We start from the raw sequence: 72,089 nt of genomic DNA, 5'->3' as shown, positions 1-72,089 counted from the left end.
TTCAATGACCAAGACTCTGAGGGGATCATGCAGCCCCACAATGATGCACTGGTAATATTAGTACTCATAAATAAATCTCGAGTTAAACGTGTGTTAATTGATTCAGGTAGCTCGGCCAACATCATCAGATCGAGGGTCGTGGAACAACACGGCCTACAGAATCAGATAGTGCCTGCGATCCGAGTCCTAAACGGGTTTAACATGGCACGTGAGACCACTAAAGGGGAGATACGTTACCGGTAAACATCGCTGGGACCGTTCAGGAAACAAAGTTCTATGTGATCGAGGGGAACATGAGGTATAATGCTCTATTCGGAAGACCATGGATTCACAACATGAGGGCAGTACCCTCAACTTTGCACCAGGTGTTGAAGTTATTGACGCTGGAAGGAATAAAAATAATTTACGGGGAACAACCGGCCGCCAAAGAGATGTTCTTAGTCAACGAGGTGGTCCCGATATCAACAATTTTGGTACCTAAGGAGCTGGGTCCGGTCACCAAGGGAGAAACCAAATAGCAACTACTGACACCGGTTTCGTCCCAATCGGAGAAGCAGGAGATGGGTAAGGACGACGACTACGGGGTTCCCATGTATTTCGTAGCTCCCGATGACTCCGACGGTACCAAATCGACGGTCGAGGAACTGGAGCAAGTCATACCGATCGAACACTTACCCGATCGAAAGATATACCTGGGCACGGGGTTGAATCCCGAGCTCAGGAAAAAACTCATTCAATTTCTTATAGCTAACGAAGATTGTTTTTCTTGGTCCCACCTTGATATGACATGGATCCCACTGGAAATAACCACTCACAGGCTAAGCTTGGACCCGAAGTTCCACCCGGTCAAGCAGAAGAGGAGACCCCAGTCCGAAGTCAAACATGCTTTCATCAAGGACGAGATATCTAAACTCCTTAAAATAGGGTCCATCCGAGAGGTAAAATATACGGACTGGTTAGCAAACGTAGTAGTAGTCCCAAAAAAGGGGAATAAATTAAGAATGTGTGTAGATTATAAGGATTTGAATAAAGTGTCCTTGTTATACCATGTGCGTCCCAATGTGACGTATAATAAATATGAGACTTGATAATGATGATTTAAATGATTTAAAGTCATAATATGACTATATATGATGTTTGGATAGAAAATATAAAGTTTGGAAAAATCGGATTTAAGTTGCGGAAAAACCGACTAAGGATCTGCCTTGTAATAGAGCTTTTTGAGAAATATATTTTGTATACTATATGGAGTCTTTTGGGGACATATTATATACCAAATTGAAGGGATTGGAATTTAGTTTCCAACGCTCTTAACCATTCGTTCATACGACATTCGGATAAAAAGATATAAGCGTGGAAAGATGGGCCAATGCTAGGGTGCCAAGCTAGCACCTCTTTGACTTTTCCAGAGTTGATATATATAGGTCTTAGGCCGTCTTTATCTTTATTTTTCCATAGAACACGAACTGATAACATCCATAAACATATCCATAAGCTCTCTTCTAGGGTTTCAAAGAAGATTAACATCCCGGGTACGAAATCAAGAAGTGATAACATTAAAACGATCTCTACGACGTAAGTATCTCTATATCGTCTCTCGTTATCTTTGTAGTTTGAGTTTTGGAAGGTACAACATAGTTAATAAAACATTTACTTTCTTTATTTAAGCTTTAAATATCATTTAAGGTTGATAAATTTATTTTCTAATAGTTAGAACTCACGGGACGTTGATTGGAAGCCGTGAGTTCGATTTATTTTACTTTTAGTGGATTGTTTTGTAGTACACTCATGTTGGCCTATAGTGCTGCTAATTTATGGAGTTTGGAAGGATAAAAGTGTGTGAAGAAACGTCACATGTGGTAGGGTAGTAGGTTGGTCGCTCGTCGTTGCAATTTCAGGCTAATTGATAACTTGTTAATTGGGTGTGTTATGGTATATTTGGGTTTTTTTTGTATTGAAGGTCCTGAATTGTAGTTGGGTTGTTTTTGAGTTGCTGACTGTATTATGTTTGTATCTCACCTATAGTAGGCTTGAGGGATCAGTAAAATTAGGGGAAATGTTGCCCGTTTTATTTTAGAACCGAGTTATTGTTTGAGATACGTGATATACTAGCGCCATCTAAGTTGTACATGTATTTCTTTGTTATAGGGTTGGCGCGCTAGTTGTCATAAGCTTGTTGTTGAGTTGCATTGACGACTTGGGGTATGTTAAGGCTATCCCTTCTTCCCTCTTGGCATGATCCATATGATACAACAAAACGATCAAGCACACAACTTTTATTAGTGATTCTATTCTTAGAAGTACTAGAGTTGCCTATGTTCTGGATTCCCCATATGTCCTACTATCATATTGTCTGTTCATGGGTCTCATGACATTCCGAGAGATCTTATTGACTTACTTCATTAGGCATTGCATCAATTTATATATGTATATTGACCCATGACCAGATGGCGTTATATATGCATATACTATATGTATATGGGGTATGGGGAAAGGTTATGGCGTTATATATGCACCACCACCTGATCAGGTAGTATACATTTATGAATTCGCCCACAGAGGCTGAGATGATATGATGGGATGCCCTCAGAGGCTTGATGATGTTATGTACGCATATACCTATGCATGAGATGACATTTATACGCATATGCATGACATTATAAATGTTTCAGAATTCACAGAGCTATTCAGACTTACAGGTTGAGTCCTTTACTCCATGTTTCTTTCATGTCTTTAATATACTAATGTTTATGCCTTACATACTCGGTACATTATTCGTATTGACGCCTCTTATTGCCTAGGGGCCTACGTTACATACCCGTAGGTGCAGGTAGACAGGCTGGTGGTCCCCCATCTTATGATCCTTGCTCATCGAGAGTTGGTGTGCTCCATTTGATCCGGAGCTGCTATTGAGTTTTGGTACAATACTTTTGTATACATATGGGTATGACGAAGCCCAGTCCCATCCTTTATACAGTTTACACTCTGTTAGAAGTCTGTAGACAGTCATGTATAGTTGGATAGTATGTGGCCTTGTCATTTCTCCATACCGTATATATATATATATATATATATATATTCCCACGTATGTTGTTCATATGAATCAGTAGTTTATTTTCAGACGTTATGCATGACCTACAGTTATTTCATATTTATATCTTAGACGTATGCTTAGGGGTGTTCAACAGGTAGAACTCGGGCACTCGTCACGGCCCATCGGTTTGGGTCGTGATAGTCCTAAGGACTCTTTCCCTTTGCCTAACATTGATCGCATGATCGATGCGACGACCGACTACGAGATCCTCGGTTTTCCCGACGCTTATTCCGGGTACAATAAAATTTGGATGGATCCGGGTGATCAGGAAAAAACTTCCTTCATCACCAAGTATGACACCTACTGCTATAATGTGATGCCGTTCGGACTAAAAAATATCGGCGCCACTTACCATTGCCTAGTAAATCGGATGTTCGAAGAGAAAATTGGAAAATCAATGGAGGTTTACATTGACGATATGTTGGTTAAGTCCCTGCGAGCAGAGGACCATTTGAAACATTTGCAGGAAACCTTCAGCATATTAAAGAAATACAATATGAAGGTGAACCCGGAGAAATGTGCATTTGGAGTCGAGTCCGGTAAATTCCTTGGATTCATGGTATCCAAATGGGGGATCGAGATCAACCTCGATAAGATCAAGGCCATCGAAGATATCACTGATGTGGACAACGTGAAGGTTATACAAAGGTTAACGGGATGCAGAGCCTCCTTGGGACGATTTATCTCGAGGTTGTCCGATAAGAGCCACCGTTTCTTCTCGCTGTTGAAGAAAAAGAATAACTCCTCATGGACCCTGGAGTGCCAATGGGCCTTGGAGGAGCTCAAGCAATATCTATCAAGCCCACCAGTACTTCACATGTCGATGACAGATGAACAAGTATACCTATACTTGGTAGTATCAGAGATAGCGGTAAGTGGAGTCCTGGTCCGGAAAGAGAAATGTACACAATTTCTAATTTACTATGTTAGCAGGAATCTCGGCGAGACCGAAACTAGGTACCCTCACCTAGAAATATTGGCGCTCGCTTTACTAAATGCCTCTAGGAAGCTAAAATCGTCTTCCAATGTCACCTCATATATGTCGTAACCACTTACCCATTGAGGAATGTAATGGATAAACCCGAGCTCTCGGGACGGTTGGCCAAATGGGCCGTAGAGATCAGTGGGTACGATATCGAATATCAGCCTCGGACGGCCATTAAGTCTCAACTTTTGGCACACTTTGCGGCCAACTTTATACCGGCCCTAATACCCGAGGTCGAAAGAGAGTTGTTGTTGAACTCGGTGACCTCTTCGGGAATCTGGACCCTCTTTACGGACGGCACCTCGAATGCAAAGGGGTCCGGACTTGGAATTGTATTGAAACTGCCCGCAGGTAATATAGTTAGACAATCTATCAGGACTGTAAAATTAACTAATAATGAAGCCGAGTATGATGCCATGATTTTAGGTCTCGAACTGGCAAAAAGTTTGGGGGTAGAGGTGGTCGAAGCTAAGTGCGATTCCCTCATTGTAGTGAACCAAGTTAATGGTACCTGCAAAGTTAGAGAGGAACGAATGCAAAGGTACCTGGATAAACTGCAGGTAACGTTACAATGGTTGAAAGAATGGAATCTATAACACGTGCCCCGGGATCAAAACAGCGAGGTTGATGCCTTGCTAACTTAGGGTCGTCTATCGATGACGACGAGTTTAACTCGGGAACGGTCGTGCAACTCATGAGATCAGTAGTGGAAGAAGGTCATGCCGAGATAAACTCAATGTGCTTGACTTGGGACTGGAGAAACAAATATATAGAATATTTGAATACTGGAAAACTGCCTTCGGACTCAAAGGAATCTAGGACTCAACGTACGAAGGCAACCCGGTTCATCATGTCCAAAGATGGTACCTTATTCCGGATAATGTTCGATGGCCCCCTCACAATATGTCTAGGACTCGGAGACACCGACTATGTTCTGAGGGAAATCCATGAAGGCACTTTCGAAAATCATTCTGGCGCCGAATCATTAGTTCAGAAAATAATTAGAGCCGACTACTATTGGATCGACATGGAAAACGACGCGAAGGAGTTCGTACGAAAATGCAACATGTGTCAGAGGCATTCTCTAATGATTCATTAGCCCGGGGAGCTACTACATTCGGTCTTGTCCCCATAGCTGTTCATGAAATAGGGAATGGACATTGTCGGCCCCCTTCCATGGGCACCCGGTAAGGCTCAATTTATATTATTTATGACTGAATATTTTTCTAAATGGGTGGAAGCCCAAGCATTTGAGAAAGTCGGGGAGAAAGAAGTCATTGATTTCATCTGGACCACATAATATGTCGGTTTGGAATGGCGGTCGAGATCGTGTGTGACAATGGGAAGCAGTTCGTCGACAACAAATTAAGCAAGTTTCTCGAGGATCATAAGATCAAAAAATTCTTGTTGACACCGTATCACCCTAGTGGTAACGGGCAAGCGGAGTCCACGAACAAAATCATACTCCAAAACCTCTTAAAGAGATTGACCTACGCCAAAGGAAAATGAAAAGAAATCTTGCTCGAAGTCCTATGGGCTTACCGTACGACCTCGAAGTCCAGTACCGGGGGCTACCCCATTCTCGTTGGTTTATGGCTCTGAAGCTCTAATACAGGTCGAAGTCGGGGAGCCGAGTGTTAGGTTACGATATGCAACTGAAGAATTAAAAATAATAAGACCATGAATACGAGCCTGAAACTGTTAGATGAAAGGCGCGGAGCTGCCCTTGTCCGGATGACAACCCAAAAATAATGGATCGAGATGTATTACAATCGAAGAGCCAACCTTCGACACTTTAATGTAGGGGACTTAGTGTTGAGGAAGGTCACATTAAACACCCGGAACCTGAACGAAGGAAAGCTGGGATCGAACTGGGAAGATCCGTATCAAATTATCGAGATCACCGGGAAAGGGTCGTACAAGCTTAGAGCAATGAACGGTGAGCGACTACCGAACAACTGGAACATAACTCACTTGAAACGATATTACTTCTAAGGTTCGATAGTGTTTACTTCTTTTATTTATTTACGTTTTTGACTAACACCTGCAGGTAACCGTCAAAGAATGATAAAATTTTTAGGTCTGAAAGCACGCGTTGCACTCTTTTTCCCTTGAACTGGTTTTGTCCCAAATGGGTTTTCCAGCAAGGTTTCTAACGAGGCAACAGTGGATCGTACGAACTTAGAATCGAAGATCAGTTGTCAACAGTATCTAAAGCTTCTCTACGATCGACCTTCGACACTGGAGGGGCATCACCCTTGGAAAATGATTTTGGCAAGGAAAGAAACTTTGTGCTCGAATAGTCTAGGCTCGATCGATAGGATTTACTGTAAGGGCCAAACTATAGAATGAACAGTGCCCGCATAGACCACCCGAGCCTGGACACAAAGCTTGAACACCATATGTGTAACTTTGTATATTACGCACAAAATTAAAAGAAAGTTTCTACCTTGCGGATAAATATTTTGCCCCTTGAAATTTTTTCTTTCTTACATTTGATCCCCCGAAGACAGAGAACCCAAGGGCCACTTCACTCTAGGAATTCCGCCCAAGGTAGGTTCGGACATCCCGAGATAATAAAGTCCGGGGCACAAAGCTTATTTGGTAGTGCCAGAACTTTAAAGGCTACGACCACCCTTATTCGGGAACGATTATCTCGGTTAAGCCCGGATGACTCGGGGTAACAAGCCCACTGGGCAACACCCAAATTAGAAAGGTTACAGCCGTAGCAAAACGGCTCAGAGACGTCCGAGACCCGTAACAAAAAATAAGGCCTTCAAAATTTCTAAACCGATTCAAAAGACTACCCTAGGTAAATTATAATCTAAAACGTTCTAAGTATTTTGTGGAAAGTTTTCGGTCATACCGAGCCCCCACGAATCTTAAACAAAATAATATCTAAAGAAAGGCATGTTAGAACCTTCGGGCAAGACCTAAATATCACATGCTAAGGCATTTCAATATCTTGCAATCATAAAGAACAAAGCGAAAGGAAATAAGCTTAAAAATTGTCGAAGGTTAAAAAAGAGCCTTATATATATATATATATATATATATATATATATATATATATATATATATATATATGAAAAGATCTTTACAAAGGCCAAACGGCCTTGACCAAAAAGTACAAAGTACAAGAATACAAAAACAAAGGAAACTATATACAAGGCACTTAAACGGCCTGGTCTCCACTGGAGCCCGCCTCGTCACCGACACCATCAAATTCTTCTCTGCCCCCAGATTCGTACGAACTTTTGGAGTCTTCTTCGTCCTTAGGATAACTAGTTTCTTGGCTTGTGCTTTGAACCCCTTATAACTTTCGACCTCGTCCGATAAATCAAAACCCCGAGCATGAATTTCTTCGAGAGACTGCCACTTCACATATTCGATGATATCTTTCAGCCGGTCCTGGGCTGCCTCGGCATCGGCCTTATACTGGGCCACCATCTTGTCGGCATTAGCTTTGGTCACTTCAACCACCGACTTGGTCGCTTTAAGCTCCTTGGCAAGAGTCTCTCGATCGAAAACGACCGAGCTTAGCTGAGACTAAAGCTCCTCGACTTTTTGGGATCGAGTCTCAGCCTTCTCCTTCGCCGCCCAAAGCTGGGCCTCTGCCGAGACCAACTGCACCCGGGCAGTCTCTTTTTTCGAGGCCAGGCAATCCATCTAGACTCTCCACTCTTCGGCCTCGACCTTGACTGTATCCATCTCGGCTCGGAGTTGGTCGATCCTATCAATATTCTGCTGGACCTACGGGTTCCGACCATTAGTCACCGTGTCTAGCTCATCGTCACTAACTTCAAAGATTTTTACCTGTTCAACCAGGTCGGCGTGTTCTTTCCTTTCCACTTCCAATTCAGCTCGAAGGCTCTTATCCTCTCCTTCACGCTGCTTGCTGAGAAGTTTGTAGGTGTCTCTTTTCTCAGTAAGCCCTCTGACTTCGGCTTCGAGCTGGTTCAACTCATCCCGATACCGGAGGAAAGTTTCATGGTAAAGCACCGAGACCTACAAATACGAAGAAGAATATTAAGATTATCAATGAATTAGTTCAAGTATAAGAGGAAGAATTGAAATCATTGAGAGTTGTCTAAAGTTACCCGGTTCAGCGCCTATTGTGCTTCGTTGAATAGGTAGGGTGCGTCTACCTCGTTCATTTTGGCTTGGTCTTCCTCGGTCACTAGTCACCGAAGGTAACTGGCCACCCCTACGGGGGCGGAAAGAACCCGGGCATTCTCCGGAATGGAGATGATGATGGATCGCTTACGGTCAGGATCCACGCTTAGGGCAGGGAACCGGTTGATCAGTTTTGGGCTTGAGGTAGGCCCACTTGCTCCTGAAGACGGACTCTTCTTCGGTACCTCTAAGTCACCCAATCCGGTGACGTCCTCCATGGCAGTGGAATCCACGCCATAAAAAAAGCCGCGGAAAGGGTCGTCCTCCCCATGGGCCCCTCGTTGGGAGTTCTTTTACTGTTTGGGCCTCGTTATATATAGATTCAATAAACGAGGGTGACTCGGTAATGTCTATCACACCGAGTGCCTCCTTCGGGGGCACTGCCCACATCCCGGGAAGCCTCAACCCCGACCTCCTCATCGATCTCTTTAGCTTGAGGTAAATCGGCCTTGCAGTTCTTTGGTTCTAAGGCCCCCTGCCCTTCAAATGCGATGGCACGCAGGCCACCAGAACAATGGGTTCTTCTTCCTCTTCGGATTTGTCTCTCAGCCGATAGAGCGAATCCGAAAATGGTTCCTGGGCACTGGTGCTTTCTTTTTTACTTGCGCACCAGCCTTCTTCTTGTTTTCTTTTTCTCCAAGCTCGGGGAACTCAGAGTCCTTTTTCTTTTCTTATCTTCGGCATGTCTCGGAGCATGGGACTCGGTAGGTAAGTCCTCGCCACCGGTTAGAGGCCTCAGTTCGACGCCTTAGATAAGTTTGCAAAAAGAAGTAAAGGGAGTAAAGGCTTAATATTAAAAGAGAAATCCTAATACTACCTACTCGGGAAAGAAGTCTCACCATGGGAACGAGCCTCCCAACGTCCCTTCGAGAGCTTGCGCCATGAGTGCTCAGAATATGGAATCTGTGATACGATACCCTCGACCCACTCCTTGAGTCGAGGGACATCGTTCTGGACCCGAAAAATGACTGTACCACCATAAAACATCGGTAAGAAAAAGAGAAATAAGTGTAAATCGACATTGGAAAGTAAGTCATACTTACGTGAGGTATTCCACTTCTCGGGGAATGGCCTGCACTCGGCTGGGATTAAGTCTGAAGTCCTTACTCGGACAAAACGACCTTTCCAGCCCCGATCCCGGTCCTCATCAATGTGTGAGAACGGGGCTTTACTGGCCCGACACACAAGCTTTATCAGTCCCCCCGGAAGATTCGTGGACTGTATAAGCGAAGAAGATGGTCGATGGTGAACGAGCACCCATCGACTTTGTTCACGAAGAACCGGAGGAGGATCACGATCCTCCAGAGTAAAGGATGAATCTAACCAAGGCATACCTCGTACCTCTTACAAAAATCTATGATGACTGGGTCCAATGTAAAGGGATAAGTGTAAACACTTAAGTATCCCTCAACATGGGTGGTAATGGCTTCATCGGGGTCGGGGATCACTACGTCCTTATCGGCCCAGTTGCAGTCTTTCTGGACCGTAGAAAGGACTTCTTCAGTGATTGAGTAGATGTATCTCAAGACCTCCTCATGCCGGCCTTGTACGGAGGGAGGTTTTTCAACCTTGAAATCGACGTTGACCGAGCATCCCCCGTGGATGGACATTTTCAAATGAGGTTCAGGTACTGGTTCCTCGACGGCAACGCGCTAAACAGTCTCTTCGGCCTCACTAGCCGACCGCGAAGTAGAAGAAGTTTCTTTCTGGGGAACGGTTTTTGAAGTCTTTGCCATTTCTTTAAATAATAGAGGAAAATCTGAGAAAGGTGGAGAAAGAAAGGAAGTTGAAAGATTGGACATGATGGCTTAAGATGAAGACGGGTATAAATTCTTGCGAAAGATCTCGAAAAATCGGAGTAAAAATGCTAGAAAGTATTGAAATCTTAAAGGTACGATGGTAGAAGGTTTAGATGTAAAGTTAAAATGAACAAAGAAGGGGGTATTTATAGTATTTCAGTGACGTTTCGCATCTAGGGACGACCGACCGGTGGTTGACATGCATTTAATGCCATTAAGACTTGACTGTCGAGACGTTTCAGTTGTTTTGTCGTTTCCGTCACGGTGCATCGAAGCAAGAATCAGAAACTCGTGTCGTTTCTCATCGTTTACTCTCCGAAAAATGAGGGGACTATCTGTATACGGGTGAAACCGAGCTCATGATACATCCTAGCCTCCGACAAGATAGGCCAAGCTCGAGACATGGCAATAAGGGACCGAAATTGAGCCAAAGTCCCACCGGACTAGAACCCGGGGGCATGACGTCTGCCTTCGAGAATATCGAGGCCATGATCCCGGAATCGGTCCTAGCCTCGAGCGACTTCGAAGAACAATGTCAGACAATCCAGCATAACCAACAGAAGGCCGAAATATCCGGGACCGACCGAATATTACGGCGGAATCTCGGCGCGTATCGATAAGGAGCCAACAATTAGTGAATCAGAAGATTTTTTACCTTTTATAGGGTTGTACCTAAAATCCCCTACTATATAAAGGAGGTCTAATAATTCATTTGGACACATGGTAACACGCACTGAAAAGCAATACATTATTATTTTCTTTGTCTTTAAGCTCTTGTTCTTCTGTTTATCGACACCGGGCGTGGTGAGCCCGGCTCGAGGGCAATTATTCCATCAAGGCTGAAATTATCCAACTCATGTAGTTTGAATTTATCTTATCTTTATTTACTCAATAACAACTTAATTTATCACTTTATGTTAAATTAATCCGCATATCTTTAAATTCATTTGCAAATCTAATTGTTATCCGAGTTTGAAGGTAAACCGATCTCCAAAGACCAAAGTGTCTCTTTCTTGGGTAAAATACAAATAATTTCCCTCATAGCCCTACAGGTGACAGAAAATAAAGCTGTGGGTTCCAAAAGAAGTACCAAGAAAGGAAAGTTAGTACTATCTATGGAGAAAACCTTCTTATCTTTCGCGTTTTACTCCAGTGGACAGATATGAAATTCATAATTTGAATTAACATTAACACCCCGAAATTTGCCCAAACCAAAATTTAATACAAAAGTCACAACAAAACAAGGACGAGTACGTCGTTTTGTCGGTGAAAACTGAAAACCTACAAAAGTAAAAACAAAAACAAAAACAAATTAGTAGGTCCGATGGAAACACGCATTTCGTCGCAATTGTGATTTGGTTGTGGATGAAATGCATGTAAAAAATGAGGGGGAAAAGTCGAAAGAGATTGGATCATTTAGTGTCACCAATTATAGTTTGACCTAGTTAAGAGTTTTTTTGAAAAAATAGCCTTAGATACCAGAATTTTAAATTTGAAGCACGCTTCTTCAAAATTCTAGCAGCAAACTTTAAAATACTAACACAAAGCTATTTTACCAACACTTTCTTTAACAATGCTAAAATATAAATTATACACAAATAGCCGGCGATATTTATTGTTCACTATACACACACAATACATAAATTATACATAATTATACACACACAATACATAAATTATACATATTTTATACCTCAATCGACTATTTTTAGTTTAAGTGGTTGGTGGGCTTCTATTTCATGGATATAGCCATAATAAATTTGGTCAATTTGGACTAACATTAGTAACCCGAATCGACACTTACTTGCATAATGCTACTACTAGATTTTTACTGGTGTTTCATCAATAATTCTTCACATCCTCTATTTATTATTTTAAAGATTATAAAATAGGTTTTAAATTGGATATGAAAATGTTGAATAACATGCTTAGTCAAAACCTATTAGTGCCATCCCTAATTGGATATACTTTTTACATTTCATAATATGTCGTTTTAATCTTCTGTTTTCTTGAAGGTACAAAGTAAATAAATCAAATATATTTCGAAAGGCATGTAAGTTGTACAACTACTCTCTAATGGTACATCGTGTAATGTGGATTGGACCTAGTCAACCATAGTTGCTGTGCCTTGATCTCGAAAGCCAAATTGACTTAAACCCCATTTGCAATTTGGTGAAGATCGAGGCTTCCTGTTCACACATGAGCCCGATTTGGATTCTTGTTCACGTCGGTCGATGATTTAATATGGAGTAGTTTGTTTCCTAGTTTATATAGCCTCTATTTTTAAAAGGTAAAATGAGATGATTATAATCTTCTATCTTTATAATAATACTTATGTCTCAATTTTAAATTCGATATATAATTTTATTGATTATGTATTCTTTTATTTAAGTTCAACTCATGTCATCATCATACTAATAAAATCCTTATAGTTTTGTACAATGTACACTGAAGGAGAGATTTCATATTTGAATCTTGAAAATGGAGAGCTTCCTCGCACCTCTCCATAGTGAATGACATGAATCGAATTAGTTAGGTAAGTGAACTTCGAATATTAGTTGTTTAAACACAAGAATAATAACCACTTAATATTCACTATTTAGTTTTAAATCATTACTATTTTTAAAAAGGGCAAATTGTTTTTTCCCACAACTTTTTATATGCTTAGGATTATGCCAAATATTTTTATTAATAAATTATTATTCCATCAATTTTATAATATTTAACGTGTAAGGTAGCGAAGGTAAAAATCTTTACCTACAAAAAATTAATTTTTTTTAAAAATTGAATAACGAAAAAAGTAAGACGATACATAAAAAGAATAGTCTTGTATTTCATACTTATCATTTTTTAGCATTCACGACTTTGCATGAACCTCTTTTTTAAAACGTTACTTAAATTGATGGGAAATAAAGTAGATTTAAGTAGGTGATTTAATTCAAAAAAAGTCATTTCAAAAGAATTGAGTGCTGCGCCAGCTGAGAGGCGAACTGTGTGTGTTTAAACTTTAAAGTGTAAAAGGATTCACGCGGATGAAGATGTGGATGTTGGTAAGCCACCCCCACTTTGCCAGCTGGCCTGTCGGAGTTTACAGGCAAACTTCCTCTCCCGCACGTGACTCACACCTCTCTTTCTCCCTTCAAATCACACTCTTTTTCTCACCCTTTTTCTTTATTCATCATATATTGTATGTATATTCCTTCATTTCCCGAAATTATGGAATTAAATTCCCAATTCCGTTGACTGTTGACTAAAACCAACTCTCTTGTGCCATTCAAAGCTTGTACTGTACGCTTTATTCCTTGTACCAAGAAAGCACAGTAGATCACAAGCTTAAGAAATCAGCGTAAAATAGTTACAATACTTTGAATAAAACGCCATCGCTTTCTTGGTGGATGCATCAATAACAATTAATAGACCCGAAATATAATCAAACACAATCCCCGCCTCTATCTCTCTTTCTTTCTCTTTCTCTCTCTAGAATTTGGTTTCGTCTTTGAGGTGTTACTTTCGGTTGAGACAAGAAGCTGAATCTTCAGGAGATGTAGGATTCAAATGCGATAATTGCCTCTTAGTGAAGTTAGCTTCAGATTCATTTTTCTAAGATCTACTCTGCTGGTAAACTCTCCGATCACGTTTTTTTTTAATTATTTGCCTATGTATTCATCAATTTGAGATTCGATAAGTATTATTTGCATGTGTATTTGTTAAATTCAGCTCGTTGATTGTTTCATCATTAGTAGTATCTTGATTTTGAGTTCTTATGAGGAGTTTTAAATTAAATTGTTACATTAATGCTAGTAGAAACTGTATTGATGCTGAATTTGACTGCACTCCAGTTCATGAAAAATGAATTGCGAATCAATCTATCAGTTGCTTCGTCAGTCAGAACCTAGAATATGCCAATTTAATCTGAATTAATTGTGTCACTTAGTGTAGTTACATGTGGTTTGGGTAGTACATTTCTTAGTTTTGATGAAATTGATTTGTCAGCCAAGTAGGGTTGGTTTGGGAAATAAACAGTAATGTGCGTAATTCTACTCATGAAAGCCTGTTCTATAGGCTTAATGCGTATAATGTTTTTCCCCCTTCATCTGAGCCGGTGTAAGACTATCTGACAAACGGCAAAACTTAGCATATTTTGAGAGTTATGCATTGTGCATTTCACTTTCAGCTTTGTGTACTGGAGGAGCAATCTGACGCAATCTCTTAGGATTAGAATTTGGTATTTCTTGTTTTTTTGTTGATCAATTCTCCAAAACACTGCTATTCACCACTTTAGATAGTTAACCACAATAATAATCTAAGTTAAATCCCAGATAGAGATACAACTTATCTTATGTGGAGTTCTAGTTCCAGTAGCAGCGAGACAAATAAAAAGCACTAGTATCTCTGTTCATTATTGTGGCTTGAGAAGACAAATTCTGGAAGCCAAAGGCTCAATCATGTTCACTCCTTTTCCGTTATGAGTCCTCTCAATACCTTTAAAGTAATCATTGACAGCCATCTCTTTTTAGAAGCATGTTCACTCTCATTCAAACAACTTATACTTCGCAGATTTTACGGCATCCAACTTGGTTGGAGGAGGAGAAGCTCTTTAATTATGACAGTGTCTTAAAACAAGTGCAAGATGTATAAGCTCTTTTATTGGGTAGCAGTGTCAGGGAGATGGTATTGCAATTAAACTATCTACTGACATGGGAGAGACACGAGATGAAGTTGGGCCTTCAGAGCAGAGATCCCCAGGGGCTGCATGGTGGCCTTCAGATTTCGTCGAAAAGTTTGGATCTGTTACCCTTGATAGTAAAGAAGAAAATTTGAGGAATAAGGAACCAAGTGAAAATGAAGTATACGATAGTCTTCCATGTCAGACTGCTTCACAGATTCTCTGGAAAACTGGAACACTGTCAGAACCAATTCCAAATGGTTTCTACTCTGTTGCTGCTGTGAGCTCCATAAGTTTTTCTTTTAGTTTCTATGCATCGTTGCATGTTATGGCTTTGATTTTCTTTGAATAAATATACTTTTTGTCCCTTAGAAGCTGAACTAATGATTATTGTTTGGTTAAGAGTAGCTTACATGCCTTGAAGAGAAGGTTGTACAGTTTGATTTTTCAGTTATGGAACGTGCATGTGAGGCCATAACGGGACCACTAAGATTGTTGTTGGTGATATTTAAGCGCTTTTAATCTTGTAGGAAATTGATCAAGACTAACTGCCAAGAACAATGAACTTTTTGAATGGACAATAAACTTAAAATTTTGGCTACTTGGAGAAAAAAAAACCGGTCTATCCCATCGAATCAAGTTGAAATTTTCGTGTTCTGATAAAATGATTTCCTCTTCCTTTCATGTTCAAATAGGTGAAATTCTCCTATCACTCTGTCATATTAAAGGCCAAAGAGAAAGGTCTATACTCTATAGTTCCCCTTCCGCTCTAGGATATGCTTTAGCCTTTCCATTCCTTTCAATCTACAAATCCTGTAGCATAGGGCGTAATGTTGCCATCAGTTTCTTTTGATCTAATTTGAAAACTTGGTATGTTTTGATCCAATGGTTATAATTTTTTGCCATATTCTCTTTCTTGCCTTTATGTTTTTATTCAGCATGCTTGTAGCTTGATTTCATTATATCTTTCGCTCTTCTTCCTTCCAGACAAATCATGTGGTATTGGATTGAAACGGGCTAGAGTAAAACACATTGAGCCAACATTCATTATGGTCATTGGTCGTCATTTATTTGAAAAAATGTCCGTTCCAAAATCGTGAGTGAGATTGTCATCTCATCTGGTTGTGCCTTATACGCATAATGTGATTGAGAATAGTTCATGGAATAGAAAAAGATTCAAAGAAGAAAATATTCTCATTGTTCACTAAGGCTAGTGCTTTTACTAGAAAATCTCTAGCCAACTTCTGTCACTGACAATTGTTAGCACTCTGGACATTGACATTTTTAAGGACCATAATTTGGTTTTGCTGTAAACTTCTGTGACTAACACATTTCTCAATTGCCAGCTGTTCAGAGGCCTTGAACTTAATTTCTTCTATTTGTTCTTTTCTGTATCTCCTGATGTGGGTGCTGTATGTATTTTGACTAGCACTTGCCTTGCTTCAATTTTATTTGAATGCCCTTTTCCTTATCTTTTTGGCTCAGGAGAAAAGGCTCAAAGAGCTTTTTGAAGATATTCCCACTTTTGATGAACTTCATTCGCTGGAGCTGGAGGGTTTAAGAGCAGATATTATACTCGTAGATACTGAGAAAGACAAGAAGCTTTCTATGTTAAAGCAACTGATTGTTGCACTGGTGAAAGGCTTAAGTTCAAATCCTGCAGCTATTATAAAAAAGATAGCTGGATTGGTGGGTTTTACCTTCTTTTTCTTCGCTGTGCCATAAAATGACTCTATCTTTTCCTTTCCTTTCTTTTCTGTTTGTTTCCATGTCAAGTTACTTGTTTTCTTTTATGGGGATGCTTCTTGATTGACAGTTCTGTGAATTTTTCTCTGGTTTTTGGGTTGCACAGAGATTATTAGAACATGTTCTGGTGATTGTTCTTTTGTGGATATACTTCTCATTTGGAGAAGAATATTTGGACTTGGCATGTTTTTATAAGAGAAGAGTTTAAATGTGCTGTTTACTGTTAAATGAATATATGGGCCATGGATTGCATTTTAGATTTTTGGTCATAGGAAAAGGATGAAGTATTAAGCATATTCCATGGACATTTTATCATTTTATCTGTTGTTTTTATGACTCTTTACATAGGTGTCTGATTTTTACAAACGACCAAACTCTGAACTAAGTCCTGCTAAAGCTGCTTCTGAGGAAAGCTCTCACATTTCCGACAACCGAGGCATCCAGATGTTGGGTCAAATAAAGCATGGCTCATGCCGTTCTCGAGCAATATTATTCAAAGTATTAGCGGATACTATAGGTCTTGAAAGTCGGCTTGTTGTGGTAAGTTTTGCTTCGATTGAAAGAATTCGTAGTTTCCTTGCTTTTGTAAATTCCATTTTTTAAACTCTGAACTAAGTACTGTAAAATGTCCGGCTACTAGTTTTTGTGAATTCTCGCTTTATTTTCTTTCTTTTACGTATTTTTATCTTATAATATTTTAATGTTTCTAAATTAGGGTTTGCCTACTGAAGGAGCTTCTGAGTGTGTAGACTCAGATAAACATATGTCTGTTATAGTTGTCCTAAATTCTGTGGAACTGCTTGTCAACCTTATGCGTTTTCCTGGTCAACTTATTCCTCGATCAACCAAGGCTATTTTCATGACCCACATATCTGCTGCTGGGGAGAGTGATTCTGCAGAAAATGATTCCTGTGATTCGCCATTGGAGCCTAACAGTCCTCTCTATGGGTTTTCAGAGAGAATTGATCCTGAGAGGTTAGGAGGATATGTTTCTCACCTTTTAATTAACAAAGTTTGAGTTTAATTGCTATAATCTTTTCATCCTGTTCTGTTGTGGATGAATCATTATTATCGTTGGGAAGTTCCTTTTTGCTGGTGAAAAGGCAGTTTCATTTCTTCTTCTTCCATAGTTCATTTTCCATTGATCTTTTGTTTCTACAGTTCTGAGAAAGATGACACCCTTCAATGCCAGAGGAGACTAGAAGCATCTTCAAATGCTGCAGGACCTTCATTGAGGAGTATGATGTTGCGGTCTAACACATCAATTGACAGAAAATTGAGGTATTATTTCACTCTGCTAAGAAATCATGTTTTTACAAAATAACATTGACATTTGATTGTATCTTCTTTACTCCTTATTTGTGTTCCATGGATCTTTTTTCAGTAAGGGTGTGTTCTGTGGATCTTATTTTCTTTGGATTTACTATTTCTGTGTATCAGTTTGTCACATAGCGAACCCAATATTGCTACTGCAGCTTGGAGAAGGAGCAGAAGGAAAGTTATTACTGAACAAAGGACTGCTAGTTCAAGGTGTACTTTTTTATGGCCACCACTTCTATTCAATTGATTTCCCCCCTTACATGTCCAGTGGAGCTCTTTGTCAGTTTTTCAATCTTGGATGCTATGATACCAGCAAAAACGCTCTGGATCGGCTCAGTTTGCTGATCTTTTACAATTAATTAATTGCCAAAGATTCGGAAAGAAATCACCTAGTGTTTTTGCCTCTGCTGGGATTTCAATCTGAGACCTCATGGTTCTCACTCCACTTGACCACTAGGCCATACCTTGGGTGCTAAAAATGACTGTTACCTATATTACATTTATTTATTTATCTACTTTTATTACTGGTGCATTTTGTGGTTAATTTGTAACACCAATTTGAATCAACTTATATTGAACTAGCATTAGTCTTAGAAGGCTTTACGGTTTCCTTCTTTTCTTTATTTTTCAACAGTCTTATAAACTATGAAAAAAATAAACCTGGCTTCTCACATGTACTTGTATACCATTCATTGTAAATAAAGAGTCCTAAATGTGTCGTTATATCTTGGAGAGCTTCTCGGTTTTTTCTTGTCAATCCGCATTAATTATAAGATACTTTTCTCACGCTAAAGAGATATAAATAGGTCTCAAACCATGTTATGGAATAATTGGAAAGGTTGCTAGGTTGTTATTCAACACGTGAAGTGGCTCTTTTTATCTCTGTTAACCTGAGCTACTCCATGCCTTGAAGTGTAATGGATGATTTCCTCTAATTTACGTTCTTCTCTCACTTCATATCGCCAGTCCTGAGCATCCTTCATTTCGAGCACGTGCACGGTCTATGCTTAGTGGTGATAACAAAACATTCAGAGATTATTCAGATGATGTTGCTACATTAAGGTATCTAATTCCACTCTTGCTTTCTGTTTCCTACGAGTTTATGGCAGAATATCTGTAGAACATTTACATGTATGAAGTACTCAAATTGTTCTTTTTGTTCCTGGCATTATTTGTGGTTCATCTCACATATTGTTCTCATTCATATTTAGGGGTTCCTTTGGTTCGTTGGCTTGAATTGTTGATCAAAGAGGTCAATGATGCTTAAATGAACTGCTGAATGCAATATCTTAACGCTAATTAGAGTGCGTTTAATGTAAACATAAGTGCACTACTTCAGCAGCCATCTCATACGAAAATTTTCTGTTGATAAATTTCCATTATGTTAATAGTAGCTAAAAATATGGATTTTAGGCTGTTTTATCAGTTGTCTAGGCTACTAAATTTTTATTGAAAGTGCTTAATAGCTGTTGAGATTGGTTTTAGCATAGCTGATAATTAGTACAGAGTACATATGTATTCTAATATGGGGTTTTGGTGTTTTGGTATTTGGTTCTGCTGCCCTTATAACTTTTATAAACGTATGGGAAACAATTTTGTCTATTTTTTCCTCTTATTTGATAGCTACTATTATTTATTCCTTAAATATTTGATACAGTAATGGTGTTTCTTAAAACTATAATTTGGTCAGTGTTTGATAATACTTTAATAAAGGCAGCACATTTCATTTTAGGAATCATAAAAGAGAATAAAAAACAGATCAAAATAATAAGTCTCCTTCACAGTGAAACAAATAGAAAGATCAAATATTCCAAATAATAAAAATATTACTAACTTGTATGAACTCTACAGATAATAATTATAGAGTGATAATGATTGATCTTGCAAATGATGAGAATGATTATATTACTCAAAAGTGCAACTGTGCAAATTATCCTACTTTTGAATTTCAAGCTTATAATTTTTCATTTTTCTTTTACAAAAAGAAGTGTGATTTAGACCAAGAATGAAGTCTATTGCCTCAAGTACTGTTTCAAGTGATTGATATAGCAGTATAATGATTTTAACATTATTTGATAGGAAATATATCATTTATTTTTCCAGTTTATCATTTAAATGAATTGCAGTCCATGTTGAACTTTTGGGATTTTTTTGAAAAAATCCTTTGGCAAATAAAACCTTAAGAGACGATTAAAATCTAGTTACAATTAAATTTTAAAATTGTAAAAATCACGGGGCATACTAAAATACTTTCTGGCTGCAAACTATCATTTTTAATTATATAGATTCCATATCAGTCTATCTATTATGTGGATTTTGTAGAAGTTAACTCAAGTAGGTCCAAGTAGTTAAGCTTACAGTCATAATTTATGCCAGTAGTGTCTTGCGTTGGGGAATCAAGAACTCTAAACATCTATATTTTGTGTTGTGTATAGCCTCCATTTTCCCTTCAAACCATCTGAGATTGTGTACTTCTCAAGCTGTCCAAAGGTGCAGGCAGGGATAGTATTCCATACAGCCTTGCGTCTCTTAGTGAATCTTTGACCTTGTCAGCGAGACATCTGTTTTTGGCATAATCCATTGTACTCCAAGAAGAGTAAAAAAACATAGACCAGATTTTCTAACTGAAGCTGCAGTGCAGTAATAGATGGTCTGGGGCTTCACTTGATTTGCCAACTGAAGCTGCAGCAATGCACATGCAGTCAAATTAATTTGAAATGATGAGTATAAACTGTAGTAGGTTTATCTGATTGTTAGGTAAGCAACTTTAATGACCTTCTGACTTACATTTCCTGACATCTCATATGAGATTGATGTGGGAGCTTGCATAAGCTTTGAGCGTAAGTAGTATTTTAGTGCATTGGATTAATAGTCAAAAGTGCAATGGCACTGTATAAACCCAGACAGCCAATAAATGTGTTTTTACCGAGTATGAGATTCATCCTCCACTAGTAATTGCTGTGATACATGGGAAATGGCCATCACAGAAGAGTAGTAATATAAAAAAAGTCCGAGACCCTTCATGAATTAGTTGCAGACAGAATGTGTTGGAAGGGAAGAATCATCTATTCTGGCAAATGGTACTTGTATTGAATCCGGTAATGAGGGAATATCTGTATACCCTATATGCTGCGAAAGTGGAAAATAATTAATTCCTTGGAAGTGTGCAGCTAAATCAAGCTGTTAAAATTCATCTTTGGCGAATAACTTGTGTTGTATGCTTATAACAATTTTCTATGCATATATCAGTTTAGTGGTGGGTTTGATATTAGTAGTGTCAGTGCATCGTGGTTGCATGACTCGTGGTTGCATGACAGCAGTTTTCTGGCTTGACTGATAAGGCATAGTAATTGAATTGAAGTGGCCATGAGTTTTCTTGGTAGAAGAATTTTGAGTACTGGGTGTTCCATACTCTGTCTTCTGCTCACCTCCTCTTTCTAGGGAGCATATCAGAGTAGACTTACAAAGTTATACTTTCTCCCTTTAAAATGGGATAATGATCTAAACTTTATCCATCTTTATAGCCTGTTTGGCCAAGCTTCTCCAAACCAAAAAGCACTTTTTCTTCTTCTTTTCAAAGTTGAATTGGCCAAGCTTTTAAAAGAAAGAAAAGTGCTTTTGATTAGAAGCAGAAAAAAGTAGCTTCTTCCCAAAGCACTTCTTTGAAAACTACACTTAGAAGCACTTTTTAACAGCTTGCCATATACTAATTGCTACTCAGAAGTGCTTTTCAAATTAATTAACCAAACACAATATGCTTTTCATCAAAAGTAGTTCTGAAAAAAATACTTTTGAGAAAAAGCAGTTCTCAAAATAAGCTGATTTTAGAAGCTTAGCCAAACAGGTTATTAGTCTATTTGACACAACCATTACCTTCTGATGTTTTATGGGATGGATAACTCAGAATTATAAATGTGAATCTGAGTTGAAATATTTTCATAACTCTCTTCTAATATATGCACTCACCAGATTTACCTGTTTATTAGTGAATCAATTTGTCTTTTTGAATATAAAACCTTCATCATCATCATAAAAGTTTGCTGAATCAACTGTTTCTATCCACAGGTCAACAGGTGCATCAACATCCGAACCACGTAGGTTACGAAGAAGAAGCATTAGTATTACTCCAGAAATTGGTGATGACATCGTAAGGTAGATAGTTTAATTAAAATGGTCATCATAAGTGTCTTTACTCTTAGTTCATAGGGACCATCTTTTTGGTAATAATTTGTACAAATATGAATCTATTTGATGCTAAATTGCATTATTATCTGCCTTTCCTGAAATATACTAAGAATGTGACGAAGAACCTAGTATTTTATGGTTGAAGAAAGAAAAATTTACTGCTTGGAACTTGTGAGTTGTGACTGGATGTAGATGCACTCCGTCACAATATGGATGCTGTCAGGAATATTGCTAAGAAGACTTAGCAACCATTTCCTATTTTACTTATCTCATTTTTGTGTCATAAACGAAACCAGGGCTGTTCGATCAATGAATGAAGCACTGAAGCAGAATCGTAGAGAACAAGGGGAAAATAGCTCGCTCCTTCATACTTCAAATGACAGAGGCGGGGCATTGGATCATCAAAAAAATGTATGCTATCTTTTGTCTCTGGTTTTAAGATCTCTAATAGTTTGATGTGTTTCACTCTGGAACCAGTTAGGTTTGTTACTGCTTCAGATCAGGGGCAGTTTTTGTTGTAGCATTTTTCCCTCTATTCCATGATTGGGCTTTTGTCTAGGAATCTTGCACGCTCTTTTATTTTTTGCCCGATAGAAGTTGCATATGAGCATCTTTTGGAGTAATATTTCCTCTTCGTAAATGGATGTTATAATCATAGGTTATTGTGAAAAATTTGGAGACTCTGATTATTAGAATATTCTGTCTTAACCCTAACTGAATGCCATGCAACTGTGGTTTGATGCATTGTCTCTTTTCGGTTTCATTATGTTGGCTTAAAGATCTGCAATTTTAGGTGTCTGATTTTCACCGTGATGACCATGAAATATTGGGTGCACAGTCTTCCTTATTTGCATTGTCAAGGGAGCACATGAACTCCCAGAAGGCAATATCGTTACCCTCGTCTCCCAATGAATTCAGAAGGCAGGCTCCAGAAAGAAGGGGGCATGTGAATGATGAAACGGTCTCAACCTGGAATAGGATTCTAGAATCACCAATGTTCCTGAATAAGCCTCTTCTACCTTTTGAAGAATGGAATATAGACTTCTCAGAGTTGACCGTTGGCACTCGTGTCGGGATTGGTGAGTTTATTTTAAATCTTTTTTCCAAGTAGTACTGTAGTAAATTATGCTTCATTGTTTTGTTTGCTAAATCATTTGGTTGCATTGTACCACTATGAGTCCACAATGATCTGTGTTGAGACTGCTCTCGTTGCTCCTTGTGCTAATGACTGCTAACCATTATACTATTTCTGATGGATCATGCTCTGTGAACTTTGATGTGTGAGAAGCGTTTGCTCATGTTCATGATAATTTGATCACTTTATGCTTTGAGTTTAGAAAACAGCTTGGGTTTGTCAATTTGCTGCATATGCACTGAAGAATTCAACACAGAGGGGAAATAGATAGCAAGGGCCAAGGTCCCTATGCCTGAGGATTCATGTGTTTGGATGAGAGAGAGAGGGATCTTACCACTTATCCATTCTATTTTTAACTGCTAGTATGGAAATAATATAATATTAATCTTCCAACATTTATAAAAATAAGAAGACGTGGTTTAGTGAACCTGATAAAAAAAAATCATTTTGCAGTATTGAGAATTATGGTCAAAATGACAGTTCTCAATCGTTTACTGTTTGATTTGATTGATTGAGATTCTCCAGTGGGGTTTTGTCTCTATTTGTTCTATAATTCTGATTTTCCTGCATATGGAAAGAGTTTGGTAGAACCTGAATATTCCCTTCCATTCTTTCTTCCCAAGATGCATTGTAAAATGAGAGAGAACATAAAACACAAGGAGGGAGATGCTTAGGGAACCTTTTTTTCAGTTGGTTCTGATGTATTTGACAACAGACCTGGAGCTTTATCTGTTGCTTATCTTGAGCGCCAATCTTACTTTTCTGACCATCAGAGCGCTTAGATTCTATGTATCTCAAAGGAAAGCTTTATTACTTTAACAAGGATTTGATCTTTCAAAGCAATGGCAGATTCAAGAACAACTAGACATTCTTTTTTGGGGTCAGGGATAGTGAGCTGTGAATAAAAAGCTATTTAACTTCAATACGGGTCATATATCAATATGGAATGCAGCAGATGACCAGGCTATTGGAACTTTCTGCTGTACCTTCTCCATAGAATGGATTTTTGAGACAAATGGAGGTGTTTATATACAATGCATTTCCACTGTGAGATTCCTTATAATTAATGGGTCTCTGCTCGAGTTTTTCGCAGCCTCAGTGAACCCACCTTTGCCAGTGCTCTTTCTGCTTGTCGTGGAAGCTCTTAACAAACTGTTTGAACAAGTCATTTATGAAAGAGAGATCAAACCTTTTGTTTGCAGACAATGCCTTCACTCTTTGTGAATATGAGACAAATACGATCATTGTTTAGAACTCTGGTGTAGTTAGTTATTGTCAGGGCTTTGCATCAACATAAGAAAGTTTGGATTAATACCAGTATAGGAAGTGAAAAACATCCAAGAAGAAGCCTCAGTAGGGAGGTGTATAAAGTGTTGATCTTCCTATCAGTGGTAAGGTCAAGGAGAGTGCACTTTTGTGCCTAGTTTTGCAACAATCTTAGCAGATCTTGGAAGGATGGAAGAGACAATATTTATCAAAGGATGGGAGAATCACTTAGATCAAGATATATCGCCCTTCAGCTTTTTGACATTTTTGTCCGTGTTCCTAATCCCATTAGTTATCGCAAAAAAGCTGGAAAAATTAGTGAGGGAATTCTATGACTGGTGAACGGTAATATCTCACTTTGTTGAGAGAAAATAACAGCTTCAGTAACGGCAGGGAGATCGGGTATTCGAAGATTTACTACATGTCATCAAGCTCTCCAAGGAAAGTTTTATGGAGATTCTTATGCATAGAGAATGCTTTGGTAGGAAAGATACAATGTAAAATAGGGATGTGGTCTATGAGGTCGCATCATCACATGTGATAAGTTTGTGGAAATGCAATATGAAGGAGAAGTAGAATTTTTCCAACTATTGGCTTTAGGGAACGGGAACATAATACGATTTTTGGCTTGATATATAGCGTGGTCAACCAAATTGAAAAGTGAATTCCTTTATCTATTCTCCATAAAAATTTAGCTAAATAAATGTTGAGGAAGTTGATAAATTATTTATGAATGATCTTCTAATTGTTTTCTGGTAATTTATATCACAATCACCTATTGGGGACGATTCAAGACTATCCTCTGAAAGAGTTGAAAACAAATATTTAGCGATAAATAATATATCTTTTTACTTGTCTTTGTGGTAGAGGAGGAAATTCCTTGCTCTATAGATAGATGGTTGGAATTTTTAGGAGGTCCAATGCATTTTTTTGGTTAAAGGTCTAATGCATACTTGATTAAACCACCTTTGTACAGTCAACAGCATTTTAGTGTACTACAAAAAGGTACATGATGTATAAGAAAAAAAATCAAAATGGAATGCACATCAGAGATAATGTCACACCAGGGAATGGTGTTACGCCTACACCAAATAGAGAGTGAATTGTCTTACAACATTAGAGCCGAAAAGATATATAAGATGCTGATACACATGGAAGCCAAACACGGGAAATGTAATAAAGTTAAGTACATTACCTACAAAAATTATTTAAAATGTATCTTCAAAGTAATCAATGACCAAATATATGCTTTCCTATGTTCTATTAATCTGCATTTTCTTCCACCAACTGCCATTTGTATTTGAGAGTTTGAGGTCTAAATGCTTTGGACATATTTGCAGGATTCTTTGGGGAAGTTTTTTGTGGTCTTTGGAATGGAACTGATGTTGCTATTAAAGTTTTCCTGGAGCAAGATCTTACAGCGGAAAACATGGAGGACTTCTGCAATGAGATCTCTATCCTTAGGTATTGTGTCTATCTAGGATTGGGCTCAACTTCTTTTGGCTTTGAGATGTTCTAACCTAAATTTTTCTTTCTTCTTGCTTTCCCAGCCGTCTTCGACATCCAAATGGTATTTCTCCTCTTTTCCTTTCAAGTGTTGGCGTTTCTTTCTGACTTGGCTTTAAAATATTGCTCCTTGTTTTGGACTATTGTACATCTAACTTCAGCCAATGGTTGCAGTTATATTGTTTCTTGGTGCATGCACAAAGCCTCCTCGTTTGTCCATGGTTACTGAATACATGGAGATGGGATCTCTATATCATTTGATCCATTTAAGTGGTCAAAAGAAGAGACTTAGCTGGCGGAGGAGACTCAAGATGCTTCGTGACATATGCAGGTTGGTTTGTTGATCATCTTTGGTGTTGCTTGATAACTTGGTGATCCTTAATGCTTTTCAATGACATTTTTTTTTGTTTGATTGGTGTTCTTCTGTGATATTTTCATATAATACTTCAATGATATGTGAAGGGTCTTAAATGTAACTTGAAAGAATTGATTGGCCTTTGATATATTTTCGGGAGGCATCCTTGATAAAACTGGTAAAATTGCGTGGGAAAGCATAGTTGAATTTTGCTTTGTCTTTGTTTATGCAATTCAATAATGTTTTGCTGATGAAGTTCCATGTTTTGTTGAGACGACTTATTTTTCTATTAATGCTGATTACACACCCTTTCCACATGTTAATTACAACCGTCTATTGCTTTGTTATTACATAATGCTTCAAAAGCTTCTAAGTAAAATACCTCAACTATGCTTCTACTTTTATATTTCTCAAGGACGGGATTTATGATTAGTTTCTTGGTTCTGTTGGCAACTAAGAGGGTTGATGTGCATACATCGGATGAAGATAGTCCATCGTGATCTAAAAAGTGCAAACTGCCTTGTGAACAAGCACTGGACTGTCAAAATATGTGATTTTGGGCTCTCGAGAATAATGACAGATGCACCTATGAGAGATTCTACATCAGCTGGCACTCCAGAATGGATGGCTCCAGAACTCATCCGTAACGAGTCTTATACAGAAAAATGTGACATTTTTAGCCTAGGCGTGATAATGTGGGAGCTTTGCACCCTAAAGAGACCATGGGAGGGTGTACCACCAGAGAGGGTATGCCAAATTTCACCTTGTTATTTGGTCATTGTTTGTTTGAATTTTTTTATGTCTTGGAAGTTAATATCTGTTATTTTCGCATGGCTACATCAAGTAATAGCAACTTCATTGTGCTAATTTTTAGGTAGTCTATGCTGTTGCTAATGAAGGATCAAGGCCAGAGATACCGGAAGGACCCCTGGGCCAACTAATTGCAGGTATTTATGGCGAAATGTATAATTAAATGCAGAGGCTCCATGTATTTCTTTGTTCTTGTATTCCTTTCTATAATGTTCTCCTATTTAGTTTTTTGACGTCCCTGACTCGTAGTTTTCCATTTCAGACTGTTGGGCAGAGCCTAACAAAAGACCAAGTTGTGAGGAAATTCTCACCCGACTGCGAGAGTGTGAGTATTCACTCTGCTAGTGCAAATCTGTTTTGTCTGTACAGAAACACATGGTAGAGGTGTTAACAATGTCCGGCTCAAATTGTAACTTCTGTGTGATTTTCCAGTTTAAGAAAAATATCGTGTTTATAGAAAATATAGTTGAGACGTTCAGCCTTTTTGCAAAATCAAAAGCAGAGTTCGTTTAACTGCTTCCACTCTCTACAAGCAAAACTTGGACCCATATCATCCTCTTCATCCCAATTTGCGTCGGAATGCATCAATAACCAATGCACAAACCTTAATGCATATAAAGAGATCTGAAAATTTACATACATATTCTGACAAAAGAAAACTATTGAAGCACTGGATATGGGAACATTATGTGCGCATTGTGTTCCTTGCATCAATCGGATATTGGGCGCCTGTTTAGGGCAGCTTCAAAGCGGCTCAAGGAGTCCGCTCTCATCTCTGTACTCATGTCATTCTCTGGTGCTGGATAGTAGTCCTCTCTCAGTTGTACATCTCTTATGTTTGGGATTCTAAGAAGGAACATCATGAAATGTTCATGCGCTGTTCCATGGATGAACAGTTTTCTGAGTGTGATGCATTCTTGTAGCAGCCCAGCTGCTGGTAGGGATAGACACCTTTGGTTAACGTCCCTATCTTGAGGTGGCCAGTAATCTAGTTCGGCAAGGCTCAAATTTCCAATCCCAAACAGATAAAACCTCTCCCACAAGCTCAAATCCATCTGCCCTGATGGCGCAGTGTGTGCATAACCTATGGTATCTCCACAATCCAAATGCATCTTGGAAAGCTTAGGATAGAGTAGTAGGGTGCTCAGTCCAAATGCCCGCTCCGAAGGTTTTGACCAAAGCCTGCAATCTCCTTCCACCCTAATCTTGATCTCCTCTAAGTTAGGACAGTCTTCAAGACCTGCAGTAGTTAAAGGAGTCAAAAGCTCACCAACACCAATCCAAAGAGAGAGGCATTGCAGCTGATCCCATGATCGTCCACTATATCCATTGCCACGGCCATTGACATCCTCATACAAACTATTAAGATCATAGGAGAACTTGCATCTTTTCTTCTGTCTAAACATGTAAGCATCTTCCTCGCATCCAAATGTGTCCCCGGAACAAGCAAAGTTGCTTGATGCCTCCCCTCCATCACTCCTGTTAAGATCAAACCCGTATCCATTACCATCAAGATTCTCAAATTCTTCAACGCTGTCCCACACACAGTCAATGTGAAGCTTTTGTATCCGTCCTTGTATCGGTTCCAATGCTTTCAATGAAGAAGAGGCTCCAAGATTCTTGCAGCAAGATATCTTGACATCAACCAAAGTTCTGCTAAGCAAAGAAGCTAGTGTCCTCATTCCCCTCATAGTAATCTTCTTACAACCTTGAATCTCAAACTTGGCTAACCTCGAACACCCTCTACCAATAGCTATCAAACCCATATCATTCAAGTCCCCCACATTACTTATCGACAGAGATTGAAGTCCTTGACAAAGAGCAACTCCATCCAACTTCGATTCAATTGGCACAGAAATACCGTGGAATTGCCCCAACTTCAACGATCTCAATTTGGGACATTTTCTATTCAAAATCTCCAAGGCAGGACCCGTGTCTCTAACATTATTACAAACATCTAAAACAAGCTCTTCAAGTAATGGAAGACCAGAAAATACCTCAATCAAAGTTCCAACACTAATCTTCGCATCCTCTTCGGTGAACCCCTCATCATTTGGATCACCCCTAGAGTTGGATAAAGCTGATGTGTCCGCCAAATGAAGCACTGATAATTTGGTACAGTTTGTAGCTATAGAAACCAAACCTTCATCACCAACAAAACCAATGTACCTAGGATCAAACATACAAGCAACCTTAAACTCTTTCAAATTAGGACAAGCTTGTGTAATTACCTTAATCTCATCAGACTTAAACCCTTCAGGAAAACTGGAATTCAAGAGATTAAAGCTAGTGAGATTAGAAGCAACCATAGGATGAGATTCAAGTGCTGTAGGAATATCATCCGTCCAGCAGTAAAAAGTCGACAAATCTAGAGATTTAAGCTGTGGGCAATTCTCAAATAGCATATTAAATTCATCACCAGTAGCTAGTTGGGGACGCTGGTGCCACCGCACAAGCTTGATTTCCTTTAGGTGGGGCCATAGAGGAGGCAAAAGCTGGAGGGTGAATGGGTGGCGCGTGTAGACAACGAGGGAAGTGACGGAAGGAAACGCGTGGCGGAGAAGGTGGGCGATGAGGGAAGGGTCAGCTTCTGCACCGGCGCCGTCGACCGAAGAGAGGAGTGGGTGACCCCAAGGAGAGATAAGGGAGAGGTCAAGGTGAGTTACGGATCTGAAGCAAGTGGGTAACATGAAGAGGTCACGGACGTTGCCACGGAGCGTGAGGGAGACGCGCGTGGAACGTTCGAAGACGAGGCATTTCCGGCAGACGAGGGCGGCGGAGTTGCGGCTGCGGACGTCGGAGATTGCGGCGATGATGTTAGAAAGGATCACATCAGGTAGGTCGTTAATAATGGTAGAACACGTAAGTTGTGTAGCTGTAGCCATTGAAATACTTCGATATGAGTACTGATTGGGGTTTTTCCAGTGGGAGAATTTCAACTTAAAACAGTCACCAAATATGATAAGCTGAGAAATTTTTGGGGTTTGGAAATTGGGTTTTAAGAAATGAGATGGGGAGGAGAGGTTGTCGACTTGTCGGATTATGATACAGGTAATCCCATATTTGGACAATTTGATAATTGGTACTAGTAGTATTTAATAATTTGTGTGATTATTTTGTAGTACACTAAAGTTTAGTATATATTTCTTTTGTTTTTTTGTTTCATAAGACGCCAATATGTACTATCTGAAGGATAAGAAAGATCCCTTTTACCTACTGTTTTTTGAGCTTTACGCAGACTTGACCAAGTTGTTACTAGAGCCAAGATAGTGTCAAGAAATTTAACAACAATCACGAGAATTTATTATAGTTGTATGATAAACTGAGATAAATGCATATAGTCATGGTTTAGTGATAAATTTATTCAAAAAATAATAATAATACTCCTATTAAGGGATCATTTGATATGATGTATTAGAGAAAATAATATATGTATTAGCTTTAGTTTTATTAATTTTTTAGTTATACATCTTATTCAGTATTATTTTTATACATAACAAATCATGACATTAACAACTGATTTTTAATACATGGATAAAGATAGAATTGTCCTTTCAAAACTTTTAATACATCAAATCAAACGATTTGATAAAAAATAATTCATCATAACTAATTTCAGCATTACTACTATATTATATTCAATACTATTCTTATACAACCCTCCGAATAACCCTAAATTCATACAAGACAAATGAACATTTACCTATATATGTCATACTCATTACGGGTGGAAAGAAATGGTGACCTCGTGTGGCCCCTGTTGTTTCTGGGTTTAATGCTCGCTTGCTAACAGTTCAATGTATCATAAAAAAAATTAAAAAAAACAAAAAAAAAACACCGCTAGTTCTTCTTCTTCCTTTTCCTTGCGTTGAAACAATATTAATCTTTAATAAAGGATAGTTCTGTACATGACATAAAGATAATAATTCTGGAATAGAATTTGTAATTGTATTATAGGTATTAGCTCATTTCGAGATAAATTCTATACTAAAATAATGAGATTAGCTATTTCATATAAAATATGGGATAACTAATTCTATGGAATATTTTATGTCATGATATATTTTTGTTTATCCTATCATTGTAACCAAACAACCCCTAATTTTATGGAATGTTACACTCAAACTCTGCACATAGTAAAGCAGCATTTGAACTTCTTCTTCTTCTTCTTATTATTATTATTATTATTATTATTTGCACAACTTCTTAACTTAATCATTGACCTATTGGGATATCAAAAGGATTAAACGGCCGAAAACTAATAAAGCATTATGAAGTGGAGCACGTTTTGTACGGGTAAAATCGAAGTTAAAGTTTTTCTCAGTTCCCCTATAAGGAAACAAGAGGGAAGCACGGTTCGACGCAACTACAAGTAAGGCCGAAGGACCCCTCGTATCGGACTCGGGAGGAGTGAACGATATATCTGGGATCGAGCACGACAAATTAGTGGATCTGAACCAAGTAAAGTTTCGAGACCACGGAAAAAGGGGGAACAGTTAGGCATGGCAAGTAGGGAACCGTAATATTCGCCCTCAACCGGATATCACGTCGTGAATCCCATCCGATATCAACTGCATATCGACATTTACCGGAAAAAGAAGATTTTTACCTTATTTAGACTTATATTAGGACTGAATTTTTTTTACTATATAAAGGAGAGAGTTTCTTTTATTTTAACACGTTGTTGACACGCAAATCAAAGCAATAAAAGTTTATTTTTATTTTCTAGCTATTATTAAAAGTGTTCTTCAGTTATTCTCTTCTTTAATCGCAACCGAGCTTATATCGAGAGTCCGGTCGAAGGCTGGATTTCAGTGTTCAACTTAAAATCAGGCTTGATCATCACACTACTATTGGTTTGATCATTCATTATTTATTTAATTTAATTACTTGATGTTTCTAAATCATTAGTATTGAATTAAATCACGTATCCTTTAAATCACGTATAAATTTAATTGTTACTCATTTTTAGGGTAAACAGTTTGGCGCCCACCGCGGGGCAAAAAATAATAGTGGTCATTTGGTACTAATCTCCATAACACACCGTGTTTTACGCTTATTCTTTGAAGTTTGGACTCCAGGTTAGCCTAAGGATGTCAAATTCTCAGTTTGCTCACTTGAACGTTGACGCTGAGTTAGGCCATCATGGTGAGAACAATAACGCGATGCCTAGCAATGATGTGTCCCCTGTTGATCCCAATGGTGTCCCATCCGCCGACCCGATCGATGCAAAATCATAGGTTGCCATCAACATCATTCTATCGACTGACCCCGAAAACAGCATTCGCGGGGGACCCCGACCAATGGCTAGAGAGGTGCCCGAAGGTGAAGGTGATAGGGTGAGCCTGAGGTTGATTTTCGAGATGTTGCAAGCTCAGCAAACGGCAATAACGCAGTTACAGAACAAGCGGTCCAGGGAAAATACTCGAAGGGATGAACAAGTTGCCATGGAATCGAGTGGATTCAGGCCCGGGAAAACTTCCAAGGTGATGAAGATGCTCGAAACGTTGACAAAACGGGTGGAGTCTGGCGAGAAAAAGGTGGAAACTTTTAACTCCAGAGTCGATCAGATCCCGGGAAAACCACCGATATTGAAGGGGTCGGACTCCAAAAAGTTAATTCATAAGACTTTCACCCCGATCGCTGCACCAAAGCTGATCCCGAAGAGGTTTTGAATGCCCGACATTCTCAAGTATAATGGGACCACAAATCCGAATGAGCATGTAACCTCCTATACATATGCAATCAAAGGGAATGACCTGGAAGACGACGAAATTGAGTCGGTGTTGCTGGAAAACTTTGGGGAAACCTTGTCTAAGGGAGCAATGATATGGTATCACAACTTGCCTCCAAATTTTATTAACTCGTTTGATATGCTTGCAGATGCTTTCATAAAGGCCCATGCCGGTGCCATCAAGCTCGAGACGAGGAAGTCAGACCTTTCAAGGTTAAGTAGATGGATAACAAGATGCTTAGGGAGTTTGTGTCAAGGTTCCAGATGGAACGGATATATCTGCCCCAGGTCGCGGATGATTGGGTCGTTCAGGAATTTACTCAAGGGCTCAATCCCCGAAGATCAGGGCCGAGGACGACCGACTCAGGTCCCCCTTCGGGGTCTATTTACCTCAACAGAACTGATGAAAGGTCCAAGAGAATCATCGATCAGGAGCTAAGGCCGGTCCGAGATCGATACTAGTCGTACGGTGCAGATCGGAGGGGAAACGGATCCGAGTGCCACCCGACAAGGAATGACAAGAGAAATGATCGAGGATCAAGAAGCCAGGTCCTGATGAGCAAGAGCGGGTTTGGCAAGTCGCTCGGGAGTAGAGAAGCACCGAGATTATCGAAGTATAATTTCAACGTAGATACTACAAGTATAATGTATGCCATAGGACGCATCAAAGAGACTAAGTGGTCAAGACCACTGCAGTCTGATCCCGCCCAGAGAGATCATAGCTTGATGTGCAAATACCATAGTGCTCACGGTCATATGATCAAAGATTGTCGACAACTAAGAGACGAAGTAGATCGATTGTTCAAAAATATGCACATTCGAGAGTTCCTAAGCGAGCGAGCCAAAAACACTTCAGAAACAGGGACGCCAACAAACAGGTCGAATAAGAGGAGCCCCAGCACGTTATCAACATGATCATTGGGGGAGTTGATGTCCCCCAAGGGCCAATGATAAAATGCACCAAAGTTTCTATCACGAGGGGAAAATGCACTCGGGATTACGTCCCGAAAGGAGCCATCTCATTCATCGACGAAGACACTGAGGGCATCGTCCATCCTCACAACGATGCACTGGTAATATATGTACTTATCAATAAATCTCGGGTTATATGTGTGTTTATTAATCCAGGTAGCTCGGCCAACATCATCCGATCGAGGGTCGTAGAACAACTGTGGTTACATGACCAAATTGTACCAGTGGTCCGGGTATTGAACGGATTCAACATGGCATACGAGACCACGAAGGGTGAGATAACGTTACCGGTAAACACTGTCTGAAGCACCCAAGAAACAAAGTTCTACGCGATCGAGGGGGATATGAGGTACAACGCCTTGTTTAGAAGGCCACGAGTTCACAACATGAAGTCGGTGCCTTCGACCTTACATCAGGCGCTGAAATTTCCAACTCCAGGAGGAGTCAAAATAGTCTACGGGGAACAGCCGACCGCAAAGGAAATATTCACTGTCGATGAAGTAATCCCGGTGCCCGCAGTTTCGACATCAAAAAATAGGGAACCGGCCAAAGAAAAAGAAACTAAATAGCAATCAATGATATCGGCCTCAACCAAGATGGAAAAACGGAAGGAGCACGAAGCAGACGATGAGGATGATTACGGCGTCCCAAGATCTTTTATAACTCCCGATGACACCAACACTACCAAATTGACAATCGAGGAGTTGGAGCAGGTTATATTGATCGAGCACCTAATGGATCGAAAGGTATACCTAGGCACGAGATTAACCCCCCAACTTAGGAAAAAACTTATTGATTTTCTTAAAGCAATTGCCGATTATTTTGCATGGTCCCAGCTAGACATGACAGGGATCTCATCGGAGGTAACAACTCACAAATTGAGCTTGGATCCAAAGTTTCATCCGATTAAGCAGAAGAGAAGGCCAAAGTCCGAGATCAAACACGCATTCATCAAGGACGAGGTATCTAAACTTCTGAAAATAGGTTCCATCCGGGAAGTCAAATACCCCGAACGGATAGCTAATGTAGTAGTCATACCTAAAAAAGGAAATAAACTTAGGATGTGTGTAGATTATAAGGATCTAAACAAGGTGTGTCCGAAGGACTCTTTCCCTTTTCCTTACATCGATCGAATGATCGATGTGACAGCCGGACACAAGATATTTCATTTTATCGACGCTTATTTCGGGTACAACCAAATTCGGATGGACCCGATGATCAAGAAAAATCTTCTTTCATAACCAAATTTGGCACTTACTGTTATAACGTAATGCCGTTCGGACTAAAGAACATCGGTACCACATACCAACGCCTAGTTAACCAGATGCTCAAAGAACAAATATGGAAATCAATGGAAGTTTATATTGATGATATGTTGGTTAATTCCCTATGAGCAGAGGGCCATTTGAAATATTTGCAGGAAACCTTCGACATATTGAGGAAGTACAACATGAAACTAAACCTCGAGACGTGTGCTTTCGGGGTTAGATCGGGCACGTTTCTCAAGTTCATGGTATCTAACTGGGGAATAGTGATCAACCCAGACAAAATAAAGGCCATAGAAGACATCACTGTAGTCGACAACATTAAGACAGTACAAAGACTGACCAGGCGGATAGCCGCATTTGGCCGGTTTATTTCGAGATCGTCAGATAAGAGCCATCGAGGTTTCTCACTATTGAAAAATAAGAACAACTTCTCTTGGCCCCCCGAAATGCAAACAAGCTTTAGAAGAACTTAAGCGATACTTATCGAGCCCTCCCTTGCTGCACATTCCAAAGGCGGTTGAACATCCATACCTCTACTTGGCGGTTTTTGAGGTGTCGATAAGTGGTGTCCTAGTTCAGGAAGAAGAAGGTACACAATTTTCTATTTATTATGTTAGTATATCCCTAGGTGATGCCGAAACAAGGCATCCGCACTTAGAAAAATTAGCGCTCGCCGTTTCTAGAAAATTAAAACCGTACTTTCAATGCCGCCCCATATATGTCGTGACCTCTTACCCACTGAGGAATATCATGCACAAGCCTGAGCTCTCGGGCCGGTTGGCCAAATGGGACGTAGAAATTAGCAGGTACGATATCAAATACAAACTACAGACCGGTATAAAATCTCAGATTTTAGCGGACTTCGTGGCTGACTTCACATCGGCCTTGGTACCCAAGGGCGAGAAGGAATTATTACTCACTTTGGATACTAGCTCAGGGATCTGGACCCTATTCACGGACGGTACCTCCAACGCGAAGGGGTCCGGGCTCGGTATCGTATTGAAGCCACCTACGGGCAACGTAATTAGGCAGTCCATTAGAACTGTAAAATTGACTAACAATGAAGCCAAGTATGAAACTATGATTGCAGGTCTAGAATTGGCTAAGAGCCTGGGGGCCGAAATGATCGAGGCCAAATGTGACTCCCTCTTTATCGTAAATCAAGTCAACGGGACGTTTGAAGTAAAAGAAGAACATATGCGGAAGTACTTGGATAAGTTGCAAGTGACCTTACACCAATTAAAGGAATGAACTCTACAAAATGTACCTCGAAATAAAAATAGCGAGGCCGATACATTGGCCAACTTGGGATCGTCTGTCGACTCCTATGAATTCGACTCCGGGACAGTGGTACAACTAATGAACTCGGTGGTAGAAGAAGGTCACGCCGAGGTAAACTCGACAAAATTAACTTGGGATTGGAGAAAAAAATACATAAGCTACCTGAAGACAGGAAAATTGCCATCGGATCCTAAGTAGTCGAGAGCCCTGCACACCAAAGATGCCATGTTCAGCTTGGTCAAGGGGAAATTGTTCAAAAGATCCTTTTTTGGCCCACTAGCTAGATACTTGGGTTCGGGGGAGACCGATTATGCCATGAGAGAGGTCCACGAGGGCACTTGTGGGAAACACTCGGGAGCAGAATCCCTGGTTCAAAAATTAATCAGAGCATGTTACTACTGGAACGAGATAGAGAAAGATGCGAAAGACTTCGTATGAAAATGCACTGAGTGTCAAAGACATGCCCTAATGATTTATCAACAAGGAGAGATGCTTCATCCGCTCCTATCGCCATTGCTATTTTATGAAATAGGGGATGGACATCGTCGGTGCCCTGCCATGGGCGCTCAGTAAAGCCCAATTCATACTACTTATGACCGATTATTTCTCCAAGTAGGTCGAAACTCAGGTGTTCGAGAAGGTTTTGGGAGAAAGAGGTCATCGACTTCATCTGGGATCATATTATATGTCGATTCGGGATACCAACCGAGATCGTTCGCGACAATGAAAAGCAGTTCATCGGCAGTAAGGTAAGTAAGTTTCTCGAAGACCACAAAATCAAAAAGATATTATCAACACCTTAACACCCTAGTGGGAACGGACAAGTGGAGTCAACGAACAAAACTATACTCTAAAACCTGAAAAAGAGACTAACCGATTTGAAGGGAAAATGGAAAGAAATCTTGCCAAAAATCCTGTGGGAATACCGAACGACTTCGAAGTCAAGAACCAGTGCGAAACCGTTCTCTCTAGTCAATGGTGCAAAAGCCTTAATCCTCGTCGATGTAGTTAAATCGAGCCTAAGGTTCCAATATGCTACTGAAGTATCAAACTGCGAGGCCATGACCACGAGTTTGGACTTGTTTGACGAAAAGTAGGAAGCCGCCCTAGTCCGTTTGGTTGCCCAATAGCAGCGAGTGGGGAGGTACTACAACCAAAGAGCTAACCTTCGACATTTCCAAGTCAGGGACTTGGTGTTAAGAAAAGTAACGCTACACACCAAGAACCCAAATGGCGTCAAAATTAGGCTCGAACTGGGAAGGACCATATAGAGTTACCGGAATAACCGGAAAAGGTTCGTATAAACTCGAGTGGGAAAATGGTGTACAACTACCGAACAAATGGAACATGGCACATTTAAAGCGGTATCACTTCTAAGGTACGAACACAATTCCCTTTTTTAAAATTTGATTATACTATGGACTAACTTATGCAGGTACTCGGCTAAGGGCAAATGTGGTAATTATGTTTGAAAGCACATGTTGTACTCTTTTTCTCTTGAATCGGTTTTTTCCGAAGTGGGTTTTACGACAAGTTTTTAAAGAGGCAACAATAAAATGTGCTACCTTAGTTTCAAAGGCCGGCCTAAAGCCGAAGTTGCTGATCAACCCTATTGGACCATCAATATTCGAGCCCTCACAAGTTCGGTCTCAAATACTAGGGGCCATTACCCCCTAAATTAGGATCCTTAGAAGGTGTTATTATTTAATATCAAAAGATAAGGCTCAATTTTTAGAATTCGTTGTAAGGGTCAAACAATAAAACGGTCAAATGAGTTGTACCCGTGTAGCTCATTTTTTCCAAGGCAGAAAGCTTATGCATCTTCGATTATGTACTATACATGCAAAGTAATGAAAGAAATTTGCCCTCTATATTTTATCACGTTGCATTTACATCGTCGATATATTCGAACGAATCCTAAGTCCTATAGCCTATGGGCCACCCCAACTCGGGGACTTTCGTCCGGTAACAAGATCGGACAGCCCGGGCTATCAAATCTCAAGGGCACCGAGCCTATTAGCATGGCCCAAACTTGAAAGGCTACGGCCAACTTAAAACGGCTCGGAGACGTCCAAGTCCGTACTCAGAAAGTAAGTCCCTTACACATAATTAAAACCTACTAAAAGGTTACCCTCGGTAAAACACTGTCGTGTACGACTAAAGTACTCAACTATCGTAAATGTCTTCATTTTTATCGAGATTTCTAAGCCTAAACAACTCACAGTTATTACCTAAATCAGGCCTTATTCGGGTTTCGGGGGAACGTGTATTCTAGATTAAGTCCAATTTTATGCTAAGGTATTAATGACGATCTTCAAATAAAAAGTTGCATATAGATACTCAAAAATAAAATACACAGTGTAGCCGAAGAATTTTTTTATATATTCCAAAAATATGTACAAAAACAAGAAAAAATGGTCTCAAAACAAACAAAAAAGAAATGTACAAAAGAAAGATAATGCATCTCCGTCTAATCTGCATCGGAGCCCGATTCAGCGCTGGAACCCTCGGGCTCATATAGCTCTTTTGTCTCGGCCTCGAGCCTCTTGGCCTCATCAATCTCGGCCGAAAAATCAAACTCGTGGGTGTGAATCTCCTCGAGGGTCTCCCTCCGGGATAGCCACTTTACGTACTCAGCCTTTATTATTAAGTGGACCTCGATTATTTCTACGTCAGTTTTATGTCGGGCCAGCATCTCCTCGACCTCGGAGGAATCGATCGAGGTTGCCTCTAACTTGGACTTCAGCGTAGTATATTCCCGGTCGAGGTCATCCCGTCCGAGATGGCTGAATCAGTTGATCCCGAAGCTCATTATTTAGCTGAGACTACTTGTCGACCTTATTCTTCGTCACCCGGAGATGGTCCTTGACTGATGCCAACTCATCTTTGGTAGCCTCCCTTTTCGAGTCCAGAAGGTCCATCCTGCTCCTCAACGTCTCGGTCAAAGTTTTGAGCTCGTTTATCTCCGCCCGGAGCTGGTCAATCAGGTTTATCTTCTCTTAGACCTGCGAAGTTGCGTCGTTAGTCACTACTCGAAACCTATCATTTTTAATATCAATAATCCTTACCTTCTCGACCAGTCCAGCATGCTCCCATTTCACGGACGAAGTTTCCCTTTGAGCTTTTTCCAGCTCAGCTCGAATAATAGGGAGATCCTTGAGGACCTCGTCTTTTTGCTCGCTGAGAACCCTGTACATGTCCTTCTGCCGGACTTGCTCCTTGAGCTCGAACTAGAGCTGGCTGACTTCCATCCAACACCGATGGAAGATTTCATGATGGAACACCAAAGCCTGAAAAACAAATCGATAAGATCATGAGGATACGCTAAAGTTAAATAAGCTGCGTGAAACTTACCCGGTTCAGTGCATGTTGTGCCTCGTTGAAGAGGCTCGGTGTGCTCACCTCATTCATCTTTGTCTGGTCCTCTTCGGTCACCAAGCAACGAGGATAGATGGCCACACCCACCGGTTCGGACATCACCCGAGTGTCCGTCGGGAGAGTAAACATGACCGTTCTTTTACAGTCGGGATCCACTCTCAAAGCAGGGACCTGCTTCACTAGCTCCGGACTCGAGCTTGGCTCGCATGCTCCGACAACACATCCCTTTTTAGGATCTCCTCTAACCAAAACTGAAGTAATCCTCCAACGCACCCATGTCCACACTATCAAAGAACAGGGTAAGGGCCTCGTTTGCAGCCGGTGATGTCTCATTTGGCTTATCCTTGACGGCGATTCTGTGATGTCAATGACACCAACACCTTCCCTCAGAACAGGGATAGCTTCTCGGGAGACTGTGGCCTCTGATTTTCTTTTTGGCTCCCGAGCGAAGCGGGGGTCGGCCTCTCGGTCACTTCCCCCGATTGCTGCCATCTCTTCTTCATCAATGGCCGGCCCATGGTCGACGAACTCTAGGTCTCATCTTCAGGGTAATCCCTGAATAGGTAGAGGGAGTCGGAGTCCAGTACCCTAGCCCTGGTACTTTTCTTATTGCTCTTTCATGCCCGAACTGCTACTCTCTTCTTCTTGGCTTTGGCTTCCACGGAGTCCGTAGACTTTATCATTCTTCTCTTTTCTCCTCTTTCTTCAAGACAACCTCGGGCTGTCCCAAAGCAGAGATTTATTGGCAGAGGACGAAGCTCGTCCTTATCCAATGCTGGAGCTCAGTGGTCTTGATCAAACCTATGAAAAGAATAGAGGGATTTAGAAAAAAATAGTTGAATATATACGTAAGTATAGTCGGGAAGAGAACTCGCCATGGGAACGGACCTCCCGCTTTCCCTTCGAAAGCTTACACCATTCGCGCTCAAACTACTACATCTCCATGCAGATCCCCTCAACCCACTCTTTGAAGCGGGGAACTACGTTGGGGACTCTGGAAACCGGTACACTATGGTAAAGCCAAGTAATGAAGAAGGAGAACAAAAACAATCCAAAATAAATTCTAAGTACTCAAAAAGAAGGACTTACGGGCTAGGTTCCACTTTTCAGGGAACCGTAGGAACTTGGAGGGAATGAGATCCTCAATTTTCACCCAATCTAATCTTCCTTTCCATCCTCAATCCCTGTCCTCGTCGATGCTCGAGAATATGGCTTTCCTCACCCGACGAACGAGCTTGATAATCCCCCTCGGAAGATCCGAGGACTGTAGATACGAAGCAGATAGTCGAGGGTAAACCGGGGTTTTTCGGTGTTATTGATGAAGTGGCGGAAGATGATCATGATCCTCCAAAAGGATGGATGTATCTGCCCTAGGCAAACCTCGATACCCCTCCACGTGTGTGGTTATGTCCTCATCAGGACCAGGGACAACTACTTCTTTTCCCTCCCATTTACAGTCCTCCCGAACCGTAAGGAGCGTGTCCTCGCTGATGGTGCCTCCATACCTCATCGACTCGATCCTATTGACTAGAGGCTTTCTCGATCTGGAAGTCATTTTCAATAGAGTAGCCTTCGGGAATAAAGTTCTTCAGGGGAGGTTCCGGGGAACTTCAGATACGGCCACCGCAGCATCTGTAACCGGGTTGGAAGTTGAAGGGACGGTCTGTTGAGACATAGATTGCGAGGTCTTCTGCATCGAATTCTGGGAAATATGAATATTTGAAGGCGATGATGAAGATTTGAAGAATGAAGATGAATGTTTGAAGGTCAAACGTGAAGGTTTGAAAATGGAGTGTGAAGATCTGAAAATGTAAAGATGAGTATATGAAGATATATATAACAATGTATGAAGATTTGAAAGGCTTACGAACAAGTGAAAAGTTTGGGGGTAAATTAAGGACTTCTGGAATCGTAAAGTAAAAAAGTAAAAAAAGCATCGAAGCTTTTATAGTGAAGGGATAATCAATGTGTGGCGTTTCGCATTCGAGGACGGTCAACCGGCTGTTGACACGTGTTCGAAGTCAGAACGACGCGACTGATGGGACATTTCGCTGACCCGTCAACTCGTTATAGCGTATAGAAGAAGGAACCAGGGTCAATTAATCGCTTCTCGTCGCTTCGATAAATATGTTCTCTGAAAAACGAGGGGACTATCTGTGTATGGGTAAAATCGGGGGCAACGTTTTTCCTAGTTCCTCGATAAGGAAACAAGAGGGAAGAACGGTTCGACACAACTACAAGCAAGGCCGAAGGACCTCTTGTATCAGAACCCGGGGGGAGTGAACGATGTATCTGGGATCGAACACGGCAAAATAGTGGACCCGGACCAAGTAAATTTTTGAGACCACGGGAAAAGGGGGAACAGTTAAGCATAACAAGTAAGGAGTCATAATATTCGCACTCAACCGGATATTACGACGTGAATCCCGTTCGATATCAGCTGCAGATTGGTATTTACCAAAAAAGAAGATTTTTACCTTATTTAGACTTGTATTAAGACTGAAATTCACCTACTATTCAAAGGGGAGAGTTTTTTTTTTATTTTAACATGTTGACACGCAAATCAAAGTAATAAAAATTCATTTTTGTTTTCTAGCTTTTATTAGAAGTGTTCTTCGATTATTCTATTCTTTAATCGCAATCGAGCTTATATCGAGGGTCCGATCGAAGGCCGAATTTTAGTGTTCAACTTAAGATCAGGATTGATCATCACACTACTATTGGTTTGATCGTTCATTATTTTTATTTAATTTAATTACTTGTTGTTCCTAGATCATTTGTATTGATTTAAATCACATATTCTTTAAACCGTGTACAAATTTAACTGTTATTCATTTTTAAGAGTAAATATTTTATATCCGAATTTTCCTAGGGTACATATTGAGTGACATGCACGCAGTATATTCTATTAAAAAAAACTCAAACTTTTGAACAGATTTTTCCCCCAATGTTTCGCAGGGAGTTCCATAAAATATTCTCAAAGATTTTTGAGCAGTGAGGATGGTCATAAAATATTCCCAATGTCTCGTGCTCTTTAATTTGGAGAATGGTGTTATCTTCAAACTCCTACGTACTTTACTTTATCCTTTCAGGATATATTGAAACAAGGCCAAATCACATTCACATATATTCTGAAAGGAACCTTTACCACTTTAGAATGACAGACTGTCACTTTGATTAGGATTTGGCTTTTAACGTTCTAAATGCATAGTCGTAATATATAAGATCAAATGAGGTTCTATTCTTTTTCATTTTACCTGAATATTTACTAGGGAAAGGCATCTCGTATACAGTATCGACTCAATTTGTTCCCGCTTGCATTTAGAGGCGGATTCAGAATTTAAATTCTATGAATTTAATATCTGAGTTTTTAGTATTGAATCCATTATATTTTTAAACTTATGAGTTCATAGCTACTATTTGTTGCAATATTAATGAATTTTTACACATAAACTATGCTCCGTATCAAAAGTATTGGATTCAGATGAACCCAGTACCATAATGCTAGATACGTCATGCTTGCATGTGTTAGTTGATGGATATGTCTAAGGTTTTTTATATTTTGATGAAAGTAGTGGCAACGGCAGAAATTCGCTGAGAGTGTTAAAGATTTGATATACATATATACAAAAAGTAATTTTTGATCTTTATATTTACTATATTTTTTTTATATACATAATACTATTTTTCGGCAAAGAATATTCTAACGGATCGTGCACTTCACTATATGTGGCTGCGCCACTGCCTTATAGGTCGGCTGAAACTCTGTCCAACCAAGTAAAACTACGATTCTTAAAAAGCACAGCTCTTTCATTTGGTACTATTTCTTAAAACACAGCTTCTAGGGAGTATTAAGAAGCAGCTGGCTGATGTGTGATTCCTTTCTTGAAATGTCGTAACATGAAACAAAGTTTAATTGCTATGTATATAACATATGTTTGAGGGTATGCTAATTTTAATGTTCAATAAGGATGTATAAACTTATACCAAATTTCGATAAACTTTGAACTATAGTTTAATATATGTTTTAAAAGTAAAGTTATTTAGAAACACAATTATTTTTCTCACAGCAACTTGAAAGATAGGTTGTAAAGCAGGAAACATTGTTTTGGATCAGATTTTTAGGTACATTTCGGGGGGCCCTCGTAATTGATATTGTTTGTTGATAAATGTTTTTCAGTTTCTTGTGGTTTTTAATTTAGAATAGGTTCAATAACATTACAAAACCTGGCATTTTAGAACAACATATAACCAGCTGTCAAATAACAAACAAACAAACAACACCAACCTAGAATCTCACTAGTGGGGTATGGGAGGGTAGAGTATACGCAGACCTTATTCCTACCCCGGAGGAGTAGCGAGGCTGTTTCCGGGAGACCCTCGGCTCAGAGACAATAGATCCGTAATAACAATAGAAACCAAAAAAATAATATCAGCATCATAAGATACAACAAATAAATGGAAGGCGATAATAATGATGATAATAATAATAATAATAATAATAATAATAACAATCATAACAACAATAATAATAATAATAATAATAATAATAATAATAATAACAACAAAAACTGCTAGCAGTCCTAGGCAAAATACTATCAGACTAGCCGATACAACGAGGTAAAACGCTCAACTACCCCTAACCTACAACCCTAATGCTCGACCTCCATACCTTCCTATAAAGGGACATGCCCTCGAAAATCTGAAGCCGCGCCATGTCCTGCCTGATCACCTCGCCCCAATACTTCTTAGGCCGCCCTCTATCTCTTCTCGTGCCCGAACCATCTAAACCTCGCTTTTTGCATCTTGTCCTCCATGGGAGCCACACCCACCCTCTCCCGAATATCTTCATTCATAATCTTATCCAGTCTAGTATGCCCTCATATCCATCTCAACATCCTCATTTCTACTACTTTCATCTTCTGGATATGTGAATTTTTGACTGGCCAATATTCAGCCCCATACAACATGGCCGATCTAACCAACGCTCTATAAAACTTACCTTTAAGTTTCGGTGGCACATGCTTGTCACACAACACTCCAGACGCTAACCTCCATGTCATTCACCCCAGCCCGATACGTGTGTGACATCCCCATCGATCTCCTCATCCCCAGGATAATAGACCCTAAGTACTTGAAACTCTCTCTCTTAGGGATGAATGGTGAGTCAAGCCTTACTTCCATGTCCGCTTCCCCCGACACGTCACTGAACTTACATTCCAAATATTCCATCTTGGTCCTACTCAACTTGAAACCTTTAGACTCCAAGGCCTGCCTCCATACCTTCAGTATCTCATTAACGCTGCCTCGCATCTCATCAATCAGAACTATATCATCAGTGAACAACATACACCATGGTACCTCCCCTTGAATATGGTATGTCAGTGCGTCCATCGCTAGTGCAATTAAGAAAGGGCTGAGCGCAGATCCTTGGTGTAACCCCATAACCACCGAAAAAGGCTCTGAGTCAGCTTCCACAGTCCTAACCCGAGTCTTAGTTCCATCATAAATATCCTTTATCGCCTTAATATAAGCTCCCGACACACCGTTCACCTCCAGGCATCTCCAAAGAATGTCCCTAGGGACCTTGTCATACGCCTCCTCTAAGTCAATAAATATCATGTGCAAATCCCTCTTCTTATCTCTGTACTGTTCCACCAACCTCCTGATAAGGTGATAGCTTCCGTAGTAGAACGACCCGGCATGAACCCAAACTGATTTCATGATATAGACACTACCCTCCTTACCCTCCCTTCCACCACCCTCTCCCAAACTTTCATTGTATGATTTAGTAACTTGATACCCCTATAGTTGTTACAATTCTGGATATCACCTTTGTTCGTGTACATCAGAATTATCATACTCCACCTTCACTCATCTGGTATCCTCCTCGTCTTGAAAATAATATTAAATAGCCCAGTAAGCTACTCTAAGCTTGCTCTACCCACATACCTCCAAAATTCTACTCGAATCTCGTCAGGTTCGGTCGCTTTGCCCCGACTCATCTTACGCATTGCTCCCACGACCTCTTCAACCTTAATACGCCTACAACACCTAAAGTCTTGATGACTCTCGGAGTTCCCTAATTCCCCTAACATGATGTTTTCGTCCCCCTCTTCATTCAGAAGTTTATGAAAGTATGGCTGCCATCTTTTCTTAATTTGGGCCTCTTCTATTAATACACAACCTTCCTCGTCTTTGATAAACCTCACTTGATCTAGGTCACGAGCCTTCCTCTTTCTCGCTTTGGCCAACCAAAATAACTTCTTGTCCCCACCTTTGCCACCCAGTTTCTCATACATCCGACCAAATGCAACAGTCTTAGCCTCTGTGACTGCTAATTTTGCCTACTTCCTAACTTCCTTATACATTTCTCTGTTCGCTCTCCTATGCTCCTCGTCAGTGCTCTCCATTAACTTAAGGTATGCCGCTTTCTTTGCTTTCACTTTACCCTAGACTACGTCATTCCACCACCAGTCGCCTCGGTGCCCGCGAGAGTAACCCTTCGAGATCCCTAACACCTCTCTCGCTGCCTCCCTTATACAGTCCACTGTCGCCGTCCACATAACACTAGCATCCCCACCACTCTTCCAGGCTCCCATAGCCGACAAGCGCCCCTCCAACTCCTGCACATTATCCTTAGTCAAAACTCCCCATCTGATCCTCAGTTGACCCCGTACAAACCTTTTTTCCCTCTTTATCAAGATACCGACACCCATCCCTAGGAGCCTATGTTATGTCGCGAGGTTCTCACTCGGGATCACCTTACAATCCTTGCATAACCCCTTATCGCACCTCCTGAGGAGGAGATAATCAATCTGAGTCTTAGCCACCATACTCCGAAAAGTAATCAAATGCTCCTTCCTCTTTGGAAAAATAGAGTTCATGATCACCAACTCAAAAGCTCAAGCAAAATCCAACAATAAAGTACCTCCTCCGTTCATATCCCCAAAGCCGAAGCCACCGTGTACCTCGCCATAGCCACCAACAGACGACCCAATATGACCATTGAAATCCCCTCCTATAAATAACTTCTCTGTAGGCGGAGTATCCCGCACCACCTCATCTAACGCCTCCCAGAAAGTGCATTCTAACCTCCTCGTCCAAGCCCGTTAGCGGTGCGTAAGCACTAATGACATTAAAAGTGCTCCCTCAACTACTAACTTAATCGCCATCAATCTGTCATTCACCCACCTAACCTCTACCACTGACTCTCTGAGCTCCCTATCCACCAAAATACATACTCCGTTCATGACCTTCACGCCTCCGGAGTACCACAACTTATACCTGTCTGCATTCTTCGCCTTCAATCCTATCTACCTAGTCTCCTGAACACAAGTTATATTGAACTTCCTCTTCTGGAGAATTTTCGCCACCTCTATAGACTTACCCGTCAACGTCCATATATTTCATGATCCAATTCTCAACCTGTAGGTACCATCGTTCCCCTTACCCCCTTTGGGGCCCATCCCACCCCCTGACCCTTGCCCTACCTCCCTTCCCACCACCTGCCCTCCCCGAGGACATGATCCTACTCTGCCATTACAAACCGCAGCCGCTATACCTACGAAAGTCTAGAAAAACGAACGCCAACACAAGAAAGCAAAGGTCCAAACTCGAAGAGAATAAATATTAACTACAGGCCCACTACTGGAATAACTAAACTAACTATGAACTACTACGACAATAAATTAACTAACACAGGAGAAAGAGAAACAAGAGGTGGGAGGTACCAATTCCCGTGAATATAACCTGGACTTTCGACTTGGTATATTCTCGATACTGTGGAATCTGACGTACTGCCTTGTTCCTGCCAACCGACCTGCTCTGTTTCTTTTGCATGTGCTCCTCCCTCCCATCACCAAACAGCCACAAAAATGTTACCTACAACACACAAAACACACCACGGGACTAAGAAAAATAGAGGAATGCAGCAGTGCCACCATCACCACTGGTGACACACGGACTGGTGGTGGCCCAAATGAAGTCGCCTGACCTGTCAGATGTCACCGGAGAACATCGACGGGGCAGAGACACAGCGGGTAGAGAAAGGTGATAGGAAGAAAAGAAGCATAGGGTAGGGGTTGGGGGCTGCAGCCGGAACTAAAAAGAAGAAGAAAGAAGGATCGACGCCGGCGTGGGACGGTCGCCGGAAATACTTGCTGCTGGGGTTAAGTCGGGGGAGAAGAAAAAAGGGGGAAGAAAGAGAAAAGGGAGGAGAGAGAGAATATATATATATATATATATATATATGAGAGAGAGAGAGAGAGGAGAATAAAGAGGGGGCGCTTACGTAGGCCGAGCGTCACCGCCGGAGCCGGCGCTGGAGGTGTTCACCGGCGGAAAGTAACCGTTAAAACTTAAGTGTCGATGAGAGAGTAAGAGAGAAGAAGAGACTGGCCTGCTTGATCCTAACCAACTGTCAAATAAGATGTACTTAATAGGAGAGACGAATACAAATGTGAGAAAAAAAATGTGAAATTAGCTTGGGTTAATCAATTTTCGGATTGATAATTAAAAAATAGCCAGCGCTTCACTGTCTGGCATCTGAAGAGCAGTACATGGGATCAGACAACGGTATGGGATATGAGGTATACTGAATTAGATGTCGCTAAAGTTGTCAACACTTGCCTGGAGACCTTTGGACTTGTGCATGATCGATCTTTTCATGTCGACCCAAATGTGGTATTTCTGTTAGAATTGCAGAGCTCTACCCGGAAACCATGGTGAAGCCGGCGAAATTTAGAGAGATAAAGCAAAAGAAAATGGAGAGAAGGCAGAGGAAATGCGAAGCTTCTGGAATCTCATTCATCTGTTAAAATGAATTATATATAGTTTATATACAGGGGCAAAATTGACTAAAGACTAGAAACTAATAATTGGGCTCGGACCCGAACTACAAAATAAATAAACAGACTAGGCCAAATCTGATACAACTCAAATACAAAGAAAATAGGCCCAAATTCCTATTCTAACACCCCCCCCCCCAGTTGGAGGGATGTTGCCGACACCCAACTTTCCCAAAACATCTTTATAATGAGTCACAGATAAATGCTTGGTTAACATGTCAGCGAGCTGAAGTTTGGTAGGAACAAAAGATAAAGTCCTTCCAGCAGTTTCTCGCAAACAAAGTGGCAATCAAGATCGATGTGCTTCGTCCTCTCATGAAAAACGGGATTCCTTGCAATGTATATAGCAGATTAGCTGTCACAATGGAGAGGAATAGGAATGATAGAAGGCATAGTCAATTCTGTCATCTGGAAAGCCATGCCAATTCTGCCACAACCCTTCGCCTAGAGCGATATTCCGCCTCTGCACCTGACAAAGACACCGTGGGTTGCTTTTTTGATTTTCAGGTGAGTAGGCTGGAGCCCAACATAACTACAAAACCACTAACAGACCTGCGAGAATCTGGGCAAGCAGCCCAGTCAGAGTCACAAAAGGCTTGTAACTCGAAAGAAGGAGAGTTAGACATGAATAACCCTTGGCCATGATTCCCACTAATATATTTCAGAACATGTAGAGCTGCAGAATAATGAGACGATGTGGGAGCATGCATGAATTGACTTAACAGTTGCACAACAAATGACAAATCCGGTCCGGTGTGCGTAAGAAAGTTGAGCTTACCCACCAATTATATATATATATATATATATATATATATATATATATATATATATATAATTGAGGGACTAAAGCATATGACTTGGCACCTCTCAGATGCCAAGAAAGCTATTTATCTTTTTTCTCCATTTTTTTTTACATTTTTTCCACTTATTCTTTTAATTTCAATTATCTAAGAAATCCAAAAGTCACGTCCCTTCGGGGACATCCAATGAAAATAAGTGCAAAAGTTATTACTATTAAATAAACACAACCGTTTAGTCCCAGGAGAAACCAATTACCAAATTTTAACGGGCTTCTGGCATTTATATATGAGATCTAAATGCCTCGTCACATCACAATGGTTAGAAATTTCTGCTTCTTGAATGTTGATAAGAGCTTTTCATATTTGCATTAAATTTTCATTAACTAATCATTTTGCATTATGTTTAATGGATATATCTCCAATATGTTGTCCTTTACCAAATTTGATATATGACAAATCTCCAATCTCCAATATGGAATAAATCTGGTATGTGCTGGAGGATTGATCCCTATTTTCTGTTCTTTTTTTCCTGTTATCTTTTTGTCTTTTGATTTCTGTAGCCTGTAGGTGTCTAATTTAAGTACATGGATAATATTCCAAGAAAAAAGATCTGTCAAAGTAATATCCGATGACAGTTTTTGCTTTTCACAGGTTCTACGCTATTTAAATAGTGGTGGTGATTTTTTCCCTTTCGGTTCGAGATCTCCCGATAATTACTATTTTTATTTTATACTTATCTTCAGTTTTCATTTTATTTTTTTTGGTGAAAATGCTAAGGCGATACATATTTTAAATCGACGAACTTATTTTCCCTGTATGTGTTTTTTTCCCCTCATTTTTCATTTACCATTTCTTCTAATTTTCAAAATCTCAAGATATAGTTACTTATAAATATTACCGCAATAACTAATATTATCTTTGAAACAATAATATGATGGTATATTTCATAATTCATTCTATCTAAGTGTCTATAAATTTCTCCGAACAGAATTTTCATTCTTTTTTATATTAATTACTGCACTTTCAAGATATAATGAACACAATATTTGGTCTTTTTTTTTTAAAAAAAAAGTGATTGATAATTCTTTTGCTTTTGGTTTCGATCTCCAAGTGGCACATTATTTAACCAGTATGACTTAAATTTGTACTCATTTTCTTCTTATTTTTCATTTACCTTTTTTTTAAAAATTCCAAGAACCTATTAATATACTTACTACTAATTATATTTACAATGATAAGTGTCATCTATATATACTAATCACACAGGAATGGAAGGCCCCCCGCCTCTAAATAAAATCTCCAATATTGAAAAATGTTAACTCTAAATAAAATCACTAATACTATTGTTCATGAACAACCTTTAAATAGGAAGGGATGCTTGTTGATATTCAATTTTTTCCTCATATTTTTAAAATAGTATATATACTTTCAAAATATTATTTTGCATCACTACTTAATTTACAAGAGTTATACAAGTATTTTCTATAATTTTTAAAGCTTTAAAATTAATTTTCTTGCATTTTGATTACCTGAATATGCATTAATTATCCCTTTAAATTATTTTATGATGACTTAATTATCCAAATTTATTATTTACACATATATATATGTTTTATAATATTTTACTTTATTTTCATATAATTATATTTGTATTTTTGAGCTATTTGTATAATTTTGCAATAATAGCCCATATTCTATGCATAATTATATTTTATTACATTATTTGTGCCAAAATAGCATTTTATATTTTTATAATGTTAAGCTATTATTTTCAATTATTTTAATGCACAAGTAATATTTTTATTATTTATAAATTACTTTTTATAAATTATTTTAAATAAATTTTGCATCTTTAATTTACAGCCCAATACAAGGCTAATTTTGGACCAAATTACAGGCCCAAACACTTAGCTGATTTATTTTTCTCTTCAGCATCCCAATCAAATGACCCCTTTTAAAACCGAGTCGCGACCCGTTTATTCTACCCGCCCCGCCTTCCTTTTAATCTTGGCCGTTGATCTCAAATGATCAACGACCCGAAATAAAATCCTCACCCTCCTTATATCCCCACCCCAAACCTTAGAGACCATTTTCTTTTCCCAACCGCCCTCACACGCTCTCATCTTCTATGAACCCTAGTTGTCTTACCCCCCAAAAATCTCTCTGAATCCGGTTATACTATGGAGTCCTACGATCTGCTTACCTTATTTACACTACCCTGCTACTACTCACACGCTCTTGATGTTACTTAGTTATGAAAAATTATCCTCAATCTTCGAGACTTAGATGATATTTCATCTATATTCACTCACCACCAGACTTTATGGGTCTGATTCAGTGAGATTTTTTACCATTTTTGTTCTTCGTTTTAAATTAAGGTTTGCCTGTTTCTTCTTAAATTGATTCTAATCGATTTTGCATGTTATATTTTCCTTATTTGTATTTAATCGACTGTCTTTCTTTGTTTGGGTACTTAATTTTGATGCTATATAAACTCCTCCCCAATTTCCCCTTTAAACAGACGCTAGTCGCTAAAAACTACTACTGTCTTTCTTATTCTTTCTTGTCTTACACTATTCCGAGGCTCAATCTTTTGGCCGGCTGAAAGCCAAGGACACTGTATTCTGTTAACCTTCCTCCAGTGCAAGCACTGCTTGGAGTCCGTTTCAAGGCTCTTGTGAACTCTGAAGTACTGAAGGTTTGGGATTTTTCATCACTTTCCTGCAATTGCTGCTATTCCTGAGATTCTGAGTTTCTCGTTCTTTATTCGTTTGTTTGCAACTGGTAAGTGCCTTGTACCATCATGATTCTACTCTTTTCTGTTTGTGCTTATGTTATGTGCATTAGTGTTGTCTGGATTTCTCTAAGTTAATTTCGATATTATGCCATTTCATATACGATTCTGTTTATTTTAGCATTACTCTATAGCTCCATTAGCTCCAATTATGTGCAAGTCTTGATGTTAACTCATATGTGTATAGTTAAGTTGATTCATGATGTCTGCCTGATTCGTAATTGAAACCTAATTGATAGTTGTTGAACTTTATTTAATTTCTCGCACTGAAACCCCTTTGTGAGACTATACTCTTGCTCAAAATTGCTTTATTTATGTTGAATCCCTTATGCCTAATTTGCTATATCTCTGCAAGTCATGCCTAGATGCTTAGCCTAATATGCTAGCCTTAATTGTGTCCAACCTGAATGACCATCATGTTTACCTGTTCTAAGTTTGGCTTCTTGTCTTGTTCTGTACTATCATGATAACCAACTCATGTGTTTCGATACTTTAAATGTGACCAATTCCTAATTGTGGTGACAGCCAAATGTGAGCTTAATGCGTGTTCCATATTTGGTCCAATCCTATGTTGCTTGATACTGCTTATAGCCTATAAGATGAAATGCAACATCTAGCCTTTATGTGACAATCTAGTCTTTGCCTATTATGAATTCTGACCTTCTCAAGTGTCACCTGACCTTCATATTCATCATGAATTCTTTAGACTTTGGAATCTTTGTGTTATACTTAGTATGCTAGGCTACATATTGTCTGTCGAAGACCATGCCTACTTCTTTGTTTACTATGTCTAATTGCCATTATCTGACTATGACTTTATTAGACCTTCATGCCTTAGACTCCCAGTTTTGAATCTATTTTAGGCTAACTTTGGCTTATGCTTCACTATAAACTCGTTGTTCTGAAAAACTAAGTGTGTATATGTGCTTACCATGTCAACCTAAGTGATATGCCTCTCCAACTCTGCTAATATTGCGCATGTTATACTTTTTCACTTGTTATGAACTTATGTTGTTAGTTTTTCATGTCATGTGGAGACTAAGTTCTACTGGTTCTCCTAGTTTTATGTTTAGTCCCTTGTTTGATCAATCCTGTCACCATATCTCCTAAAAATGCAAGTGCCAATCTGCTTTCATGTGAATCCTGTTGAATATCATGTAATTATATCCCTATGAGGTATTACCTCAAGGTGGTTCGATTGATTTCTATGTGTGGTTCGTTAGCTCATATGGCTAAGTGGTTTGTCTGTAATCACTGGGTATGGCATGAACTCATGCATAGCCCTGGGTTGTGCAAATGACACACCCACTTGTTTGAGATACGTTTGGATCTGGGTCTGCTGTTCGAGTAGGAATGGATCTGTTGAAGGCCCAGACATTGCTGGGTTATTTTCATTTGGGCCAGCAGTTATCTAGTGTGTAATATTTATACTCATATTCATTATTTTGGGCTGTAATAATTTATAAACTAGACAGTTGGGGAAATTAGTGAAATTGGGAAATCAGGTACATTCTAATGTTTGCATAAAGAGTAGAAAATATGCCTATAGGGCCTACGTGGTCTATTTTGTTATTTTGTTCAACATGCCATATATGCTATTTAGTTTCATGTGTTGTACACTAATAAAAAGCATGCCTGTAGGAATCATGCACACACTTCACTTCATTTGTCAAATATGCTACATTTGTTTCCATGTCTACTATCCAACACTCTTAGATAACATGTTTGTAGAATGCAACAATGCAATACCTTTACTTACCTAGATACCATGACTATATGGTCATAACTAATTAATCAACTACTTCGTCCGGTTTTGTACTGCTTCACTTAGATAACATGCCTATAGGGATAAAGTATTACAAAATCGAGTCCATTTGTCAACTGTTAGAAATCCTGCACAGAGGATGTTGATTGGCGCTGCTAATCTTGTGTTTTCAAATGACTTCACTACCTTATTATGCAAACAATTAGAAATCACGCCTATAGGACTTGTAATGCTCCAATCTGCCCATACGTTGGTCCAGAAACTACAACACTACCTGTATAATGTTGGAATCATATAGAGATCATGCCTATAGGACTTAAGGACTCTATGTCTTAATTTTGAAATGTTCTACTGCCTAAAACCAGAAATTAGTCTGCGTGCTTTTTTGTATATGTGTGGAGGTTATTTGAGCCTTTTATTGTAATTATATGCAGTCCTATATGTTTTTGATTATCACCTAGTTTTATCATTTGAGCACCTGAGTTGAGTTTAGAACTACCAAATAGTAGGTCCAAAGCCTCCTGAACCATAGGCATGTGACGGGTAGTGCACGTATAGGATAACAATTAGAAATGAATTAGAATGCCTTTAAGTAAGCAACTTCAACATAGTAATCGGGTAGCAGGAGATGATAGTCTGTACCCGTTAAAAAATATGAGAAACCCCTACCTAAAGGGAGTTGTAAAATATTATTTATGTTTCACGGGGTGATACTTTAGGCTAAGAAACTTAGGACCCCCTTTTTGTTTATGTGCATGTTATCCATACTTAACATAGATCTACGTGGTTTGTACCTACGTAGTTATTGGGTCTTGTATCGACTCTTATATGCTTTAACAAGACTCTACGACTTCTGAACTTCCTTTCTATTTGATCACCTAGCTTAACTATATAATTCATTTAGTCTAAAGTTCGGCCGGGACCCATAGTTGTGGACCTCGAAGAGTGCCTAACACCTTCTCTTTGAGGTAATTTAAGCCCTTACCCGATCTTTGGTGGCGTTGACTAGTCAAAAAGAGTTATTTACAAATAGGTGCCCTAACGCACCTCAAAATCGTTAGGTGGAGACTCTTCTCTTTTAATACCTCTTTTAAAAGAGTTGTCACACGTCGAAGCCCGCTTTCGCGAGAAAATGGGGCGCGACAGCATGTCGACTCTGCTCGGGACACCTAGGCTTTTACCATAATGAACTTGACTTATGTGGAATGACTTCTTTTATTTTTCTTTATTTGTTTTAAAACTGCTATTACATGCACCTCCCTTTCTTTATTCGCCTTTGTTTGTTTTAAAATTTTCTATGACATGCACATCCCCTCCCTTATTCACCTTTATTTGTTTAAATTTGCTATGACATGCACATCCCTTCCCTTACTCTCTTTTGTCTGCTATGACCGCTCTCCATCTCTTTTCATCTTGTCTAAGACTGCTATATTATGACTCTCCCATACCTATTTCCTTACATGCTTCATTACGTTCTCGCACATTTTCATGAGCTAAACTGACTTCTTTCTTTTGTCTTTCTTTTCTTCTTTTCATGTTCACTTTACTATTTTATTTACTGCTTTTATGTACTTTTATCATGCAAATACTTGGCAATGTGTTATTATTTCTGCATAAAGCATGCTCTGCATCATACTCTACTCGTGCCAATTATCAACATAGTGGCGTTTGATGAGTATCCGCGCTTTCCTTAAATCACCCTTTTTAAATTGGAAAGGTTTACTTGCGGTAGACTAGTCGATCAACGGTGCAGTCGACGGTCCCGTGCCTTTCCCTCTCAAGTTGTCCACTTGAAAGTACCAGTCTAGACCCTTCTAGAAACCCTACTCCAATTTAAAATGTACATGCATCATGCTAAACCTAGTATGAGTTGAAGCGTTGTTAATGTAACAACCCGCTAAGATGAACTTTGTCCAAAGTCCGACGGGATTTCCATAATCCCAATGGACACTATCATATTATGTGCATTACTTGGATAAAATGTGTCAACATGTTGATCATTATTGCGTAAGTAGTCAAATTTAGAGGGGGAAAGGGCTAATCTTTGTTTGTTTGCAGAAAATGAAGCACGAAATCCTCAGGTTCGGTATGGTCCAAACCATCCCACCTTTGCTACTTGACTGGTAAAAAGACCTTGCACCTTGTGACAAAAATCATATGAGGAGAGTACTTGGTGACCTGTCATCTTTGATGAACGTTCGACCAAATATGGAGTTGATCGAGGCCGCCACCATGTTCTGGGACGAGAAAAAAGTTGTTTTCCGATTTGACAATATAGAAATGACTCCTCTCCTAGAAAAAATAGGAGGTTTCGCCAAGTTGCCATGGGATAGTCCGAGATTACTGGTACCAAAGAATTGTACTCCCCGCGGTTTCCTGAAAATGTTGGGTTTTAAGAAGAATGATGAACTGCTCTGTCTAAATAAATCATACATCCCTTTTGAGTTTCTTTATGAACGTTATGGGCATAACAAGTCATATCTTCTTCACCATGATGAACTAGCCATTACTTCCTTGGGATGGGTGCACCGGCGGGTTTATGTGTTCGTGGTCTACTTCTTGGGTTTGTTGTTATTTCCAATGAAAGGAGAAAGGATTCATACTCGCTTAGCCATGGTCGCCGGGACCTTAATGGACGGCATCGAGGGACAAACTTACACTATCATCCCTATGATCCTTAGCTGAGATGTACCGCGCTCTAGATCAGTGCAAGCAGGGATTCAGACACTTTGAGGGTTGTAATTTATTGCTACAAGTCTGGTTGTTGGAACACTTTCAGAGGGGCGAGTATCGTCAACAGCTTCTGTGAAGGCCATTAAATGACTATATAGCCAACCATCACCCAAAGAAAATGACGTTTATTCTAGACAGGTTTGCACAGCCTGGAAATGCTATAAGTTGGGTGCATTTCTTCAGCAATCTGACAGACGAGCATATTGGATGTTTGAATGGTTTCCTAGTAGCGAGTTCATCATCAGGTCAATGGGGACTACTCATTTGGTACTGAATGGGTTGTGAGACATCTATCTTTACGCTCCTATAAGGGTAATGAGACAAGCTAGAAGGAAACAAGTCATACCTCGGGTTTCCAACATGGTCTAGTACAAAGCAGATTTCAAGGGAGACGTCATTCCATTCAAGTTCGAGGCGCAACATATATGGGAACCAAAAGATCATTGTGGAAGGAGAAACTATCGAGCCAGACAGGTATCACGCTGGTCATATGTACTACTATCTATCATGGATGGAAGACGACGTAGCAGAAAACGTCAAACCAGGAGTCAATCTAAAGGATATGATCATAGACGAAGTGGATGAGGCACAAGTTAAGTACAAGAGGCTACACAAAAGGGTGTTCGAGTCTGAAGCTAAACATCTGGAGCAGCACAAAGTGAACATGGAGGCGATAAGGGAATGGAAGGATATTGCAACTAAGTCAACAGAAAGATTGGAGTACTTGGAACACGGACTGATAGAGCTAGAATGGAAAATGATAAAGAGACTCTCGGACTGTCAAAGCATGGACGACAATGAAGGAGGAAATATGGCAAAAGTTTACTTGCTGCTGGATATGCGCGATCTGGAAAACCTGATTGATGGGGTCAAAAGAGCCAAGCATGGAGAAGGTCCTTCTGGGATCCAGTAGAATAGGATGTAATTTTCTTTACTCCTTTCTAGCTTAGATTAGGTTTCGATATAATAAGGCTTGATGTCATTAGTGACTTTATTATTATTATCGATTTAGTGAAAGTTTGGCCTATTTTCGCATTAATGAAATGAAGCAAAGTTGGCATCAATTTTCTCCAAGTCTATGTGTCGCTTAGGCTTACCTCAGGCACAATGAGGTCCCCAAAATGAGGACGCGAATTATTGCATGACTTTGTGAAACATGTTTAAATACTGAGAACATTCTTTTATTTTCACCTTACTAACTTGGTTACCTTTTGCTTTTCCTTTTCTTTTTTGATTATTCCCATTCCCAAAGGTTGGTTCGTGTATACTAACATCATCAACATACCACACTAGATCCAGAGGTCCTCCACCTAGCGACCTGAAAGGCAAAAGCAAAGGAAAAAGGAAGATGGATGATTTAAGTATCAGGAAAGACAATGCTACTGTGGCAGAAAACGTGGAAACTTCAGATGGCAGAAGCACTCCGGGGCAGAATGAGTTGGTCTTACGTTTGGAGCAAAAAATCCTAGAACTACAGGGCGAGCTTGAGCAGGTTCGAAATCTAGCAAACCTCTCCCCCACTTTCAATGTTCACGAGATCAACCAACAAAACCAGACTACCTTGAACCAAACGCCACCACAAAACCCACAAAACCAAAATCCACCACCAAATCCTCCTGCACCACACCAGTATCATAATCCCGCACTTTCCCAGAAAATTAACCTGCCACCAGTGCCAACACCTCAACAACACCACCATTATCCAACTCAATACCCACAAACCACTACTTATCACACCCCCAAAATGCACCACAATCCGTACCCGATCCCCAAAACTCGACCAATGACCACCCATATACCCAAGTTCGGGGAACTCATCAAAGCAACCCGATATATGTGGAAACCTTACCCCATACCCCACAGCAAACTTTATGCATACCCGAGTCAACTGTGAAGGACATGCTCATTAAAAACATGGCAGAGGAACTCAAGAATCTCACAGGGAGAGTCCACAGTGTTGAAGGTGGAAAGGGTATTGAAGGTCTAAACTATGAAGACCTATGCATTCAACCGGATGTGGAACTGCCAGAGAGTTACAAACCTCCTAAGTTCGAAATGTTTGATGGTACTGGTGATCCGAAGGTGCATCTGAGAACATACTATGACATGCTTGTGGGAGTGGGTAAGAATGAACAAATACGCATGAAACTATTCATGCGAAGCCTTATGGGAGACGCCTTGTCTTGGTATATCAGTCAAAACCCAAAGAAGTGGGTTAGTTGGGTGAGTATGGCATCAGATTTCATGGATAGATTCAGGTTCAACTTGGAAAATGCGCTAGACATTTTCAACATTCAAAACCTCAAGAAGAAGCCCACAGAAACCTTCCGCGAGTATGCTACTCATTGGAGATCAGAGGTCGCAAAGGTAAGGCCAGCACTTGAAGAAGAACAAATGAACAAGTTCTTTGTTAGAGCTCAAGATCCACAATATTATGAAAGGTTAATGGTCAGTGAAAATCACAAGTTCTCCGACATCATCAAGCTAGGAGAAAGAATAAAAGAAGGAATTAAGAGCGGTATGGTAACCAATTTTGAGGCGCTACAGGCCACGAATAAATCATTGCAATCAGGAGGTATTTCAAAGAAGAAGGAAATGGGTGCCGTGATGGTAGCCTAGGGTCCCAAGTCTCCCCACACATACCAAACACCTCCACCCATATATCAACCCTCACCCCCAAAATACCAATACCCTGCCACCGCATACCTTACCTATAACACTCAACCTACATATTACCATTCACCTCCACTCACCCGCCAAAATTACCCAAAGCCATGTCCAAATTTTGACCGCAGACCTCCTAGATAATACACCCAATTACTCAACCCATAGCCCAACTGTATAAGAGACTGAAGGCCACTGGTTATGTCACCCAACTATTGTTGTGGAAAATCCTTCCCAATGGATCAACCCCAACAAAACATGTGCTTATCATTCATCCATGAAGGGTCATACCATTGAGAAGTGTCACACGTTGAAAGATAAAATTCAGACGCTAATCGACACTAAGGTTATACAAGCAAAGAAAGTTGTACCAAATGTTCGCAACAACCCTTTCTCGGATCACACAGGTGAGGGAGTGAACATGATAGAAACTGATGAGGAGTGGGATCAAGAAGGGTCCATTGGACTCATTCAATAGGGAGACGCTCCTAAAACATCTTCGGTCACCCTCACGCCAGTTGTGGTTCAAACCCAAGCGCCATTTGAAGTTGAGGTAGCTACACCCTTCACTGTGATGGTAGCCCCCACACCATCTTACCAGTCTGATGTCGTCCCATGGGATTATGTTGCGGAAATAAGAAGGAAGGGAAAAGCCAAAATGGGAGAAACAGATGTCGCGCAAGGTATGACCAGAACTGGCAGAGTTTACACACCGAAGAATCTGGGAGGAACGAGCAAGGAAGCTGCACCTAAGCCGCCTGTTGTCGAGACTGTCACTGATGATCTCTTGAACAAAACCCCCGGTCAGATATCCATCTTATCACTATTGCAAAACTCACACACGCACAAAAATGCTTTGATGAAGGTGTTGAGCGAAGCTTATGTACCCGCCGGCATCACTAGTGGAGAGATGGCTAACATGGTTGGACATGTATTGGAGAGCCACAAAATCACTTTCCACGAACACGAGTTACCACCAAAAATTTTGAGTCACAACAGGGCATTGCACATCACAATGCACTTCGAAGATAAGTTCATCGCCAGGGTCTTGATAGATGGAGGTTCTAGACTGAATATATGTCCGTTGACCACTCTAAAAATATTGGGTAAAGGCATGTACGAGATACGAATGGGAAACATGAATGTGAAAGCGTTCGACGGATCTCAGAGAGCCACTAACGGAGAAATCAACCTCAATCTACAGATGGGTCCGACTTGGTTTGATGTCGAGTTCCAAGTGCTAGATATATCTGCTACTTACAATCTATTGGTGGGATGGCTATGGATACATGCAGTCAGGGCAGTGGCTTCAAATCTGCACCAGACTATGAAGTTTGAGTGGAATCATCAGGAAGTGATCATCCATGGAGATGGGAGCAACCCCATCTACACCAACCAGACCGTTCTAGTCGTCGAAAATAAAAGGAAGCTGGGTGGAGAAACATATCATCACATTGAACGAGTTAACATAATTGAAAAGGACCGATGGTGGAGCAACAATATCGAAAGCATATTATTATGGACGGGGTCTGAACCAGGCAAGGGTCTTGGCAAAAAGCTTCAGGGGATCACCAAACCCGTACAATCATAGTACTATGGCACGACTTTTGGACTCGGATATGAATACACATGGGAAGAATATCAGGATTGGACATCACCATGGCGTGCTCCTTATTATCCATTGGAACAACCCGTACCACCTCTGCACCAGACATTCCATTAGGCTAATATAATATGGTGATCTGAAGAGGATGAGGTTTTGGCTGGCATGAGAAAGTTGTTTCTAGATGAAGAAAACATGGATTGCAGTGCAATTATTGAGGAGGAGGAGGAGGAGGAGGAAGACCTTACCATTCAAACCATGGAAGAAGGAAATGTTCTCAAGAATTGGACCACTGCACCTTCCCGGACTCGCCGAGTTCCTGGGTAGCTTGGCAAATTAGCATGAATTATTTTCAAATAGTTTTGAGCTTTTAAGACATTTTCAGTATTTTGTTTTGAAATAATTACTCGAGCCATCGAGTCGTACTTGTTGACATTTTTAAAGTTTTATTAATGCATTACTGCTTTTCATATTTATTATTATCTTTCTACATTATTTTTAGCATAATTATTACATATCCTGATGAACCTACGACTGTGACATGTAATGAGACAATGCAACATAAGGACAGCGATTCAGAGGATCCGAAAGATGATATAATACCTGAGGAAATCATCAGAGAAGTAGAGAACTTTGAAAACAAACCAAATTCTAATTTGGAGGAAACTAAGGCCGTCAACTTAAGGGATTCCAAAACAGTCAAGGAAACGCATATAAGCATTCATCTATCACCGTTAAAGAAATAAGAGTATATCAGATTCCTAAAGGAGTATGAGGAAATCTTTGAATGGTCCTACGACGATATGACTGGTTTAAGCACATCCATAGTAGCTCACAAATACCCACCAATCCCATGTGTCCACCGGTGAAGCAAAAGCTCAAAAAGTTCAAGCCAGATATGAGTTTGAAGATAAAAGAGGAGGTCACCAAGCAAATCAAAGCCAAGGTTTTCTAAGTGGTCGAATACCCGACATGGTTAGCCAACATTCTGCCGGTTCCGAAGAAATATGGGAAAGTTAGAGTGTGTGTTGATTACCGATATTTGAACAGAACAAGTCCTAAGGATGATTTCCCGCTGCCCAACATACACATACTAATTGACAACTGCGCCAAGCATGAACTCCAATCCTTTGTGGATTGCTTGGCATGATACCATCATATTTGGATGGATGAAGAGGACGTCGAAAAGACTGCCTTTATCACACCATGGGGAATATTATTACAAGATGATGCCGTTTGGTTTGAAGAATGCTTGGGCCACCTACATGAGGGCCATGACGACCATCTTCCATGATATAATGTGATGACCCAAAAGGTCATCTTTAAATTTGATAATTAATTCTGTGTTCTAAGACTCGAAAAGCACTATTCATCATTTTTCGACCTGCGTGCACAGTCCGTATAATTTTTTGGAAAATTTTTATATGAAAAATTGATTAAAATGTGAAATAGAGCCTTAAAACTCAACTGAGTTGACTTTGATCAACATTTTGAGCAAACGGACTCGGATCAGTGTTTTGACAGTTCTGGTAGGTCCGTATCATAATTTAGGACTTGTGTGTATGCTCATAATTTAATTTAGAGGTCTCTAGCTTGAATTATCGCCAGTTGGCGAAAACTAGAAGCCTAAAGGCTTAAAGATTTCAAAGTTTCACCACAAATTGACTTTTATTGATATCGAGGCCGGATTTGAGTTCTGAAAATATTCATAGGTCTGTTATATCATTTATGACTTGTCTGTCAAATTTGGTGAGAAGCGGAGTTGATATGACGTGATTCGGATGTTCGGTTGTGAAAATAGAAATTCTAAAGTTTTTTTAAAAAAATTCATTTGATTCGGCGTCCTATTCGTAGTTCTAGGTATTAAATTGGTGTTTTGATTACACGAGTGAGTTTGTATAAGGTTATTGGACATGTGTGCATGTTTGGGTTGGAGCCTCGAGGGCCCGAGTGAATTTCGGATAGGCTACGGGTGGTTTGGAAATTATAAAATCTGGTTTTTACTTAGTTTCAGCTGTCATCTGGTTTCCTTCTATGCGATCACGTGGCTACATACGCGATCGCGAAGGCTTAATGGCACTGATGAAAATTTAAACTATGTGATCGCATAGTAATGTCCGTGATCGCATAGTGGCAGCAAGCAAAGCACCGCAAACGCGAGGGTCAAGCTGCGTTCCCGTAGGAGAAATGAAGGCAGAAGTTGGGCACAACATTTGTGCTATGCGATCGCATAAGGCAGTACGCGATTGCGTAAGGCTGAGAAAAAGTTCTTCGCGATCGAATAAGCCCTTCCGCGTTCGCGTAGAGCAAAGCTGGGCATCCTAAAAAAAATGTGCTTCGCGATCGCATAAGGTAAAATTTGGGCAAACAGAACTTAAGTTCTGGAAATGGGATTTCGTTCCATTTTCTTCCATTTCCAATTTTGAGCTCGGGTAAGACGAAATTTGGGCGATTTTCACGGGAAAACATTGGGGGTAAGTATTCCTTATCCTATATTGATTATATTTCATGATTCCATACTCATTTACATCATGAATTCGTGAATTTATGGAAGAAAAATCAGATTTTTATAAAATCTTTCAAAAATGTAAAATGAAAATTTGAAAGCCAATCCGATGTCGGAATTCAATAATTTTTATATGGTTTAACTCGTATCGAAACGGATGTTCGGATTTCATAAGTTTTTCTGAGATTCGAGACATGGGTCCCACTGATGATGTTTTGAGATAAATTTCGGATTTTAATCCGGAAAATTAGTAAATTCATATGGAATTAATTCCTACGATTTGCATTGAATATATTAAATTGTTTATGACTAGATTTGAGGATTTTTGACACTAATTCGCGAGGCAAGGGTTTATTGGAAACTTGAATTTGGTTGCGAAGCAAGGTAAGTATCGTGGTTAACCTTGACTTGAGGGAATAGAACTCTTAAATTAATTATTATGTGAAATGCATGTGAATGATGTATAGGCGAGGTGACGAGTGTCTATACGTAGTCAAATTAATTGTTTGCATAATTACTTCAAAAATTATAAATTATTTTAAATTATGAATTAATTACTATATTAATTATTTCTCTCATATTCTTTGCTCAATATCATGCCTTGAATCCATGCTATAATTGCTACATGCTTATTTGATTTATGTGACTTGATTGCCACTTGACGTTTAGCATACTAATTATTAAAATGCCTATTACATCCTTAATTTCTACAATTAATTGCTACTTGTCATCACTTATTTCTAATAAATCATAATTATTGTATGCTTGTTGTCTTATAATTTTATATTAATTATTACATTTATTGGAGTAATTTCTTTTATAAGAATTGGTAAACGAATATATTGGAGGAGCGAGTTGCACGCCGCAACGGAAATAAAAGTGAATATATTGGAGGAACAGGTTGCACGCCGCAACAGAATTGATTGAAATGAATATATTGAAGGAACGAGTTGCACGTCGCAATAGAATTGATTGAAATGAATATATTGGAGGAGCGGGTTGCATGCCGAAACAGAATTGATTGAAAAGATATATTGGGATCGGGTTGCACGCTGCAACAGAATTGAATATGAATATATTGTGGGATCGGGTTGCACTCCGCAACGGAAATTGATTGAAATAATAATTGGATATGACTGATGAGTTGGCTTCAACTGTTAAAATGAGTTACCTGATTTATTTCTATTATTGTTGTTATTACTATTATTGCGTACAGATTAATGTAAGTGACCTGCCTTAGCCTCGTCACTACTTTGTCGAGGTTAGGCTCGGCACTTACCAGTACATGGGGTCGATTGTACTGATACTACACTCTGCACTTCTTGTGCAGATTTCGGAGTCGGTCCTAGCGGCGTACCATAGACTTGCTCGAATTCAGCTACCAGTGGAGACTTGAGGTATAGCTGCACGACGTTCGCAGCTCTGAAGTCCCCTTCTACTTTATTTTAGTTGTGTGCTTTCTTTCAGACAGCTTTATTTCGTTCAGACCCTTGTTTGTATTATTCTAGAAGCTCGTGCACTTATGACTCCAATTCTGTGATGATATTTAGACATCGTGATTATTATGGATTATTCACTTTATTTTAGACTTTATTTCCGCATTTGTTTCTTTGTTGTCATTTAATTTAAAATTTTGTTAAAATGGCAAATTATATTCTAACATTGGCTTGCCTAGCAAGTGAAATGTTAGGCGCCATCACGGTCCCAAAGGTGGAAATTTTGGGCCGTGACACATGATACATAAGAAAATAGAGGTGTACGTGGATGATGTTATCATCAAATCTAAAAGGAGTTCGGATCACATAGTAGACCTAAAATAATTTTTCGATCGACTTCGAAAATACAATTTGAAGTTAAACCCTGCAAAATGTGCCTTTGGGGTCCCTGCTGGAAAGTTGTTAGGTTTCATCGTTAGTCGCCGGGGCATTGAGTTATACCCGTCAAAAATCAAAGCTATTTAGGACCCGCTGCCTCCAAAGAATAAGAAAGATGTGATGAGTTTTCTTGGGTGCCTCAATTATATCAGCCGTTTTATAGCACAATCAACGGTGATATGTGAGCCAATCTTCAGAATGCTGAGAAAAGATGTTGCAACAAGCTGGACTGAAGAATGCCAGAAAACCTTCGACAAAATCAAAGAATATTTATCCAAACCGCCCGTGCTGGTCCCACAAGAACTAGAAAGACCTTTGTCGCTTTATCTGTCTGTGTTGGATGGGGCATTTAGTTGTGTTCTGGATAACATGATGAAACTGCAAGAAATGAGCAAGTGATATATTATCAAAGCAAGAAGTTCACGCCTTATGAAGCATGGTACTCTTTGTTGGAATGTACCTGTTGTGCTTTGACATGGATAGCTCAGAAATTGAGACATTATTTCTATGCATGCACTACATATCTCATATCCAGGATGGATCCGCTAAAATACATCTTTTAGAAACCCATGCCTACGGGTAAGTTAGCAAAGTGGAAAGTATTAATGAGTGAATTCGACATGGTCTATGTAACTCAGAAGGCAATCAAAGGGCAAGCATTGGCGGATCACTTGGCGAAAAATCCCGTAGACGGAGAATACGAACCATTAAAAATGTATTTTCCCGACGAAGAGGTGTCGTTCGTAGGAGAAGATATCACCAAGGCATACGATGGTTGGAGGATGTTCTTCGACAGAGCAGCAAACTTTAAAGGAGTAGGTATCGGAGTTGTCTTAGTATCAAAAACCGGTCAACATTATCCGGTATCCGCAAAACTCATGTTTCCGTGCACCAACAACATGGCGGAATATGAGGCCTACATTCTAGGTCTCAGATTGGCCATTGACATGAACGTTCAGGAGCTGCTGGTAATATGAGATTTAGATCTGTTGGTGCACCAGGTTCTAAGGGAATGGGCCACAAAGAACACCAAAATATTGCCATATTTGCACTATGTGCAAGAGCTGATTAAGAGGTTCACAAAGATAGAGTTCAAACATTTTCCAAGGATTCAGAATGAGTTTGTAGATGCATTAGCCACTTTGTCTTCTATGATACAACACCTAGACAAGAATTTTATCGATCCTATCCCAATAGGAATTCATAAGAAGCTAGATTATTGTGCTCATATTGAAAAAGCGATTGACGAAAATTCGTGGTTCCACGACATCAAGGAATACTTGGAAAAAGGAAAATATCCAGAGAGTGTTATCCATACTTAGAAGCGCACGCTTCGAAGATTGGCCATCCATTTCTTTCAAAGTGAAGGAATTCTATATAGAAAGACTCTTGATTTGGGTTTGCTGCGATGTGTCGATGCCAAGGAAGCGTCTAGATTGTTCGAGGAAATACATGCCGGAACTTGCGAACCCCACATGAATGGTTCCGTTCTAGCCAAGAAGATATTAAGAGCAGGGTATTTCTGGATGACTATGGAAATAGACTGCATCAAATATGTTCAAAAGTGTCACCAATGCCAGATACATGCTGACATGATACGAGTACTGCCTAACGAACTCAATACAACAAGTTTGCCCTAGCCCTTCTCTGCTTGGGGTATGGATGTCAACGGGCCAATTGAACCCGATGCTTCAAACTGACATAGGTTCATTCTGTTGTCTATAGACTACTTCACAAAATGGGTTGAAGCCGCATCTTATAAAGCTGTAACTAAGAAGGTTATAGCAGATTTTGTCCGGGACCGCATCGTTTGTCGATTTGGAGTACCAGAGTAAATCATTACTGACAATGCCGCCAATCTCAACAACTACTTGATGAAATCCATGTGTGAAACATTCAAGAACAAGCATCAGAACTCTACAGCATACATGCCGCAAATGAACGGAACCATAGAAGACACCAACAAGAACATCAAGAAGATATTGAGGGAAATAGTAGACAATTACAAACAATGGCACGAGAAGCTACCATTTGCTTTGCTCGGGTATCGCACCAAAGTTCATACATCAACTGGGGCAACTCTCTATCTACTGGTTTATGGTACTGAAGTCGTTATTCCCGCCGAAGTGGAAATCCCTTCCTTAAAAATTATACAAGAAGCCGAGCTCAGCGATGCGGAATGGGTATGAAGCTGGTATGAACAACTAGCTCTCATTGATGGAAAAAGAATGAACGTAGTATGTCACGGTCAACTCTACTAGAATAGAATGGAAAGATCTTTCAACAAAAAGGTCAGGTCGAGGCAATTCACGTCGGGGCAGTTGGTACTAAAGCGAATCTTGCCACATCAGGATGAAGCAAAGGGGAAATTCTCACCCAACTGGAAAGGCCCTTACATGGTTCACCGGGTATTAATAGGAGAAGCACTTATACTTACAGAAATGGATGGAGAGATTTGGCCAAAACCTATCAATTCGGATGCAGTCAAGATATACTATGTTTAAGATTGTGTTTGCACTTTCTATTTGATGTATTGAACTACGCTTGACCTGATTCCCATTTAAGAGGGGATATGTAGGCAGCCATGTGGGTTCGGTCATCTCATAATAAAATCTTCATTTCCCTTATGGTCAGGAACTGGGGTAAGGTCTCAAGTTTTCCCGAACTTATCATGTTTGGAACCGCTAAAGAATGTATTGACAGAAGTATGCATTTAAACTGGGGCAGAATTTTGAGGAAGATCCTCAAAATTCTGAATCAAGGAGGTTGCAATGTCTCAAAATGCGTCACAGTCATTAGTTCATCAAAATTATTTAATCTCGTGCATTATCACATATTTCAAACAACTACATTTTTATAAATAATTTGTCAAATGCATGCATGTTTTTTGAATTTTGTTTTTTGGTTCCTATGGCAGCCAGATGTTACCCAGGGTGACTCAAGCAGGACCTCAAGACAAGAGTAAAGGCGAAGCAAGAAATTGAGAGCACGAACCAACCTTTCCCCATATCCAAAACGCACGATTTTTTCTTTGGACGCAGGCACAGTGAACATAACAGGAACATCCGCAAACACATACACACAACAATATCACTATCTTCACACCAACAAGAATCGCCAAACTCAAATACATCAAGCTAAGAAATGCTTTACTCTCTCGCAGTTAGTCATTGTTTTTCTTGCATAGGGCTAAGCATTGCCCTTATCATCGCATAAGGCTAAGCATTGCCTTACTTTGCATGAGACTGAGAACTGTCTCCACATTATATAAGGCTAAGCACTACCTTTCGTTGCATAAGGCTAAGCACTACATTTCTTTGTATGAGACTAAACACTGTCTCCATTCTTCGCATAAGGCTAAGCACTGCCTCCACGTTGCATAAGGCTAGGCATTGCCTTCCTTTGCATGAGACTAAACACTGTCTCCATTCATTGCATGAGGCTAAGCATTGCCTCCATTATCGCATAAAGTTAAGCATTGTCTTTCCTTGCATGAGACTAAGCATTGTCTCTATAAGGCTAAGCACCGCCTCCATTATTGCATAAGGCTAAGCACTGCCCTTCCTTGCATGAGACTAAGCACTGTCTCCATTTCTTGCACGAGGCTAAGATTACCTCCATTATTGCATAAGGCTAGGAGTTGCCTTTCCTTGCATGAGACTAAACAATGTCTCCGTTCTTCGCATCGGGCTAAGAACTACCCTCATCTCATACAAGACTAAATCTTGTCTTTTCTCATCTCGTTCTCTCATATGACTAAGCATTACATGTTCCCTCTACCAAACTATTGTTATCATCACATCTTTGCATCTCATGGGCCTAAAATATTGCCATATTGTCCGAAGGCGTCATAGTCTGAGGGCATCATCCTCATAGCCCGAATACATCATGCCATGGCCGAAGGATCTCTCGAAATTACATATCATTATTCAAAGGCGTCATAGTCTAGAGGCACCATCCTCATGGCCTGAGGATACCATTCCATGGCCTGCGAATCCCTTACCATACTATTCATGGCCCGTGACATCATGGTCTAAGGACATCATCCTCATCGTCCAAAGACAATCTTCATAGTCCGAAGGGAATTTTTATCATGTTTAAATTTTTGCAATAACCTATATATATTCGCGTGCATCATGTTTTAAGTTTTGCAGGTAACTCAGAAGGTAACCGTTCTACAAACAGGAGCAATTCTCGCTCCGGTTTCCATTCTCAACGTTCACATCCTTGACTATCTCAAACGTAACCAACGACCAGTAATTGATTATCTTTTGTCCCACAACCACTCAAATACTTGCCTTATATATCCATAACGTTCAAAATCACATCCATAGCTCCACCTGAGATCTTCCGTTACTCACGACAATATCGCATCCAAAAGATCCTTTTCGAAACATACGACCACTCTTATAACAACTCCATCGGTTTCATTCGTCGTTGGATCCAGAACTACACACGGCCTGATTCCCGTAATACTAGGGATATGTAGGCAACTCAAGCACCAGGGTTTGACCCCCATTTTTTTCAAAACACATCACTCCTCACTCACTTCGGACAAAATTGGTCATCATTTTCTTTACCCAACAACTCTTTCATCATTCCCGGGTAAAGCGGGGTAGTTGTTGACACCCAATTATGCCCTTATATTTTTAAATAGTATATATACTTTCAAAATATCATTTTGCATCACTACTTAATTAACAAGAGTTATACAAGTATTTTCTATAATTTTTAAAGCTTTAAAATTAATTTTCTTGTATTTTAATTACTTGAATATGCATTAATTACCCCTTTAAATTATTTTGTGATGACTTAATCGTCCAAATTTATTATTTGCACCCATATATATATTTTATAATATTTTACATCATTTGCATATAATTATATTTGTAATTTTGAGCTATTTGCATAATTTTACAATAATAACCCATATTATATGCATAATTATATTTTATTATATTATTGGTGCCAAAATAGCATTTTATATTTTTATAATATTAAGCTATTATTTTCAATCATTTTACTGCACAAGTAATATTTTTATTATTTATAAATTACTTTTTATAAATTATTTTAAATAAATTTTGCATCTTTCATTTAAAGCCCAATACAAGGCTAATTTCGGACCAAATTACAGGCCCAAGCACTTAGCCGATTCATTTTTCTCTTCAGCATCCCAATCAAACGACCCCTTTTAAAACTCGATCGCGACCCGTTTATTCAACCCGCCCCACCTTCCTTTTAATCTTGGCCGTTGATCTTAAATGATCAACGGCCCGAAATAAAACCCTCACTCTCCTTATATCCCCACCCTAAAGACCATTTTCTTTTCCCAGTCTCCCTCGCATGCTCTCATCTTCTACGAACCCTAGTTGTCTTACCCCCCAAAAATCTCTCTGAATCGAGTTATACTATGGAGTCCTACGATCTGCTTACCTTATTTACACTACCCCGCTACTACTCACACGCTCTTGATGTTACTTAGTACTCGCCTATTCTTGGAAAATACCAGGCCCTGAGTTATGAAAAATCGTCCTCAATCTTCAAGACTTAGACGATATTTCATCTATATACACTCACCACCAGACTCTATGGGTCTGATTCAGTGAGATGTTTTTACCATTTTTGTTCTTTGTTTTAAATTAGGGTTTGCCTATTTCTTCTTAAATTGATTCTAATCGATTTTGCATGCTATATTTTCCTTATTTGTGTTTAATCGACTGTTTTTCCTTGTTTGGGTACTTAATTTTGATTCTATATAAACCCCTCCCCAATTTCCCCTTTAAACAGACGCTAGTCGCTAAAAAATACTACTGTCTTACTTATTCTTTCTTGTCTTAATCTATTTTGAGGCTCAATCTTTTGGTCGGCTGAAAGCCAAGGCCACCATATTTTGTTAACCTTCCTCCAGTGCAAGCACTACTCGTAGTCCATTTGTTTGCAACTGGTTAGTGCCATGTACCCTCGTAACTCTACTCCTTTCTGTTTGTGCTTATGTTATGTGCATTAGTGTTGTCTGGATTTCTCTGAGTTAATTTCGATATTAGGCCATTTCATATATGATTCTATATATTTTAGCATTACTCTATAGCTCCATTAGCTCCAATTCTGTGCAAGTCTTGATGTTAACTCAAATGTGTATAGTTAAGTTGATTCATGATGTCTGCCTGATTCGTAATTGAAACCTAATTGATGGTTGTTCAACTTTGTTTAATTTCTCGCACTGAAACCCCTTTGTGAGACTATACTCTTGCTCGAAATTGCTTTCTTTATATTGAATCTCGTATGCCTAATTTGCTATTTCTCTGCAAGTCATGCCTAGATGCTTAGCCTAATATGCTACCTTAATTGTGTCCAACCTGAATGACCATCATGTTTACCCGTTCTAAGTTTGGCTTCTTGCCTTGTTCTGTACTATCATGATAACCAAATCATGTGTTTCGATACTTTAAATGTGACCAATTCCTAATTGTGGTGACAGCCAATTGTGAGCTTAATGTGTGTTCCATGTTTGGTCCAATCATGTGTTGCTTGATACTGCTTATAGCCTATAAGATGAAATGCATCATCTAGCCTTTATGTGACAATCTAGTCTTTGCCTGTTATGAATTCTGACCTTCTCAAGTGTCACCTGACCTTCATATTCATCATGAATTCTTTAGACTTTGGAATCTTTGTGTTATACTTAGCATGCTAGGCTGCCTGTTGTCTGTCGTAGACCACGCCTACTTATTTGTTTACTATGTCTAATTGTCATTCTCTGACTATGACTTTATTATACCTTCATGCCTTAGAATCCCAGTTTTGAATCTCTTTTAGGCTAAC

General features: G+C 39.7%; 5 protein-coding genes across 8 annotated transcripts; 4 read left to right on the top strand and 1 right to left on the bottom strand.

Annotated features, from left to right (window-relative positions):
* The first annotated feature begins 13,281 nt into the window (after window positions 1-13,281).
* On the top strand, window positions 13,282-27,556 carry LOC104115029 (serine/threonine-protein kinase EDR1). Of its 4 annotated transcripts, none has more exons than XR_011409605.1 (17): window positions 13,282-13,672; window positions 14,612-15,000; window positions 16,206-16,409; window positions 16,815-17,006; window positions 17,182-17,441; window positions 17,628-17,747; window positions 17,907-17,996; window positions 18,753-18,848; window positions 21,852-21,938; window positions 22,268-22,382; window positions 22,765-23,050; window positions 25,713-25,836; window positions 25,923-25,942; window positions 26,053-26,209; window positions 26,649-26,980; window positions 27,108-27,180; window positions 27,306-27,556. XR_011409605.1 is itself a non-coding variant. In XM_009625593.4 (17 exons), the coding sequence occupies exons 2-17, from the start codon at window positions 14,752-14,754 to the stop codon at window positions 27,386-27,388; spliced, it is 2,400 nt and encodes a 799-aa protein (XP_009623888.1). In that variant the 5' UTR covers window positions 13,285-13,672; window positions 14,612-14,751; the 3' UTR covers window positions 27,389-27,556. The 4 variants fall into 4 exon arrangements, 3 of the variants coding, with proteins under 3 accessions (XP_009623888.1, XP_070037515.1, XP_009623887.1); XM_009625593.4 differs by having other exon boundaries at window positions 13,285-13,672; window positions 22,810-23,050; window positions 26,692-26,980; XM_009625592.4 differs by having other exon boundaries at window positions 13,286-13,672; window positions 26,692-26,980.
* Window positions 27,557-27,631: 75 nt separating this feature from the next.
* LOC104115030 (F-box/LRR-repeat MAX2 homolog A) lies at window positions 27,632-30,110 on the bottom strand. Its single transcript, XM_009625596.4, has one exon. The coding sequence runs from the start codon at window positions 29,926-29,928 to the stop codon at window positions 27,754-27,756; it is 2,175 nt and encodes a 724-aa protein (XP_009623891.1). The 5' UTR covers window positions 29,929-30,110; the 3' UTR covers window positions 27,632-27,753.
* Window positions 30,111-58,531: 28,421 nt separating this feature from the next.
* LOC138895399 (uncharacterized) lies at window positions 58,532-59,759 on the top strand. The gene is made up of 2 exons (XM_070180084.1): window positions 58,532-59,227; window positions 59,565-59,759. Exons 1-2 carry the CDS (start codon window positions 58,532-58,534, stop codon window positions 59,757-59,759), a joined length of 891 nt encoding a protein of 296 aa, XP_070036185.1.
* A 6,110-nt stretch (window positions 59,760-65,869) lies between these two features.
* On the top strand, window positions 65,870-66,586 carry LOC138895398 (uncharacterized). Its single transcript, XM_070180083.1, has 2 exons — window positions 65,870-66,127; window positions 66,266-66,586. Exons 1-2 carry the CDS (start codon window positions 65,870-65,872, stop codon window positions 66,584-66,586), a joined length of 579 nt encoding a protein of 192 aa, XP_070036184.1.
* A 561-nt stretch (window positions 66,587-67,147) lies between these two features.
* On the top strand, window positions 67,148-67,453 carry LOC138895397 (uncharacterized). Its single transcript, XM_070180082.1, has one exon. It carries the CDS (start codon window positions 67,148-67,150, stop codon window positions 67,451-67,453), a length of 306 nt encoding a protein of 101 aa, XP_070036183.1.
* Window positions 67,454-72,089: the final 4,636 nt, after the last annotated feature.

Source organism: Nicotiana tomentosiformis, chromosome 7, assembly GCF_000390325.3.
Source record: "Nicotiana tomentosiformis chromosome 7, ASM39032v3, whole genome shotgun sequence".
Taxonomy (NCBI): Eukaryota; Viridiplantae; Streptophyta; class Magnoliopsida; order Solanales; family Solanaceae; genus Nicotiana; species Nicotiana tomentosiformis.
Note: the sequence above shows the minus strand (reverse complement) of the source record. Positions and strands in the feature narration are given on the sequence as shown.

Bases quoted from the DNA above. Each gene is read 5' to 3' on its own strand.
- LOC104115029 (XM_070181414.1), top strand. From the start codon at position 14,752: ATGGGAGAGACACGAGATGAAGTTGGGCCTTCAGAGCAGAGATCCCCA. The intron at 21,939-22,267 runs GTAGATAGTTTA...AAACGAAACCAG, and splicing joins ATTGGTGATGACATCGTAAG to GGCTGTTCGATCAATGAATG. The intron at 26,210-26,691 runs GTTGGTTTGTTG...TTGGCAACTAAG, and splicing joins ATGCTTCGTGACATATGCAG to AGGGTTGATGTGCATACATC.
- LOC138895399 (XM_070180084.1), top strand. From the start codon at position 58,532: ATGGCAGAGGAACTCAAGAATCTCACAGGGAGAGTCCACAGTGTTGAA. The intron at 59,228-59,564 runs GTAGCCTAGGGT...TCATCCATGAAG, and splicing joins AGGAAATGGGTGCCGTGATG to GGTCATACCATTGAGAAGTG.
- LOC138895398 (XM_070180083.1), top strand. From the start codon at position 65,870: ATGAGTGAATTCGACATGGTCTATGTAACTCAGAAGGCAATCAAAGGG. The intron at 66,128-66,265 runs GTATCCGCAAAA...TTGGTGCACCAG, and splicing joins AAACCGGTCAACATTATCCG to GTTCTAAGGGAATGGGCCAC.
- LOC104115030 (XM_009625596.4), bottom strand. From the start codon at position 29,928: ATGGCTACAGCTACACAACTTACGTGTTCTACCATTATTAACGACCTA.
- LOC138895397 (XM_070180082.1), top strand. From the start codon at position 67,148: ATGTGTGAAACATTCAAGAACAAGCATCAGAACTCTACAGCATACATG.